The sequence below is a fragment of the Saccoglossus kowalevskii genome, chromosome 1 (genome assembly GCF_978046115.1).
Source record: "Saccoglossus kowalevskii chromosome 1, keSacKowa6.1, whole genome shotgun sequence".
Lineage (NCBI taxonomy): Eukaryota > Metazoa > Hemichordata > Enteropneusta > Harrimaniidae > Saccoglossus > Saccoglossus kowalevskii.
Genome location: NC_140641.1, coordinates 25,275,743 through 25,330,424, shown reverse-complemented (window position 1 = coordinate 25,330,424; position 54,682 = coordinate 25,275,743). Strand labels below are relative to the sequence as shown.

The window sequence follows — 54,682 nt, the reverse complement described above, 5'->3', positions numbered from 1 at the left end:
GTGAAAAAAAAAATGAAATATCTCACCCATTAAACTATCTATTTAGGTTATTAATGGTACTATTATACTGAATACCGTTCAAAGTATGCTTTTTGTGTAAATAACTGACATATCTTTTTCGCTTATTTAGTTAGCATCCGGGATTAAGTTACTAGTACCAGAACGAGAGGCGAAAATCCAAATAAATCGATCTGCTTACAAGTGACTGTGCAAGTTACTTATAAATGTGAAATGTGATAATTACGAACAAGCTAAGGAGTTCAATTCACCTCTCTGCCAAACAAGCAACATGGACGCGAACAGCTGACACTGTCTTATCAACACTGAATTTGTATATAGAATTTATTACTAGTATTCGAATTATGGCGGCCATTCTGAAGAAACAGATCATAAAACATTTATCCAAGTAAGTATATACGTACTGCTTTGCAGTCGTCGACCGTGTGTACGTTCTACAAGGCCGTACTCATTGCGTCGGTGATCGTTTCTTAGATATGACTGTTTCAGGTTCACACACTTTGGCGAACATTTTTACAAGTCTCTATGATCGTAATTTTAGTTTGATGTTCAGACTAATCTTGGAGTTAAATGAAATATATATTTTACCTCCATTGAGCAGCCATAATCATATCCGTAAAACAACAACAAGTTGTCTGATAATGAACAGAATCATGCTTATTAGTAGCGTTTCTTTCGGTGTAATGTATGTAAATCAGTTTCGTTATTAATAATTTTTTGTTATCCAAACCTCGATCTCTCTTTGATGTGTGGCTTACGATGGCTGAACCAAAAAAATGAAGTCGAAAATGATTCTACTTGGGCAAAAATGACTTTTCATAACCACACCATGACATTGGGGATTCCCTAGATAACTATAATTGGTAATGACATGTTAACGACAATCTTTTTTGGCACCAGTTATGGTACTGACCTCTAACCTTTGTAAGACACACACCCACATATTGTGATATGGTGAGACCAGTATTGTACCCCTTTGCTAATATCAATATTCTGTACTGTGGATCATCACTTATATTAAGTTTTGAAATAATCAGGGAGTTGAAAGAATGCACAATTTATAAACATTAAACTTGTCTTCAGAATTCTGTAGGTAGAGAATTGAAGTAACTTTTGTGAACTTGATGTTTCTTTTCAAATTCCTTCAAAATATCAAATCGTTAACGTTTGCAGCTGCGAAAATTGAAGGTTTCGCGTGGTGTAAAGCAGTACTTGCTACAAGCACTCCATGAGATGTTTATTATCACATCCATAGATACGCTGGTATGCTCCAACATGTGTAATCACTAGTGATCACGGGAAGCTTTGTCTGATAGTTTTATTTAAATCAATGATGTAAAGACCAGGAAGTAATTGATCATCTAATTGCAGTTGCCTGCATAGTACCTCATGTTGGTAAATATTTCGGGAAAGTTAATTTGATTGGCAAAAATAGATGGGCCTGTAATTATTGTTAAAACTTGGTCAATATATTGATTACTAAACATAAATAGTGTTCATGCTACAGATAATCTCATATGTTTGCATATCAGATAGACCAAATAGCGTTCACGTGTGGGTGGAAACTGGTTAGCGTGTGGAAGGAAACAGTGATTAGCACGGGCTAAGAAACACCCAAACATATACAAAATATCTAAAAATCTTCAGTCATTTTAATTATGATTACTCAATACAGTAACTAGGAAGGTACATGTATCCATGTTAGTTTTACTGTTACTAAGTATAAAAGCAAATTCAGAAAGTGCAGATGTAGAATAACCGGAAGAAGCACAAAGTCATCATCATCAGATCATTTTTGTCTCATGAACAATATCTCTAGATTTGCTCATGTTGATTGTCATGTTGGAAATGCCATATCAAAACGAATAGTTATGAATATAATAGTAAATCTTCCAAACAAACATTGATTACAATGGCGTTTTGAGTGCTTAGCCCAAGCTAAACCTTCACACACACTTCGTTAGCCAGTACTGAGGATCTGGACTTAAAAATGGGCCAGATTTAATGCATACTTAACGTTTCTTAGCCCGCGCTAAGCGTTCATGCAAATTTTCTTAGCATGGACTAAGGTATTTGACCTCTTAGCCCATACTAAGGAGCTGTGCGTGAACGTGACTATAAGATGAACAAAATATTATAGGTCAAAAACAAACATAATACATTTTATATTATGTTTTTTTGCACAGAAACCAAAAATTGCATTTATTGTATGTGCAGTCATTACAATTATTTCGACCATAGATACATTATGTACCTCTGTCATTTACGTAAACACATGTACTACTAATAAAGATGCCACTAACACATCTTAGTATAGTATGGCCCTAACACATCTCAGTATGCTAATAACATTCTTAGATATAGTACTGAGTGATTTAATGTAAGAAATATAATAGTTGGTAACTGCAACACAGCACTTAGTTGTCATTCTGATAGAATAATGGATCAATGTTTTTAATCACTTCTCTGATGAATATCCTCATACATATATATGGTATTCCACATACCAAATGGCTGCACAAATTATAAAATGGCATAATACCCATCATATAGGGGTATTAATGAAAAGCAAATAAAAGACATTGCATCAGACAATACTATGGCTTATCTCTTGTGATACCTTTGCGTTACATTACAGTTCAAGGTCATTGTTAACCTGTATCATTAGGACTTGATGTATGTACCTGATAAATAATCAGTTCATCTATTGCTCTTGGGATAGATAATTAGGTTGTTGAGACTTTACTCAACTCAAGGTTGTACCATCCCTGTTTCATTTTAGTTAAGATGCAATGCAATATTATATTTATAATACCTGGAAGCATTTAAATTTATATATATATATATATATATATATATATATATATATATCTATACAGTGCAATTAAATCGCTGGTAGTTTTTCGCTACACGCAATTGTCAGGGTAGTATTGTACATTTTTATCAAACCAAGCCCCACATCTAGTTTGATATGGATCTCTTGCAACATGTTTTTGTATATTTTGTGAAAATCACAAAATATTGTTGCAGTAAAAATTTCTCTGAAGTTTCAGTGACTTCTGTGACTTTTTATCCTCACAAATGCCATAATTTCCTCAAATCGCAAAAATGTAATGGTGTACAGTAAGCAATATGTGTAATTGAATGTGTGTTATGACTGATACTTGAATGAATAAATATGGTTTCTATTGTAAGATTAAATTAAAATTCTAAATTTTAAATCTAAAGATTTTCTGAGCTTTACTTGTCTTGGTTATTTGCCAAGAAATTACATCTCATCAGAATTCTAATTATCAATGTAGAAATTTGCATGGTTTATATACATATTATCTTGTATTGAAAAACAAAAAAATGATAAATGCAATAATATTATTATTTTTTGTGTGCATGCAAAGTTGTGTCTGGTTTACAGTAATAATTTTACTCTAGGTAATTTTATTTTTTTATTTTTTTGTATATCTGTTTAGAGTTTAATCCAAGGTTAAAAAGTGACAGAAACACGATGTGTATTATGAGAAGTAGTATTGACATTTCTTTTGTGAACGCAGACAAAATCAATATTACTTAAAGCAATTATTGTGTGTAATCTCTCTTTCATTCTTAGCCACAAACCACTTCAAGATTTTTTATGCAAGGATATCATCAACAAAAAGAATATAATATTTATAATTTTGTACGAGCAGTATCGTTAGATCAGTTTTCTGTCCCAAATCTTTTTATGTGGTGTGTTTTGCGTCACAGGTTGAGATGGGTTACTGTAGAATGAGTAATTTTCACTGGGTTTAAATTTCACTTATTTTGCATTTCAGGCATATTCAGTGGGTTATAATCATGGTTCTATCATTTAGATAATGTGTTCTATGCTCAATTTTACATATTCACTGGGTTTTAATTTAGCGCATTTTCCAGTCAGCGAAATAAGCAAAATCCAGTGAATAATTAACACTTTTACAGTATATACATACTTGATGTTGGAAATATTACTGGTATAATAAGATTTGTTGATGCAGCTTAAACTTGTAAGAGCTTACGCTTGTGAATAATTTCTATTCTATCATCTACATGATTGGGATTGACATGCTCAACACCATAGCCTGAATAACTCACTCTGTACAATGTACTTTGAAGACACAGTTTAGCTGAGATTCCTATAATGGTATTATGATGTAATTGTTTGCTCCCTAGAGCTCCATATCTGAGGATTTTAATTTTTTAAATTAATTATTGATTCATTGAATAGAAAATCAGGTTCTGCAAAAACTCTAAGAGGATTACGTTGTAATACTGGCTTAACTATAAAAGTAGAAGCACTTTGAACTGAACATTAAAAGTATGATTTTAAATTTTATGAAACATATTAAAACATAGCATGATTTTTGTTATTTTAGTAAGAAATACATATATACATACAATAAACTTAAGATGTGTCATTGACATGATAATCACCACGGTAACTATAAAGTATCTGTAAATCTTATCTGACTAATCTCAGATATGATTATAGTGAGAGTATTTCGTAGATGTATCATTATTTTGTTTAAATTTTTATTTACCAGTAAATATATTGCAAATATAATTTTGTCATGACAAGGTTGTCAGAGTTTCAAAAATGATTGTCAGACAACAATATTATGATTACGAATCATTCTCAATGAAAAATTATGTACGTATCATTGCTGTAATCAGTAACATGTTACAACTAATTATCCTAATTGTTCATTGTTTTCTGTGTATCTAATCATCTTTGTGTCATTTTTGTGTCAACCTATTCTTAATACTTACTGTAATATTTACTCTTAAAATTTTGGCCTTTGTTAAAGTAAAAAATGCAATGAAAATGGCTTTTTAGGTTTGGTTTTCAACTCCTGCTCCCGTCTTCACCTCAAATCCAGCTGAATAATCAAAAATTGGATACTGATAGGTAAATTTTTAAGTTGACCCCTACAGGTCATCACGGTTATAAATTTATACAACTTGTATGTACAGATAACAGCTATCAGGGATACATTGATTCTGCTGATTCTTCAGCTTAATAAAATCAAAACAACAAAGAAACAGATTTATTTTTACTGATCACATAATATATATCTAAATTTTAAAATTTAATAAAAATTAATTTAACCAAATTTGGATGCTCATCTTAGGTATTTCGTTCAAAATTACCAAAAAATTAGGATCATGAGAGATAAATTTCTGTTTGCTGGTGGACTGTTAATGTGTGGGGATAACAGTGTGAAAGGTCATATTCTCATTCTGTTACCTCATTTTATAATATGTATATATTTGTTATAATACATGTATATACAGCCTGAACATTGATATATATACTTTGAATCGATTTGATTTGGCGAGAGACTACATTTTCATAAATTCCACAAAATTTTTCAAATTTGCAAAAACTGAGTCGTTTGCAGTATCACATCTTTCCATATGTTATGAATTGGCACATTCATTTACCTGCCGTTATGCACAAATGAAATTAGAAAATTCATCTCACCAAAAGCTCGCATACTACAATACCTTTAATTATTTATTTTGAATTCATCTACAAAAATGTATTTTACCAATATTCACAAATTATTGATAAAGATATGAAAATATATATATTTTTGCTTCTTTATATTTTAAATCGACATAGATTTGTGCTTAGTTAGCTGTTTTAACAAGTCTATATGTTGTTCGTAATTGGTAAGTGTTTTGCAGTAATCAAAATGGAGTCGCTTTAATGAGAATAAGTATACTACCGGTAGTTTAAAATCTCTTTGAGCTGAGCTGATGGTGGTATCAATAAATGTGAAGGATAGAAAAGTGACAGTTTGCTGTGAATTCAGACCTGGAATTTGGTCCATTGTTTAAAAAAACCAGGTGCTTAAAATATGTGCACATGACAAAAGAAATTTGTTGAAAAAACAACAATGATATGCTTTTCCATGCACGTAGATAGGAAAAGGTTAATTATACATCTTCGACGTTTGATTTTCCAATTATGTCGTTATTATCAACATTTTGCGGCTTTAATTGGCAAATTTAATGTGCTGGCATGTTTAATACTGGAATACCATGTTTTATTTCCCTTGGTGACTCAAAATGACTCATCTATTCGATTGCCATGGATACAACATCCAACTACCATGACGACAACTCCACAATGTGGTAGCCTTCACTGGAATCACACAAATAGACTAATATAATAATAAAATAATATGTTGCAATATCTTATTTAATAATTAGTATGGTGCCCACAATATATTGATACTGTATTATGTAATAATAAACACATCACTAATCTCATCTGCTTAAAACGATTCTCTGTTCAGCTTCTGCATACAGAGAAAATGAATTTGTGTAAGTGATATTTATCATTACTGCTCTGTATAACGCCTAACATTATCTCAATTTTCTAGCCACATGTGGACTGTAATTATTGAACTTACCAGTTGAGAATTTAGCAATGGAAATTTATTTTACCAGTATTCACAAACTGGCAATAAATATACCAGTTGAGAATACAGCAACAAACCAACTAAACATGTATTGTAAATATACATTGCTAAAGCACTAAGACAAAAATAGTAACCCATTAACTCTTTAACCTGACCAGAAAATGTTTCCGTCTGAACTGTCAGCTCACTTGTCAAGTGTTTTTCACCTATTGAAGTTATTCCATTTGGTCATTGTGCTAAACAGCGTTTGATTGAATTCTATGTACGAGCTGTTTTCATAAAGGCATAAAATAATTGGACCATTCGGTCATTGACTTAAACTAGTGGACTGCTCAAGGGAATTGTGGGATATCTTAATGTGGATACAGAAACAAGGTGACAAACATGTCTTGAATAATTTATTTTAAAGTGGGATATTCTCTATTATTATAATATGCCTCTGTAACCTTTGACCTACAATAATTTTTGTTACCCCTGTATTGTTTTTGTGTGATTGTACTCTGACCCTTGACCTCTCCTCCTGGTCAATGAAAACTTTTATCAAATAAGCATAGAACATAAGTATGTTGAAGCGAACAATGTACAAGGACGTACATTTACCAGTATTTTGTTAATAACCTTATTATTATTATGCATATAGTATTGTTGGGAAGAAAAGATCAGCTAAGTTATTGTTTTTTTTTTTGCTTTCAGAGTTGTGATGTATTAAAATTTGCATAATCGAACATGCTACATGTGCACACTCAACTGACACAAATTCTGAGCGTTCATTTCATACTAAATTAAAAAAAATTTTGTCCAAAGTACTGCTGCCTTGATGGAGCTATGTGATAACCACTGTGGAAATGTCTTCATAAATAAATCAGCGAAATGTTTGTATAGACAGCAAATACAGTTCTCAGTGTCATTCATGTCTAATACTGGAGATAACATATGGTACTGTTTGAAGCAGTATTGATAATTATTCCTGTGCTACACATTGTGAAAAAAAAAAACATTCCTTCTTCCAGTATACAACACATTATCTCCAGTATTAACTGCAAATAACCCCTAATTATCAAACCACAACTGTGGGTACATGTCATGTTACACAGAACTTGGCAAAGGCATGTATGTTATTAATTATTCATAAACCTAAATGTTTTAAACTTAAACAGCAGTTACACTGTCTAAGCCTATGTTGTAAGCTGTTCTAATTTATTTCTGATTGATGAACTATTATTTAGCTGCCTAGTGAATCAAGTCACTTCATTCGAATTTGAACTAGACTGTTTTCAAGTGAAAACCATTGGGTATATACAACTGTACATGAGTATACTTGAGCATAATACATGATTATAATAATAAACTTGTATGCATTTGCTAGTAAATTTTATTAGTAGTATTATTTCTCTATTTCACGACTTACGAGTCATTGTTTTTTGAACTAGAGGATGTAACAAAAAATCGGGATGTAAATAGGGTTGATTTCAATGGAGGCGTTGCAAAGAACAATATCAACCCACGTCAAATATCGCTTTACGCTGATGAAATATTGATATGCAGCAATAATAGTAAACTGATATTATAATGCCCAAGGATATTTGTCTAGTGCCATTAACAAGAAAAATCTTACTATAGTTGAGGGATTTGCAATTTCGGGAAAAAAAAATTCACATTTTATAAATAAAATAAGTGAGAAGACAGCCACAACATTTTTGTTTGATGCTACAAAATAGCACTTTGATTTTTTTCTTGAAAAGCTCTCTCTCTCCCCACAATCTGACCAAACTTAATTTTTGGCATTCCATTTTAACTCAAGATCTCTGCAAAACCAGGTCTGTTTAGAGGACACACTGGTACCATACATGTATGTCAGAATATATACCCATGATATACATGTACCGGTATAACAGATTAACAGAACAAATTATAACTCTGTCTGTGGCACATACTGTACTGTGTTTCCACTATCCATGTTGTCACACATTGTCATGGTACTGTCACTGAGTTGTAGACTACTACTATTTAACTATAATTTGGCCCCCAAAGTTTTGATCCAAGTTGAATTTTGCATTACTGAGCATGTTACTGCACATAGATGCAATGCATTATGGGTGATAACCTCCCGTTGTACATAATGGGAAAACTATTCTCACCCTGGAAATGTATGTAAATTTTGTGAAATGTTTTCACAATATTAAGATCTATATATCTACATGTATATATAAATTTGTATTTCATGTCACTGAGCAAAATTTCAAGATATGAAGAAATAATGTCACTATAGAAACCAGTGTAAAAATGTCTTGACCATTTCTCATGATATTTCTAACTTGTTCGGTCACCTCGATTTGTTTTCATTTATGATATCCTAATAGCATGAACCTACATGTACATGTACATGTATAATAATAAAAGTATGATGAACATGACATATACAGATGTTCCTGGTAGTACACCTGAGGAAATAGTGTGAATGTATGTTGTTTATTCAAAAATGTCTTTGGTTTATCTAATACGTGTTTATTGTTGAATAATGACAATCAAAGAAATTACTAACAAGTTGTAACTACAGTGTAACACCGTCCTGCATTCTCTCTTCCAGCTTCAAAGATGGCGAGCTGTGTAGTCAGTTTCAGTCATTTTTTCTGAGAGCAAGATCAGATTTAAGATGGCAGACTGGCAGGCATTTTGTACCTGCTTCTCTGGCTCAATGTTACTGTCTCAAACTTTACGTTCATGCTTAATCTTCATATTAAGTGACTTCATATTATTTCAAAGGCACTTAAATGATTGACAGGGGCAATGTCATTTGTGACTTGTTTATTTGGGTCAATACATGTATCTGCATTACTCTATTTTTGATGATTACTGGTAGTTTGATTTATTTTTGCTCTAGTCTGCTATTTTTGACTTCTCCTGCTGTGATATTATAGTTATTAATAATATTTATATACATGTACATTTAAAAATATAAAATTGGCAAATTCATAAGCCTGATAAACTTTACAAATTGATAAAGAACACAGCAATCACCAATAAAAATAGACAATGGGAGACCATCCATAAAGTGTCAGTCTCTGTGCCACATCGTGTTCAATATAGATCCAGTGTTACATATATAATATGTGTATTAAAAATGTATTGTTTATTTTATGCTTTAAGCTTATGTATTGATTGTAATACTGATCTAATATCATACATGTACTTTGCAGGTTTGCTAAAAATGTGACATCTGATAAGATAAACATCAGCACACTGAAAGGAGAGGGGGAGCTGCACAATCTTGAGCTAAATGAGGACGTCTTAATGGATTTAATGGACTTACCAACATGGCTGGTAGTTACAAAAGCAAAATGCAACAAATTAGGAGTCAAGGTATGTTAAGACTCAGCATCTGATTTATCTTTATGGCAATTTCAACTCTATACACACTGTAATGTGCGTGGATTAATAATTTTATATAATCAGTTGTATGTAATCCTAAAATTTGAAAATTTTGAAAATAAACAGGTTGTTGCATGAAAAAAAACACATTATGTTCCTTTCTGTTTGCAAGGTAAAGGACCTAAATGTCGTCCTATGTACCACTATACTAGTTACTTTGGTTCACATGTCACTTTTAAATATACTGACTTATACGTAATGTACTAAAATGATGGTCTCCATGTATTACAAGTTACTCTACATTTTGTTCACACATCACTCTTAAATATACATGCATGTCTTGTAGTTAAATTCCTGTATTGATTTAACTTTATGCCTTTTTAAATCAAAATAATTATTGTACATGTAGTTGCCTTGTGAGGAGATTCTAAGCTGTTTATTGCTGTGTAGGGGCTAGTATATTATGTTTTACAAATGTGTGCAAAGTATGGTAACATATATCCATGTGTAGAGTTTTAATGGGTTTCACAGCATCCAAATGTTGCCACACATATGTGCAACAACTTAGGGAGTTCATAGCAATAAAAGCAGCTATGTGGTCTTCATTTCAAAATATTGGATTATTCAGATTCAAGGTTTAATGCTTTTTTTATACGAACAGACTTACGTTAAGATTTGGTAATTCTGAGTGATCAAAAAAAATACAGACATAATTTTCCAACATATTTCCACATGGGACACGTACACATACATGTATCATACAATTGAAGATGTTAGCATTTTTCATGGAAATTTATTATACTTCACAGTGATTTATTTATTTTCCTAGAAAGACCCTCATGATACAGTACATTCAATTCCAAAGAAGTTTTTATGCCCTTTTCAAATAACTACATGTATACGGTATATATGGTATGCACTGGAGGGGTAATAATATGTGTGAGGGACCCTAAGGAACTCGTACCCCTTTGATATTAAATATCTTTTCTCTTGGGTTTGTCTCCCAACAGGGACAATTTACATGGTACATAGATCCTACCAAATTTCAAAATGCTTCAAATTGTTCACGGAAATAATAATACCAGTAATAATAATATTACGTCTTAATTTTCTTTGAGTGATGAAATTATTGTGTTACATGTAGTAGATCAAAGGTGATATTCCATGAAGGTGGTCGCTTAGTGTTTGATTGTTATATCAAAATTATGAAAAGTTCATGTTGATTTTAAAAACCATTATATGCAAGAACTAGAAACATAGATAAATGTATTTGTGATGTTCTAGTGGAACGGTCAAAATATCATAATACCTGGGAAATGTCATCATGGATAATCTTGCCTGTTGTTCCTGAAATAAATAAAGAAGTAGCGATACTTAATAGGTTAACTGAAACACTGATTATACAGTAGCAATCCATTTAATCGTTACAAGGTACTTTGAAATGTCACCATTTCCTTGTCGTAACAAAGTATGATTAGTTTAGTTTCATTGAATTTCTATATTTAGCTATCACAGATATACTGCAGAGTTCCACTCAGCTCTTTAGAACAATTAGCATGTTTTAGTAGTCTAGGAGATCTTAACTGATGATATCTACTCTAAATTCTGTAATATTCATTTATTCATAGCAAGGTACATTTGTACTATTTGGCGATATTCGATCTGTAGATGATTCTGGGGTCTCTCTGGTTTCTAGTCAATGTCCATGATGGCATCAATTAAAATGCAAATAAGGATATGACCCGTTATCACAAATACACACAGTTCCACATTTTTACTTACGCCAGCTTCGGATTTGTTTCATACATGTTGATTTGATGTTGTAGTGCACATCTGTAAAACGTTTAATCATTCACACCTGATGAATCAGGCTATATGACTGAATTTACGTCATCTTGGTATCCATGTACATATGTTCTGAATAGCCATGAAAATAAATTAATCTTTTAAAAAATACCAAACAAAAGTCATTTTTTTCGAAAAAATATAATCAACTTTAAATATATAATCATTCAAACAGATGCATGCCCAGTAGCCTAGCAACAAGACTTTATCAATTGCATGAGAAAAATTTTCATCATCTATTCTTGGCAACCATTCTAAAAATACAGTTTATGTTCATTTGGGGGGGGGGGGCTTAATTTTTGTTTTATCAGACATTCAATAATTCAAAAATAATAACAAAATATGTGATTAATGTAATTTTAATAATTAATACAATATTTTTTTTCAATTTACTAACACAGAATGAATTATCAATGATTAATATTTTGAGGTAAATGTTTTTATCTGTAGTACTATTGTGTACCCAAATTAACAAATCACCCAACATGAAGCAAATATTTCATAATAACAATAATAATCAGCAACGTATTAGATTCAGAGTGGATTCTAGCTAGTTTACAACTGTAGCTTATATCAACTGCCACATATCTAAAGTATGCAGTGTGATCTGCCTAAATATGTCTCTAATTAGTTACACACATGTACATGTATTAGGTACATACATGTACTACAAAGAATACATGTAAGTAGAAATTATTGACAATGAAACTATAGCCAGCGGATAGCCAGCGGATAGCCAGCAGATAGCCAGTCGATAGCCAGCAGATAGCCAGCAGATAGCCAGTCGATAGCCAGTCGATAGCCAGCAGATAACCAGCAGATAGCCAGCGGATAGCCAGCAGATAGCCAGTCGATAGCCAGTCGATAGCCAGTCGATAGCCAGCAGATAACCAGCAGATAGCCAGCAGATAACCAGCAGATAACCAGCAGATAGCCAGCGGATAGCCAGCAGATAGCCAGCAGATAACCAGCAGATAACCAGCAGATAGCCAGCGGATGGCCAGCAGATAACCAGCAGATAACCAGCAGATAGCCAGCGAATAGCCAGCAGATAGCCAGCAGATAACCAGCAGATAGCCAGCAGATAGCCAGCGTATAGCCAGCGGATGGCCAGCAGACAGCCAGCTTGGAAGTTATGTTGCACCCAGACTGCACTGCATGGTTCAACACTAATTTAGGCTTGAATTCATGACGAATCATACACACTGTTAGGGACAGTATAGCCCTACGCATAATTTGTAGAGATTAATTGTCCCAATCTACTAATATTATCAAGTCAGAGAATGTATCACAAAACTGTTTCAGGTACACTCATGAATACAGATTGTGGGATCGTTTTGTTCTCACACTCTAGTTTAATAAAGTTTTGTTCAAGTTGAGGAATGTCAATATGTGGTCAGGGATTTCCAATGACACAATGTACCCAAACATGAAAATAGTTTCAGTTTTTGACCAAAAATACACATTTTAAGGTGAAAAATAGAATATATAACTGCAATTACACATAATACGGAAAACAATTTTTAAAAATGAATAAAATTATAACAATTTTTTCAAATTATGTCATTATACATGTAAATTTTTCCTGAAAATAGTAGATTGTGTTTGACAGTATTGGCGAAAGGTGTGGAGGAAGACGGGTTAATGATTGATTATTATTTGCCCAACATACCATTTTGTACACATAGGTGTGTCACAAAGTCAGATTAGCATTGTATGTTGTACTTATTTGGCCTCACAAAGTTCAAAAATTGGTATGTGTATGCACAGTCCCTCTATCGCCAGTCTGGAACTGAAATGCAATGTTGTACCAATGCTCATAGTGGGTAAATAAACTGTTGGCATATTCTGTTAAGTGTTCATTGCAGGAAGGTGTTCCATTCGTTATAATTAACTTACAGATTTTAGCATCAGTGTGCATGTGTATTTGTCAATGGCCATATTAAAATCAAGAATACTAAAAGAAGTTATTTGGGAATATTGTTCAATAATCTATTTAATATTAAAATGTAATTAAACTACCATAACAATTTCGAAACAGGTTGTTCTAATCATGCCATTCTCTTGTAATTGGGGACAAAACTTGACTTGTGCGACCGCTGTAATGGACCATGAATGAAATGAAAAGGACAACATTTTTTTTGCCAGGACATTCATTTTAATTCTTTGAATATAATACAAATATTAACCTAAGTATTGGAAAATTCTGTCTATTAAACAATATGCAAGACGAAGTCATTCTGCCAAACAATTATCCCATCAATAAAGACATCGCCATTTTGATTTCATGGACACTTTTACTTAAAATGCAGATGATTTTTGGAACAAACTACCTTTAAAATTATATATTCAACCAGCTGACCAATTTGAAGATGCTTTGAACTTCCGAAATGAAACACTTGCCGTTGTTTTAATAGTTTCACAAAGAATAACAGGGACATAGCTCATAAACGAAATAGCTCATAGTTCCACAGTAAGAAACATCACACAGAATAATTATATATACTGTCAAAATATGAAATAATTATATCTTATTCATAAAATGGGTTTTATTCTTGCCAAAAATATTAAAATCTTGACCAAACCACTGTGACCATATAACGCACTAAGTCACCATGCTTCATGGATTGCCACTAGTTGTCCCACTAGTCCAGTTGATTGACACTTTAAACAGTAAGCATTTCCAGACTGATGGTAGAGGGACTGTGGTGTATCTTATGTGAATGTCATTTGATATCATATGCTCATAGAGCTGCATGGTTAATACAAGTGTCTTGTATTTCTGGCAATCAAAAATCAAACACTTTTATAGACATAATCAACACTGATTGTCCTAAAATGTTTCAATTCCCGGGAACTGTATGCTTATGAATGGTATATTATAATATTTATTTAATTTATCTCGTCAGAGATTCTCACGTTGCTGTAAAGTTTCATGATTTGTTTTTCTGCATTTGATGTTCAATATTGCTTGAAATGTTGATATGACATTTATCATACTATTTTAGCAATGATATTTCACACTAAATATCATAATTAAATATTGAATCTGATGTAAATAAAACTTATATTTTATTTTATGTTTAGATTCCATGGACTAAAATCAAGACTACTCCTGCTGCTCTTGTAAGTATTTGCCTAATTACATGTATATTGGTGACAATGCCACTAATTTTATAAGCTTTATATTAATTCTTACTTTAATCTTTATGAACTGGATTTGTCAATTGCTACCTGATGTCATACAACAGAAGTGCTCTTAGCTTGTGATGGTGCATTAGCCATAAAAGTGAGGGATATGTGCAATGGTAGTATCCAGTCCATAAAAGTTTTATCATATATTGTATAGGTTCCATTAAAAATAAATGTAATCGTTTCAAGCTACTGGTATTTAAATTTGTTTATTTTTGGGATTAAGTTCATTTTTGCTTTTTTTGGAAACATGCACAGTGTAGATTGCTATTTTCTTAACTTAACAGACAATAAGGTGCATGAATCACGTAATTTCTTGAATTCGGTTAGATTTCCGTATCTGACAGATTTACATATATAAGTCCCACAACATGATGGTAGCATCGTGTACATGTATAAAATAAATTTGCTACAATTTTAACACAGTATACCTGTTACTATCTGGAATCAGTTATGAGTGCATGTTTTAAATCTATGAAAGGAATATGTTCATTTGATTATGATTAAACAGGGCTTAGCATACTTAGGAAATTATTACACAGCTGACTCATCAGGTTTCTTATAGTTTTTTAAGGCTGGGCAGTACGTGGTATATGATAATGCATAATATTAATGCATGATGCAGTTGAATGTCTTTTTGTTTTCTTCTCATAAGCATCTTGATAGAGTTGAGGTTGAGATGAAGGTAACAGATGAATTCCGCTCCTCTACTGAAGACACACCGTTACATAGGTATAAACTCACATGTTTTTTTTACATCACATACACTGTAATGGTACACTATTTGCTACATTTTAGTGCATTAGTATCTGTTTATTGAAATATCAGAGTGGTTTATATTTATTAGGCAGAAAATAATTATATGGTAAAAATCAATATGATTGCTATTGTTTAACCTTTTCACTGCCAGACTTTCTCTCCCAATTTTTTCTGCATTTTTTTTATATTCTTCAATAATTCTGGAAAAGAACCCTAATTTTGGAGCCAACAGTTTTAACTCAAAAATTTGGCTATTTTGGTCAAAATTTTTTGAAGAAAAGTGCATTCTATAAATGTGACTATTTTGTGAATTTGTGATGAAAAGAGGGAATTGGTGGTGAAAAGGTTATAAAGCACCTTACCCGGTATTCTTCTTAGAACATATCAAATGAAAAAAACAAACATTAATAGTACATGTACAATATACATGTATACATGTAGCACCTAATTACAAGTTATTTATAGTCATCTATGCTATTTCTGTCATAAACATTCAACATTTGGTTGAATCTCCATTGTTTTACTTAAAAGTGTATAACAAGTGAAAACACCTTACCAAATTGCTTCAATATTTTATATTTGGGTGGATATTTTTCAAATTTTATTACAATAACTTTAGTTCTCTAAATTTAGTGAATATTTTTGGTAAAAAAAATAATAACAATTTCTGACCTCTTTTTGAAAACCACTATCCCGATTGTTTTAATATTTTATTAGCTCCGCTGTCGACTTTGTCGAGCGGAGCTTATCATATGAGTGATTGTCCGTCGTCGTCCGTGTCAATGTTTTACTTTTTCGACTTCTTCTTGAAAACTACAAGTCTGAATGCTTTGATACTTGGTGTATATGTAACTTGGGTAGACCTCTCTTAGGTTTGTTCATTTCATGTTGATATCTTCAATTCTCTAATTTTGGTGAATATTTTTGTCATTTTTGGTAAAAAGTGATATTTTCGACTTCTTGTTAAAAACCGCAAGTGCAATTGCTTTGATATCACATATATAGGTACTACATGTGGGCCTCTCTCAGATTTGTTCATTTTGTAATGATATCTTTAATTCTCTAATTTTGGTGAATATTTTTGTCATTTTTGGTAAAAAGTGATATTTTCGACTTCTTGTTAAAAACCTCAAGTGCAATTGCTTTGATATTACTTATATAGGTACTACATGTGGACCTCTCTCAGAATTGTTCATTTTGTAATGATATCTTTAATTCTCTAATTTTGGTGAATATTTTTATAATTTTTGGTAAAAAGTGATATTTTCGACTTCTTGTTGAAAACCGCAAGTCCAATTGCTTTGATACTACATATATAGGTACTACATGTGGACCTCTCTCAGATTTGTTCATTTTGTGATGATATCTTCAATTCTCTAATTTTGGTGAATATTTTTGTAATTTTTGGTAAAAAGTGATATTTTCGACTTCTTGTTAAAAACCACAAGTCCGATTGCTTTGATATTACATTTATAGGTACTACATGTGGACCTCTCTCAGATTTGTTCATTTTGTGATGATGTCTTCAATTCTCTAATTTTCGTGAATATTTTTGTAATTTTTGGTAAAAAGTGATATTTTCGACTTCTTGTTAAAAACCAATTGTTCAATTGCTTTGATATTACATATTTAGATACTACATGTAGACCTTTCTCAGATTTGTTCATTTCGTGATGATATCTTGGATTCTATAATTTTGGTGAATATTTTTGTCATATTTGGTAAAAAGTGATATTTTCGACTTCTTGTTAAAAACCAAAAGTTCAATTGCTTTGATATTACATATATAGATACTACATGTAGACCTTTCTCAGATTTGTTCATTTCGTGATGATATCTTCAATTCTCTAATTTTGGTGAATATTTTAGTCATGTTTGGTAGAAAGTGATATTTTCGACTTCTTGTTAAAAACTGTAAGTCCGATTGCTTTGATACTATACATATTGTTCATTTTCTGATGATGTCTTCAGTTCTTTAATTGAAATGTGCATTTCTAACAGCGGAGCTATCTCAGCCGATAGGCTGCTTGTTTAAATGTAGGTATTTAGGATAGATCACTATCACATTTGATTTATTTCTGTATCAGAATAATTTATTTAGTGTTAATGACTTCAATTTTCTCATTTTAGTGAATAATCTTTTTAAAACGTGAAAATGACTAGACCGATTGATTTGATATTCCTTTCTCATTATGCATCTGAAACAGTGGATTTACATGTATACCAGCAGAGAGACAGCTTGTTATATTTTCATAAAATTTGAATGTTCATACAATGAACCTTGATGGCTCTCACTCTCTGACGATTAGAAGCAGTAAAACAGTATTTTCAATTCAGGAAATAATGACTATCTAACATCTCATAATGACTATCTGCTCATTCCTCCATTTCATAATCTTATTACAAATCTTCAACGTAAATGTCTGTCAAAAAACACATTAATTTGCAATCTATTTGGATTTACAGTTCTGGAGGGAAATACAGCCTATCAGACAGACTGATTGATGGCCTCTACGTAAGCGTTAATGAAATATTAATTGATTTTAAATCCGATGCCTTCCATGCTTCAGTACTGGTAAGTCGTTAAATTCCGGATCTCAGTGAGATATTTGATATCTGAAATGGTCCAGGAAGTGCAGGTGTATGCATATGATGACATCACAGGAAAGTCTGCACCATAATTGTTAATTGTTGGTGTACTCACATGTGATAAGATCTCATACCCCCAATTTGCATACCATACATTTGTTTTGCCTATATATTGGTGCAATGTCTCGCACATTTTTATGTAATTTGCTATAATTTGTTGGTCAATTTCTAACCAGATAGACATAATTTCCCATTAGTTACAGATCCTTATCAAAATATTTAAAAAAAATAAAAATAAAAAATCATCTTGTGTGAAAGGTCTCATATAATGAAGCTCTACATGCATTGAGATTGACATTATTTTTACTTTCATGGACAGATAAGAATAGCCCTCAAAATTTATCTTTTTCCTAGTGGTCATTGGCAATCATGCTCAAATTATTGGTGGCTAATTGAAAAATTTAGCAGCCAAGTACAAATTTGCTGGTCACCAGAATTTATTGTTTTACAAACACATAATAAACTATACAAAAAACCAACTACCGTTACATCTATGTGTTAATTCAGATATTTATTCAACCATATACATGTATGTTATAACTGGTGTGCAATAATCACATACAATTTTTGTCCACAAAAATCTCCTAGACCAAAGTAAGTAAATTTGCTCCTATTGTTATCTTGATTGGCAAGGCGCAAGACCATCTTGCCTTAAATTTAGCAGGCTACGTTTCATTTTCAACATCAGATGCAATGTCCCTTGTATCGCTTGGCACTGATTCACTAACGGTATGAGGTTCACTTTCAATTGCAACATTTTGCTACATACTGCATGGTTTATCACTTGGTTCATGTGTTGAATTGTGGATAGAAGTGCTGTTTTTTATGTTACAGGAAATTTTGTCACCAGCCAGATATTATGTTTAATGACCATTCACTAAATTTAATCGCCATGATGACCAAACTGGTTGAACTCTAGAGGGCTGTAATGTTTACTATGAATTTTATTTTCAGTTATTTCCTGAATAAGATTACATTTTGCAGTAGTGATAGTGACAGTGGTGTTTGCTTCTGACAATATCTGACAATATTTCTGGTGTTCAAAGTTTTATCGTCTGCAATGAATATTCTCGATGTAGAGCATGATAGAATCACATAATGACATCATGGATTCTGGTTATGACACAATGACTCTGATTGTGATTTCATGGATTTGATTATGACATGAATTCTGATTATGACATGGTATTGATTATGATACAGACACTGATAATGTCTTGGATAATGATTAGGACATGGATACTGATTATGACATGGATATTGATTATGACATCATGACTCTGATTGTGATTTCATGGATTTGATTATGACATCATAAATACAGATTATGACATGAATTCTGATTATGACATGGTATTGATTATGATACAGACACTGATAATGATGTCATGGATAATGATTAGGAGATTGATACTGATTATGACATCTTAGATTCTGATTATGACATGGCCACTGATAATGATCATGTGATAGATACACATACTGATCTAAACATTTACAGTGCTTACTTCTCCTTTATTTGACCTTCAGAAGTGTTTTTTACATATCCATTCTTACATCCTGTGCAAATGTCAAAGGTTCAAGCTCAAATGAACCTCACATCCAAATCACATTAAATGTCTCAGAGCTAATGGATTTCATTTGCATACTTAAATGTTTTGAATAATTAAGGCAGCAACCAGGTAAATTTTTTTTAATTGTAATTAAGGCCTTCTCTATAAACTGAACATGTAATGTTGCATTGTTTACATTTTTGGAATATAGAAGAAGTGAAGGCATGCATTTTATTTCTGTGATTACTCAAAAGATTACGGAAGATATAATAAACAATTGGCAAATAGAAGGTTTCATAGTTGTCACAAATACTGATGATCTAAGACATTTTTAGCTCTGCTAATTTCATTGGAGCTATTCATATTACTGATTGTCTGTCGCTGGTCGGTGTCAACTTTACGTTTTTGACACCAACTTAAAAATTGTCATCTGTAACTGTTTTATACTCGCTTGAAATGTACCTTACATGTACATGTAGGTGATTTAGTTTATTTAAGTTCAGTAAATGTTTTTGGTAAAAAAATGCTATTTTTTTTTTAAGATAGCTATCCCAATTGCTTCAAAAATTTATTATGTAGACACCTTAGGTGGACCTCAGTCAGATTGCTTCAATTTCAAATAACTTTTTAGTAAAAAAAACCTTCCTGACTCCTTTTTCAAAACCACCAGCTTGATTGTTTTGATATTTAACATGTAGGTACCACTGTAAGATTGATTCATCAATAAGATAGATTCATTTAGTTTCAATAACTTCAATTTTCACATTTTGGCGAATATTTTTATTACCTTGAAAATTCTTAGTATGCATCTAAAACAAAGGAGCTGTATCATATGACATGCTGCATTTTTTTACCCAACAGTTGTTTCAATAGCATAGTATGACATAATGCTTGGCAATGGCTATATGAACGAATTGAAATCCATTGTGATATGGCACTTACTTCACTCACATTTTCCCTAGCTAAATAAAGAAATATTAGAGACTAATAAATAATTGCATTTTTTTTAGCACAGCTCCATTTCGGTATACTTCCTTTGCGTATCGAAACAGGACGATATAGACATGAAACCGTAGACAGACGCATTTGTAAATTATGTTCTTAAAATGTAACAGTGGATGAAATACACTTCTTACTATATTGTCCATTATACACAGAATTACATCAGCAGCTATTTAATGTATTTAGTATTTCCAGAAACCAATTTAATTTGTTAACCGATATAGAAAAAATAAGTAACTTTATGGTGAACCATGTTAGAGCGATAGCAAAATATATTACAAGATCATTTCAGAAAAGACGAGATAACTTGTTTGTGTAGTACATTAGTTGATATTATATTTTATAAGGAATAATACATACATATCTTTATTTGACATACACTCTGTATATGTGAGTACATATACATGACTCCAGTGACTTGTAAGCCCATTGGGCTGTGTAACAGATTTTTATTTTCAAGCTATGTATTTACTGAATATTTTCTTATTGTCACACGTCACTTTAATAAACTATACTACCACTACACAAAATGTTATTATGTTTTGCATTAATAAAATTTGAAAAAAGTCTGACGATCTGTTTTAATGGTAACCAGTCACATTAAATAAAATAGTACATTTTGCACTGTGATCGAAATGAGTTTCATAAACGTTAATCTTTGATTCCAGATGTCTCAATTCAGCATAAGAAGCACCACTCCTGACTGGGAATTCACAAATGATCTACATGAAACCCGAATAAAAGACAAAAACAATGAAGAACTTCTCATCTTTAAGGAAGCAGAGTGCCAAACGTTACGAGTGAACATAGATGCTGTACAAAATGAAACGACCACGCCTATTCTAATAATAACGCATGAAGGTAAAATTCGATTCGCGATAAAGAAGAGGTTGCAAGACTGCATGGTGCTCACTTCAAAGATTCACCTTGTCCTCACAGATATTCTTTTAGTTTTTACCGACACGCAGCTAAAAGCCGCTATTGAGTTTGTTCAGATGATTGTCGAATTGAACGAGAAATCACAGGATTTGGTCAAAGCTGACATGAACATCTTGTCTCAGGTATGTATATATTTCTTTCTCTCATCTGTCATGATTTTTCTCTTTAAAAAATGTTTTTCAAATATCCCATATTTGCTCTATCAGAAGTGCATATACAAATGAACAATCCCATGTTGTATTTAAACAATAATGAACGACCCGCCAACCCATAATAGGCGAAAGCTCACTTTGTGCGACATATATGTTTGAGGCGTGAGCCGAGTACATATATGGAGCACAAAGTGTGCTTGAGTCCATTATGGGTTGTTGGGGAGTTCATTATTGTTATTATTTTGTAGCGTTGTCATTACCAGTGGATTTGCTGCCTCTAAAAAGCGGAAAATTGGGAGAAAAATCTACAGTGAACGGGATAGTTTCAAAGTCACTGACCCGTTAATCTGAATAATTTAAAATGTCTTTCTGGAAATTGTTTCCACAATCTCATATGGCAAACTAAAAAAGAAACTAGTTTTAATCCATCAAATATTATTGTATTGAACTCATTTACATTGCGATTGAATGAGTGACTGATGTGCGGTGTGGAGTAGCAATTGCAGTGATCGCCCGAGAGAACGGCACACCGTGACTGGTACGCCGTATCGGTGTCCATCCCGGCCTTGCACTACACTACGCTAGATTGCCGCCGTGATCCAACTGGATCGACTGTGTGTAGGGGTGTGTACCCCGGGGTACATGTACGTAGTTGCATAGTTACCCCATCCCACTAGTGTTTTCAAACAATCAAGGTAGATGTTATTGGCAACTATCCTGTCTGTGTAATAGTTATTTTAAATTCCACGGGAGGGTAGGGATTTGACAGATACTTTGAAACTTACAGGCGTAGCGGGCGAATGAACATGACCGGAAAGCTAGTGGGTATTAGCCACCCTAGATAGAGAACCAACAGTGATTTTAATCTCACCGTATAAATAGATAAACAGATGCCCACCTGAGAACAAGAATACTTTCATTTATTTATGCAAACTGTGCCCGGACTGTTACATTTACTGGGAATCAACACTGAGGAAATACAAGTCACGTCACGCAAATTTTGTAGTACTACTCACTACAAAAACAGAACAAATTCATCTCTCTGTACTCGTAGACACACATTGTACCCCCATTTTGTTTATCGCATTTGCTTTAATAAATCATCCTCAATTAACCTCACTTCATCAACACGATATGGCGAAGTAATCAGGAGGCTACCAGCATCAGTCACGGAATCTAGAAGCGCGCGTACTAGATGGAATGCTTCGACCGAACGCACGTTAGCGTACAGAGCGGACGACGATGCCCACACAATATTGTCTGATTTCAATATTGAAATCCGCTGTTATTGGTTATGGACTATTTTATTTTATTTTAGTATTAAATACTTGTTATCTAACAATTTCTCTTCTTTTTCAATAGTTTCTTCTTTATTCGTTTTCAAAACCAACATTGTATTCGTATCCATGGGACAGGGCCTTGATGCTCAATAATGTAATTTATTATCGCGAATAATCTGCTGCAATGACGTCATAAAATCCACTGGTATTGATAATGCTATAATATAATGTATATTGTATCATCGTAATATTTTAACCATCTATGCACTGTTACATAAGCACACACACTACAAATAGCAAAAACTGTTACTGTCTGTACATGTATACTATACTATTATACATCTGTCACCGTAACGCCAGAAGTTACAGCATGCCATAATTTTGCGGTATTTTATGGGATATTTTCCTCCTACCATATTAGGAAAAGCAAATTCCAAATATGGAATGATTACGCGCGTAAGCATCATCTAATAATAAAAACAAACATGGCTGCCCCAGGGTTCGACCAAACCCCACACAAAGTTCGCTATTAAAATCTGTTCTAAATGTTTTGGATTTCGGTATTCCCATGATGTATTCTTGGAAGGAAAAGATGCATAGTAATAAGGTTATTACTAGGATACTGCAAAAATTATATATTGTTAATGATGGGGTACTTATTGTCCTAAATTATTTCAAAAATCTGGGTTTTCTTTAGAATTGTTCTAAAAATAGTGATTTGTGACAAATATTAGGGCAAATTTCTCAAACTATGTCATTGTAGCACACAATGAAATAGTATTTTATGGTGCCATGGGACCATAGCTTCAGGATTTTACATAATAGACCAATGAATAATGTCATGTTTTTTATGACCAAGTAGGCTTTTAACTTAAAATGCACAAGCCAAATCTTGGATATACGTACAGTATAGTAAATAACTATACATACATATAAGCCATATATTCAATACCTACAAAGTAAAGATTGTCCTCAGAACAATTCTGTTCATCAGCAAAGACAAAACCATAACAATAATGTATATTCTATTTACAGTCCAAGCATATGGAGGAAAAGGCCAAATCAAAGACTCCAGGAAGTGAGCAGAGTGTTCAAAATGATCGGTTTGATATGTACGATATAACTGAAAGTTCTTACCACATTGCTGTAGAAATTATCAACATGCATTTGGTTGATGAACAAAATAAACCGAAAGTTGGTGAGTATTACTTTTGTTTTTTTACCGCTTACCGTATATCTTTTATCGGGACACAAACTTGAAAACAAATTTTTTATAATTTCTTCTATAAAGTTGTGTTCAATGTACAATCTGATGTGTGGCTAAATGGTTAGCAGTCCGATCATGATCACATCAAAGTCTGTGTTTTAACACAGCATGGACACCCATGATGTACAATGTATTGTGATTTTATTGCAAATGAAAACCTCACCATAAAGCAGATCACACTATTTTCTCTGACTGGTTCTGGATTGGCTAACATTTTTGACTACCACTAAATGAATATGTATTTTGCTTTACAGAGACTTTCAAAAGAAGAACAGAAAGTGGAGCCATGAAATTGAATATGAAAAATGTTGCTGTTGATATGTATCCCTATCACGTCTATAGTAAGTATATGTATGACATTTATTGTATAATTCAGTGTCATTCCTTATAATATTCTATAGCTTTTTTAACTATTACTAAATGTTGTAAATTATGACAAAGAGCACAAACGATCAAGACATTTTCTACCCTAATTTCATTGCTTTGCTGTACCATTTTTTAGGTAATTTATTGCCTGAACGTAGCCGTGAGTTTTCGTTTACTCATTCGTTAGTCCACATCAAACGTCCTTATGAATATTCATATGACATAATGCTTTGTGACATTATTTCTAACAAATGCTGATGGGACATGCCAAATAGAATTCCTGTCTACAAGCTGTTAAAGTTGTATTGTCAGTAACATTTTGTTTGAAGTCTCTGAGTAATATGTGTACATGTATTTATACTGAAATAAATGTAGCAGCTACCTGCCAGATATCTGCCAATATCCCAAAATCACTGAGCAGTTCCGTGGATTCATTCTGATTGAGTTTTCAGCATAAATTATCAATAAATATTCGAATGCACAGGGGATATTCTGTTCTTCGATCAAAGATGGAATGTCGATGTGATTACCCGTTAAGATAAGTTGGAGATCCACACCCTTCTCTTGAGCTGTTCCCTGTATATCCATTAGGTCTCTCCCTTTGGGATTTATAGATCAACTATCAACTTCAAACATTTGTGTACTTCCTAGGTTAGTTGTGCTTGGTGAGTAGCCAAAGCAGAAATTCAAGACAGGATTTATTGTAGTGAAGACAATTAACTTCATTTAATCGATAAACAGCACAGTATAACTCACGGATGGCGTAACTTTCAGATTTGATTTTTGACCAAGTCATTCAAAGATTTGCCAACAGTACAACTTTAATAGTGATGCTATGTTTAACTTTCAGATACAATCCGTTCTCACTGGCAGAATTATAACTTGTTATCTGATGCCATTGAAAAGCGAGATACATGGGTAAAACATCTCTTAGCCAACTTTAGACAGCAAGTGAAAGTTGCCAAGGATCAGGGGAGACCGTATTTACAAGAGATTATAAACAGCAGACAAGCTAAAGCCGATTGCTTGATGACAAGTGCAAACTTCCAAAGTAGAAGTCAACCACAGGTTAGAAGTCATCATGTGCAATACGCTGCAGGTAAAAGGATTGATCTGTCAAGTCAACATACTAGAAGTGACAACCGAATACAACAACTCAACCATCATCAGCAGTACAGACGTCAACAACATCCAAGGGCCCCCCAGCACGTTTCAGTTCCGCCAAGACCGAAAAGGCAGCCCAAGTTAATGGAATCATGTGTGGTTGTTAGACTGGATGACTTCTCAATTTCAGCTGTGACAACAGAAGACTCAGCTAATTCAAATAAGAAATTCCTGTCATCTGACAATGAAGCGTTTTCTCTACCTCCAGAAATGTCTTCTTTGCATGTGGAATACACATCGTATTATTTCCTAGATGGTTTGGAATATCCAGGTATGTATGTGATTCATGGACAAACAGAAAACAGTTGTTAAGACTATGTATTGTAGGATACTATTGAATTGGAGTTGCATATTATCTGGGTATAATTTGGGTACTATCTTGGTATATTCATGTGTAATCTGGGTATAATTTGGGTACTATGATAATCCTGGTATATTCATGTGTAATCTGGGTATAATTTGGGTACTATGATAGTCTTGGTATATTCATGTGTAATCTGGGTATAATTTGGGTACTATGATAGTCTTGGTATATTCATGTGTAATCTGGGTATAATTTGGGTACTATGATAATCTTGGTATATTCATGTGTAATCTGGGTATAATTACGATATTATTTGGTTATAATTCAAGTATAATCTGGGGAGAATGTGGGTAAAATTTGGAGAAATTGGGGGTATTTATATAATACTTGGTTATCTGGACAGACTTTGGGTATAATCTGTATATTTGGGTAAAATCTGGGTAAAGTCTGGACAAGGGTTAAATCATGATGATGATTTATTTTTGTGTTTTAGTTCCGCAGCCTAACATCTATGTAAAACTGAATCCAATTAAGCTGGAGATGGATTACATGACGGTGCTATGGATCAATCTGTTTGCAAACCACATGGCATCTGGGGTACAGATGGTGAGTACACAAGATATGAACACCAAGTAGTGATGAAATGCAACAAATTTAGGTTTTGTTCTACATGCATAATTAACCTTGATGATTAAAAAACATTATTTGATTGATGAGTTGAGAATTTTTCCTCCATCTAAATTAGTGCATATATATTTTCATGTGCCAAAGAGAGTTGAATGGATACTATTGGCTTATTTAAATAATGCATTATATAAACAACTTTTACCGAACATCAATGAATTTTCCTAATGGTCTGGATGCTGTTAATATCGATTTCCTGTCTAACAATATGATTAGCATTATTTATATTATTTTGTGTTATTTTTTTACCAGAAACCTGATGGTGGTGAAAGTGATATTTTATCTGAATTATATCATAATGATATTCGCATAGATGCCTTGATGCCTAGGGTTTGTTACATTTAATATTTTATTGTTTTTATGTAGTGTAGAAAATACAGTTGGATGAATAGACCATTTTCTGTTCTCTGCAAGATCCTGCGTTATTCTTGAAATTGAATATAAAAAAACAGGACAAACAAAGGTCATAGCATCGTAGTGGCAACAAACATCACGTTGGATTCAACAAACGTGAATGTATTTTGGGAAATGTATACATTTGTGCTGTACACATTTGATGATGGTCAATTTCGATGAAGTAAGGGTATTCAAACACCCAGGCTTTCGATGTGAGCTACGAAATAAAGAAATTCAAGTTCAAAATCAAATCATTTGATTTTTGCTGCTGACGTTTAGCACGTGTCTTTCACTCGCGAGATCTCACAGTTGAACAGAAAATCACCTATTAAATCTCATTAATGCCAGATTACCATATAGAAAATGTTGTGTTTTACATGAAATATACTAACAATGTTAAATTCATATTATCAGATAACAATACCAGCTGAGAAGATGGTACCAGATCAGCCAGACAGACCAAATGCTCTTCAAATCCAGTTCTCACAGGTTATTCTCTCTAACTGCCGCATAGCAACTGAAGCTTCCAGATCAGACTTAGCATCAGCCATCCAGAACCTCTACGGTGGAACATTATTCACAGATCAACAACAATATCCGAATGAAAAGTCTGATCTGACAGCGGTATCGCAGATGCTTTGGAACCATGCTTATAAGACAGGAGAGTCTGAAGGTACAAAGCATTGTACCAGTTCCCCTGTAGCCGTTCAAGGGAAAGGAAACATTGCTAGTGTGGGAACAAATGAGAAGATAAAGAATCAACCAATATCCAAGATGTCCTTCTTCACACAAGCCAGTGAAGATGTCTGGTGTGCCCATCTAGATCAAGTCTGGATGGATTTTCTCGGTGTGGAAAGTGCCAAAGGAAGGCCGGTACCACTTGTTGAAGCCGTGCCTATATCAATTTGGGCGTGCCTTCCCAAAGAGAGTCAATCTTATAAAGCAAAGTTGTTGCCAAAGAACAAAATACCAGAAGTTTCTTCAGTGAAAGATGACTCCATTGTGAAACTCAATGGGGAGATATCGCATCAAAATAAGAGACTCCTATATGGTCATCGCAAAGCTGAATCTGTAAGTTACCCAATTTTTGGAACAACTTCTCCAGCTAGCACGCCAACAAGTGATAACATAAGTATGTCTATGTCTGACCTGACCATGAAAGATACGTCCATCAAAGGCGCACTTAGCGACAGCTCTTTACAGAGTTCAAATACATCTGGTATTGGTACAATGGACAGTGGTGGTAGTACCATATCGTCATTGCGTACCATGCTAGGGAGCTCTGAGAGCATGTCATCAACCGCAACAACTGACAGTGCCTTCAGTTCTGTGTCGACAAGCAACTCTCGCATTCAGGCGAATCAACAATCGTTTACTAGTGGAGAGTCTGTAGATACATGTGACAATGATGTTGCTGATACTAACCTTCTGGTTGAAGTGAAGGGTAAAATACGAGTAATGATCAACCACCCTCAGATTATGTTTCTCTTGAGGTTAATAGACTCTTTCCAGGCCCTGACGGATAGTATAGAAGAAGATATTGTCATGTTTCATGGGAAATCTGAGACCGTTTCCAGTGTAGTTATGGCTGCTAGGTTACACTCAGCTGAGGTTCTTTTGAATCTTCCTCCCATCGTGGAATCAAAGGGAGATAAAAATAACGGCATGAACGCTGAAGTGAAATGTCCAGGCATAGATGCCTGTGGTGCTGATGTTACTACAGATGCTGATTGTGTGAACCGACAAAGTGACATACAAGATTCAGTCATGAACTCAGACATTAGTAGCAGGATTAATGTTAATGAGGAACAAGCAATGAATGCAAACACAAAAGCTGTTGATGTCACTGACCACACGGAGATAAAGCCAGCTGTCCTGATAGTGGACAGTTCAATAGATCCTTTAGAGAATGGAGATGTGGCATCAGATTATGAATTGTTGTCTTTAGATATTCAACATGGTGTACGGTTCGGGGTGAAGAAAGATGAAGTAGTGAACACAGAGGGTGAGAGGACTTTACAGCAGGAAGTACTTAGGAACACTCACAATTCCGATGTGCAGTCATATGGTGCAATGAATGCAGTTGCTGAGTTTGATGATACGGATGATTTTGGTGAGTTTCAGCAAGCAGATACAAATGGGAAAAATGACTTTAAAGAGCAAGAACTGCTGAAAACTGCACCAGAGTGTGCGTTACCAATGAATTCTTTGGCAAACCTTGTGAATAAGGATGAGATCGTTGTCTCAGGAGAGATGAATACTATGGAGGATAATTTGAAATGCACTTCATCAACAAAAGATTGCTGTGATAATACTGAATCCTCAGAGGTAACCAAAACTGAAAAAGAAGACTTAGCTAAATTGGTACGTTTCTAATTATCAATTTTTAATATTGCACAGAGGGGGTGGGGCTTTGTAGCTGTATGATCTGTTTGTGCATGTTCCCATTAAATTGCCATGTGATAAAGTTTTAACATGCGATGATTATATCACTTGACCTTAGTGGAAAACAGTGTCACAAAATAAATTTCTAATTCTCGGTATATAAAATTGGATAATTATCTTACTAGCTTGAGCAATTTGCATGAAACTGTAATTATTTGTATAGCGCCACCAGTGTCATTTTAAAAAAAGACCCATAGTCATTGAAATGCCACAATTGTTTATAATAGTACTTTGTGCTAAAAAAATACCACTTAAATTATTATCAAATATGAAAAAAATATTTGTGTGTTATTTTGAGCTTCAACCTCACAATAAATTTTTTATAAACATTAATTTTTTTGTGTTAATTTTCAATAATATAATATTCAGGTGTCAATAATCAAAGTAAAGTTGTCAGATCTTCAGCTTGGTGTTCAACTGTTTGGTGACAATTCAGGATTGAAAACTGTTCTGGGAGATGTGGAACTACAAGAAAATGGAAATAAAAACTATACTGAATTTGTAGATCAGTGGGTTGCAGGTAAATAATAGAACTTGACTTTGTTTTTTTGAATATTTGAATCTGTTTTGTTATGTGACATAAAATGAGGTTGTAATGTCCCATATCATTATTTATGCATGACCTATGACATCATTTGTTATGTTACTATAGTGATGACTATATAGCATTATGGGATACTTGAACGGCATGGCCGCCATCAGTTGTTGTCAATAAATATACGTCTATCCAAAGAGAGTAAATTTATCAAAACAGACGTTACAGAGGTGATAGTATGCAAGTTCCCATTATGTGGTACATTAAAGGTACTGTATAACACCATGAATACTACAATTGTAATTTACAGATAACAACCGAATGAAAGATGAACAGCTTCCTCCACTCGCTAAATCAGAGAACCCGGCGATATCCCTACGTCTGTCACTAGGCTCGTGTGCTGAGAAATACTGCCCTGGTACATCCATTAAAAAGCATGTTGGTTTGAAAGTTAACGGTTTAAACACTCAGCTGTTGATGTCAACACTAACAAGTTTAGTAGATCTTGTAGAAGATGAGAAGAAAGGTGATAATGATGATGAAATGCCAATTGATATTGAGATTACACAGGCTTGTATTAAACTTAAGGTAAGTATCAAACTGACCAGTACAAGAATTTATGTAAGTTCTACAAGTGCTGTAGAATACTTTATTTTTGCTATTTTTACTGAAGGGATGCTTCAGTGAAAAAATAGAATCCAGCAAATATACTTTTTTTCCTATATTTCACATTCAACTTGTCAAAAATCAGTGAAAATAATTTCCAAACAAAACACCCAAAAAGCCCCTTCAGCGAAAAATTAATTCCACTGTATGTATTCATTTCATGGTTAGCAGACACACCCAAAAATTAAAACATAAAATATTAATGAATTACATATATTAAAATAAAGCTATTTATCTTGAATGAGGACCAATGAGGGGTACAGTATTTCCTCTACTAGGAGCATGTCTCTTATGTAAAACAACAGTTGCAATTATTGTCTACTGGATCATTAAAATACTTATTTTGACCAAAGTTCACACCACATATCTATTTAAGCCCTACTAAGACAGCAAGTATAGAAATCATAAATGGATTTAGCTGACATGTGAATTGTAGTATATGAACGAATGGACATACAATAACAACCGAAGGATGTTATGTGTTAGCATTGAGCCTCAAAATTATGGTCCTGAACATTATTCCTAAAGTGAGGGGGGGCAAGGGTTATTATCGTTCAACATAATTGCATTATTTTTTTGTTCGTACAACGTAAATAGAAAAAATAAATTCCGTAATTCTGTAATCACAGGCTATACGTACAACATAATCAATCAAATATTGTTTTCGTACACTGTAAAAATGTGTCATTTTTCTCGTACGTACAAAAATTCACATCCAAATAAAAAAATCGTAAAGAATAATCCAGGGAAATTACATTTTAGAAATTGTAAAACGACTAGATGACACAATTCACTACAAAATTGAAGACGTAAAAGGCCCTCTAACCGAATGAAGAGCATTACGAGGGTAATATGCGCATGCGTCTCTTCACACGACGCAGCAATGGTGGAGAATTTGAGTCAGAGAGCTCTTCGGACCATTCAATGTTCCATTTGTTAACACTGTAAACTGTAAAAACGTCTTTTTTTTCTTCGTAAATTGTGAAAAGCCCTTTTTATTTCCCGTAAAACCGTACCAGCTTATCCCCCTTGCCTCCCCTCTAAAGTTTATTTGCTGCAATTGTGACTGCTTTGATTTTTCAGGCTTTATGATTATCTGTTGCATATTTATTAAAATCAGAAAAAAAAATGTTGAAATTGATTTCTGAATATGTTTGCTTGAAATATATAGAATGCTATCCTTACAACAACATCAATAATAATAATAATTGAATATTAAATTTCATGTTTTCTAAATTTTGTCTATTTTTCAGACTCCATCCTCAAATAATATTGCCAGCCAATCGCAAGTACTAGACAGGGAGGAAAGTAGTGATGCAGAAAGACAAGGTGAGAATGAAATATGAATGCTTTGACAGTTTTTATCAAGGTGTCACATGTCAAAGACTACTACACACATGGTTATCCTGCACAAGGAACATGTTGGTATTGTGTATGTTGAAAAATCCTGCACAAACATTAAAAAAAATTGTTACTCTGGTATCTTTATGCTTTATATGATTATGTTTGCAGTTAAAAAAAACATGCCATTCAACTCTTAGGTCCAAGAGTTAAATGTGGCCCTTTTGTATGCTACTTAAAATTTTATGTAAATAAACAAATTCATGCAACCTGTTATTGAGTGTGTGTACTGCAACCACCCTGCTCTCCTGCAAATAGTAAGGTTTATGTGCATTTACCAACTTTACAGGTTCAGTGCTGTCTGAAGCACCATCAGAAGGGGCACCATCCTCCATAGCATCGTCTCCCACAGATAACAGCAGTCAGGTGACCTCACCCACGTCTGAAATCAACCCACTACTAGAAGAAGTACACCAACTAAAAGAACAACTGGGAATGACTCGATCTGCACTCTCTACTGTTGAGCAAGAGAGGGCGTCCTTGCTTCACTCTCTGATGAAACTGCAAGATGAATTGATTGACACAGAGAGGGAGAGGGAAAACATGCGCCAGGAAGTAGTAAGACTGAGAACTATGAAGAGATCTGTGTCTAGTTTGTCTCTGAGATAATCTGTCTTTGTATCTGATAAATATTCAATACTAAAAATATCCACAATTTAGCAGGACGCACATTCGGCAGTACTTAAAAAAATCACAAATATTGTTCCTTGCAAGAATTTCCCATTTAAGACTTGTATCTTACTCTAAAATGAGAAACAGAGATGAAAAATGTCTTTGGTGAAACATGTATGTAAGTGTGTGGCTATGAGGTATTTCAGTCTGATTTTGAGAGGGATCAAAGATCTCTACTCTTTTATATTCTACTTGTCAATGAATAGTTTTTCTTTTATTCAAAATTTCCTCAGGAGGAATTTCACTACTTCAAAGATTTAGGGTATGCAACTTTGATATCCATGTATGATGATATGCAATGACGAACCCATTTCATGACAGTTCCACATTTTCAGATCAATGACAGTGCAGAAAGCAATAGACACTTGCAAATGCTTGGTTATGGGAACCGAATTGAACAAGGTTATTATTGGGTGTTATTATCCTATACAAGTATGGATATTACATGATCTGAGAATCCACAAGGACACATTCTGAGACGCACACTTTCTTTCACAGGTTCACTCATTTGCATTCAGTATTTCTAGAATTGTTCAGTTGTCTGGCATTTATGCAATCATCTCATAATATGTGTGACTTCAAATGGGATTTTCATCGCATACCGTATATATCCTTTAAATGTATAATTTCGTCACCACCCAAAGTGATTGTTATCTCTCCATTGAGTATTAAGCTGTATTTCAGGTCATAGAGGTTATTGTTCCAATGTTGATATGCGCAGGGTAATCAACACTAATTAATCTTTAATTTGCATCAACAAAGAGATGTGTGATTCTTTTTCCTGCCTATACATCTCTTAAATACGCAAGCAATTTGTCATAAAATCAACCTTACAATAATCTGTAATTTTGATTACCTGAAACCTGTAGGATACTTTTACTGTGTGTTCAGTGTTTTGATGGTGAAGAATAATAAGTTTCAGCAAGAAAAAAAAAAGAAAACTGTTTTAATCTTATCATTGATATTTGTCATTTTCCATGGATTTGAGATATCCACTCAATATCCAAACATAAAGTAATAAAAAATATTTAACCAACACCTAGCCTAACACTTATATTAACACAATTATATTAAACAACCACTCACTGCCAGTTTTGCACAGAGCATTATACGTCAAAATTATTTTGTTTATGAAATGCCTAAATGTTAGATGCCATACAGGTGCTTGGATATGTTTATAAATTCTTAGTGATTAAACCTTTACATTTTCACCACCGTTGTCAACTTTTGTCACCTTCCACGAAAAAGCAGTCCTTCATAAGAAACAAATGATCCAAATTTTCCACAATTGTGAGTATTCCCAACTTTCAAGGCATATTAAAAACCTTTTTAATCTTTTAAAATATAAGAAAATTGTAGAAACTGAGAAAATTTGAGCTGGAAATATTTCAGTGGTGGAAATTTAAACTTAATTTGAAAACGTGTTTAAAATCACTGTAAAACAAAATTCAATTTTCATTAATTATTCATTATGCAAATCAGATAGATTTTTCAACCAATTGTGTCCAGGTTCGTTACTCCCTTCCAGTAGATGTCACATTTCTTGAAAGTGAGAACTATATTCAGGAAAATGAAAGATTTTTGTATTTACAATTTGTGCTATTAAAAATATTTGTCCTATTGAGTCCTACGCATAATGATTCACTATTTAGTGCATTAATATCTAGACTATGCTGTCAATGCTTCTAATTTCTGTTAGATAGCAAGACATTTTTATCCATTTTTTTTCAAACTTTAATATCTTATCAGTCAGTCAAAATCTAAGTTCAGTTTTGATTTAATTTTATCATTTTGATATTATCATATCAAAATAAGGAATGTTTGTAAATTTTGTATGCTTTACTATTTTTAATGTGGTGTCATTGTTTTTTCTGCAGATGTTTTTACTTTTCAAATGTTTGTCTCTGATACAAATGTTATAGTTTTGCAATGTTTTGTTTTAAATACTAGTTTTTCATTTTAATAATTTACATTATTTGACTGATGGGAAAGTTTGATAGTAACAGTCAAGAAACAATATCAAAGTATAGATCACAAGAATTTATTGTCACTTAATTTGAAAGTGTTTTTAAAAAAAAAAATGTTTTTGATGTTTATATATTACATAGGATTTAAATAAGATGTGACTTTACTTTCAAACCCCATGCAGTGAAGACATCTTATTTTAATATTAGTTTATCAAACAATGGACGTGAATATCAAGTAAAATACAAAAATACAAAAAATACCTTGAAAAGTTGCTGTGCTGTGCAAAAGAAGTTCCATCCAATAAATTGCAAAGGAAATTAAGAGGAGGTACCTGAACTTATTTCCATGGAAACAATTACATTTTGATTTCTCCCATATCGTAAACACAGTATCGATCACACAGTACACACAATTTTCAAAAGTGGGTCGCCATGTCCATCTTTAAACAGAAATAATGACCTCCAGAATCTTATTTTTACCAATGAGATTTTAGTGCTAGCAATACCCGGTAGATAACTACAATTCAACCAATGCAATCCAATTACCGGTAGTATGTATTTAGAATTTATAGATTTTAGAGAAATGTATTTTCAACAGAATATATTTTAATGAATGTTTGTAAAATATATTACTAGAGAAATAAGAAAAAAGGGGCAAATAATTACCTTGAATAAATTTCAATATCATTTACATAATAATTTTTTTGTATTGTTATGTAAGAATATATAATAATTTTACGTTATTACGAGGTTACCTCAAAGTATGCATGAAGAGAGTACAGTGAAAGTATCAACTGACGCGCAGTGGAGGTCGATGCGACGACGTACTGTCTAAGTTCATACTTTGAGGTATGCTCGTAATAACCTTATTATTATTATACATCTTTTCCTTCCAAGGATACATCATGGGAATGCCGAAATTCAAAAAGTTTAGAACAGAATCAGCGAACTTCTTTGTGTGGAGTCCAGTCACTACCTGGTGGCAGCCATGTTTGTTTTTATTATTAGAGAATGCTTAGATATGTACGTGTATAATGATTCCATATTTGGAATTTGTATTTCCTTGTGTGGTAGGATGAAAATACCCTGTAAAATACAGCAAAATTACGACACACTGTAACTTACATGTATGGCGTTACGGTGACAAATGTATAATAATGCCTTGTTCAGGGGAATATTATTTGGGTTCTGTCCATCCATGTGGAGCCATTTCTCAGACATGCATGCACATTTTTAGTCCCCATTTCAGGCGCAGCCTGAAAGGCGGACTATTTAATTCTTATTTCAATTTTCTGTCTGTGACATCTCTAATATTTTCTCAGAAACTCTGCAGCAGATATCGATGAAACTTGGCAGGTTGATGAACAAGTCTAAAATCCTAAGTGGGTCTTTTTCATGATTTTCATCCAAAACTACCTCTCCCAACATCACTGAGAGAACAACTGAGCATGCTCAGAATAAATAATTAGCTTACCAGTAGATTGTAATGCTAGGATTTTTAGTGACGTCATGACCTGGATCTGAATCAGTGACAGATGGGTCATACCATTACCAATCTCAGTGGAAACAGTAGAGGGGTGACAGGGCTACATTTTGATGGGAACTATAGTGGTGATACTGAAACAAACCCAGGTCCTGGTAATATACAAAGACCTGAATTAACATAGAAGTGAATTTGTTATTAAAGGTACATCAAGGTTTACTCAGATTTATGAGTTTCTTGAGCATGTATGAGACATAGTTTGGTTGCACTTGAGATTTTGGACCCAGGTCAATGAAATTTTCAGTTATAAGATTAAACAAAATCACTTTATGATGAGTTGTACTCATATAGAGTACATATTAATTCAATTGTTTGCAGATGTTCACTGTATTATTTTAACGTATTTTATAATTAAATAACGGGGACAGTGACATTCATGTCTTGTCATTACTATTTCATTAAATGTGGTTGACTGACATCATTTTGGTCCTCCAATTTGCTAAATTCTGATTCTTAAATGTGTTTGAGGCCATTTTTCAGAGATGACCAGTGGTTTCATTCATTCAGGATCATTAAGAAATGGCCGACTGGTGGCCACTTTCCTTCCTGATATATAGATTCAGTAGAAAGTTTGCTTACAAATAGTATACTATGTGTCAGCACTAGCACATACAAAAAAAAGTCAGAAGAGACAACGGTGACATTCAATGTCCAGAACTGTCACCTGGCACAAAAATATTTAAAAAAAAAAAATAGTATACTGTGGGTTGCATTATTTTGTGATTTGATTTAACGGACGACCAATTTGTCTAAAATCAGTCTATATTTCCAGAATCATTTCTTGCAGGTGATCAGGCCTTTGTATCAGGATCATACATACAGGGTACATGTATCATTTTTTTAAGGTATCCATGCATGTTTCTCTCTCTGTATCGGTGACTATATTACCACATTTTGTCGGTCTATGCACTCCCAGTCATACTGCATTAAAATTGACATACAAATAATGCATGGAGCGAGCCCATTGGTAGACGTGTACATGTGACTTGTACTAGACATTGAGATCAACTACCAGTAAAAGCAACATGGGGGACTGTCTGATTTTGTCAGGGCAATGTTCAGGTTAAACTAAAGTAAAAACCATGAGCATAAATGGCACCATCAGATCTGCAATTTCCGAGAAGTCAGTGGAACAGGGCTTGTCTTGATTTTGCATCAGTGTACTCTCTGACCAATACTTGAGAAATACAGGTGGAATTTTTTGGTTTCAATTGCTATTATTTAGTTTTATCTTATATCGTAACTTGGCACCTATAATACCTACATCAGATTTTAATCAGATTGCAATCCACTTAAATCCTTTACTTGCAAACACACACACAACTATAAGACGAATTGTAACAACACCTAATTTGTCTAAAAAAATTATTTTTTCAGAGATTGTATAAAAAGGGAAAACATGCCCATAAGGCATGAAATTAAAACACATATACAGTATAGTTTATAAAAACAAAAATTTCTATCTCTACCACATACTCCATAGTACAGGATGTATTCCATAGTACATGTACCTGTTGCCGTAATTTCTATGTAATATATTCATAGTCCAGTCAGGAAGCACAAGTCCATACAAAGCAGTAGATGAAAGAATTGATTCAACTGAGGACTATCAAAATATTCCAATTATTACATGCCTTTTTTGTGTTTCAATTTAGTGAATATTTTCACACACCTTTCTCAAATGCAGAGAACTATGAAGGTAATCATGTAAAAACAAAGGAAAATGACCTATTTGAACACTGGGGGCGCCATCATGCTTGTACATAATTTTCAAGAATGTTATTTTCAGTGCTTACCGGTAGTATTTAAGGCGTAACACAAGGACATTATTACCATTATTAAATGGAAGATAAAACTACTGTATTGGTCAGACAAAATTGATTGCATATAAAAACTATACAATAGTTCTGATATGAGGTAAAAACAAGAAAAACAAAAGTATACAAGTGACGTAAAATAATTGTCACATCATGGAGTCATGACTCCAATTACATATTTGATGAGAATGATCTTTCAAAACAAAGCTACGTTAGTACATTTTATATATTGTACATGTATTTACATATCACATTCACAGTAAATGCGAATTCATATAAACATTTAATAATTTTCCTAAGTAATGAAAAATATGTTCATATTCATTCTAAAATTGATATTGCTATGAAGAAATTACAAAGTAGTATCTATATATTAAAATTTATTTTATAACTTTTTTATTTATTATAAATATGGTTCTCCTTTATAGTAGGAGCAACAAGACACATTTTGATTTGTAATGCTGTGTTTCAATGCATTGCACAAAAGTGAATATAATTTATTACTATGTATCAAGGAAAAGCCTGCTGTGCAACAGAGTTGGTTGCAATTTATACTAAAATAAAATAGGAAATTGGCCAATTGAAAAATACATTAAAAAAACTTATTTTACAGAAGTATTAATATATTACATATATATATATATATATATAGTTATCATTATCTTGATTACAAAATCAATTGCACCATTCCATTAGCAATTCCCCTTTAGGACGAATAAATAGTTGAATACAAAGTACCGGTAAGGCACGTGTTGATTTGGTAATGTAAACTGGAAATTTGAAAAGCACCCAATCACCAAGATTGTTTCATAAACTTGATATGTAAAGTTGCCTTATTTGTTGAACATATATGCTCGTGCTATATTATTATTAGTATATAGTCTTCTAATACTTATATTTGGAAGTTATTATTATTGCGTTTTATTTAGTTCTTATATTTCAGACCTGCTGAAACAGCAAAACCTGCATTGTATCGGGGGAGGGGGCAGATTCAGCCCAGACAAAAAAAATATACCAATTTCTGGTCACAACATGCATCAGTTAAAAAAGCGGTGTATGGAAGGAAACTACAGAAAAAGTCAATATTAAAAAGAAAATAAAAGTTACATTTTTAATGAGAATTTAGAAATAAAAAATATGTCACAGAGTAACTTTTAGCTAATATTACCGGTATCTTAGCATGAAATGCACCTTTGGACAGCAATAACACAATAAAAAAAATGGAAATTTTTGAAAAAAAAATCAAAAACCATTAATACTGCAAAGTACTGATTCATCATGTACCATTGTTTATAATACAGTTTAAAGCCATAGTGACCTTATCATACTGGCATAATATGCAGTTAATTTTTTTGATTAATATGGAAATTAATCAGCACAGTATGAGAGGTCTATGCTTTCATTGCATCTTTAATAGAAAACAGATTTATGGAAGAATTATCTATTTTCAGACTTCATAATTTTTCATGCCTTGAATGATTGCTTCTCTTTGTTCCCTTGTTAATGTGTCTGATGACGAGACACCTGGAATACTGGCGGAGGTCAGGTGCGGCTCTTTTCCCGATGACGAAGATCTGGATCTTCCTGTAGAATTTAAAAAAAAAAATTTGAACTGTCTGACTTTTAACAAGCCACCAAGTATTGTATGAGCATTTCCAACTGCTCTAAAGTTTGTATGTTTTATGGGGTTGTGAAATGCACAAAAAATCATTAGTGAAATTACGATAATGTTTAGATTTTTTTTCATGAAAACAGTTTATTAAAAACATTCAAAGACAAGGCATATTCATAAACTTGGGCTTACCTGAACCCTCCTGTCCATCAGTAATGACATCATCACCTTTACTGCTGACTGGTGACCTTTGTCTTTCAGCTGATTGGTGCCTTGTTGAACCACTGCCATGTGGTTGAGAACTTGAAATAATACTGTCTGTAAGCTGTACGGAAAGGGTAGTAGTATATGTACCGGTAAATATTATATTTATCTACTGTAATTTCAGAAAGTTTCCAAATACTAATTGGCACAGAATATAAATATCAAATGAACTTACTGAAGTACGTCCATCTGGGCCTCTGTGTCCTTTAGTCGTCGACCAACCTTCAGCAGGCCCCGCTAATTCCTCAGGTCTGTAGAGAGAGGCTGCTGGAGCCACTTTTCTCTGGAGCCTTGACAAATGTGATAATGGCGAGTCCCTAGATGAACTACCTTCACCCAAGTGTTGCAGTCTGCTTTGAGCCTGTCCCAGTTCAGATAAGGTGTTATCTAATTGAAGTCGCTGCAATCTCAACTGTTCACTCAAAGAGGCATTCTCTCTCTCAAGTTGCTCTGCCCCAGGGTTGAGTGACCTTCGACCTGCCAATCCCTGACTCACATTTTGGGGCGCTGCTGTTCCATACTGTGGTTGCGGTTGTATGAGCGGCTGATGCCTTTGTAGCATTGGTGATTGTTGCACAGGGAAAATATTCTGAGATTGTTGCTGATGCGGAAACATCGATTGTCTGGGCACACTTCCAAGAGGAGTGTATCCAACATCAGTCGTTGGCATTCCAAACTGATGTGAAAAATTATTATCAGAATAAGAACCTGATCTAGGAAGAGAACCTATCTGATTTGGGAAGAGGTTTCCAGTTGACACTGCACCAGGAATCATGGATGGATTTTTAGGCGTCCTTTCCAAAGATGCCGGATCTAATATAATTCCGGGTGCTATACCTGACGACCCTGATCTTGGCGAAATATCTATCCCGGAGGAAGGTGAAAATCCCTGCGATATTGGCAGTGGGGTATTAGTTAATGAGAATGCATCATCCAATAGTCGATTGATCTCAGCTTTTTCTTGTTCCCTCCGCCTCTGGTTCTCCATCTCATCTTGTAGTCTCTGCAGCTCTAGTTGTTCTTGATAAATCTGTGAATGAAAATAATAGCATCATCAATTTACCTGACCTAATAAATTTAAATGTTAAACATTAATTTATATATTTTGATTTCAACATTTCTTATTGAAATTTGTTACCATCCCACCTCACACTGTCATTCTGGACAGTATTCGTTTCCATCCAACCTTAAACTGTAATCCAGACAGCGTTTGCTTCCATCTCACTTTATGCTGTCATCCGAGACACCGTTTACTTCAATCACACTTCACATTATCTTCCTGGAGAGCGTTTACTTAAATCTCACCTCACACTGTCATCCAGGACAGCTTTTGCTCCCACTGACCTAAACCAAACAACACATGTCTATACTCACAGGGTGTGTATCCACTGGTTGGAACAGCTGCTGTTGCATCTGTTGTGGCATCTGTTGAAGTGGAATCTCTTGTTGCATATACTGTTGTGGCAACGGTTGCTGCATATATTGTTGTGGCAACTGCTGAGAACCACCAAGGTCAGTCACCTGTGGCATCCAAGCGTAGTCTGATTGCATTGGTACTGCAGCATACACCGGTACGTCAACAGTTTCACCCCAGTATGCTCCCTCACGTGGCTGTGAACATAATTTAGTTTTTAGAATAATTAACATTGAAGGTGTCCAGTGATTCATGTGGTAAAGCTGGTAAATCTAATAATACACTAACTGTAAATGTATCAAAGAATATACTAGAGTAGTCCAGGTTATCAATATATGGTGCTCATTTCAGTCAGGCAATCATTGAATAGGAGATTTTTCGATTTACTATGAGATCTAGTGCATGAAAAGTTTGGACCGTCTGCTACAAAAAATTAAATGATTTGATTTTTAACTTTTTCATAGTTAAAGTTGAAATGTCAATTTGCCTGTAAATATAATGTTAATTACCCTTACAATTGCCAATAATCAAATGTCTATACGACATTATAGAGTGTAGATATATAATTTCATGTTTTTTTTAATTCCACGTTTCCATGTGATGTTTTGATGCTACTACACCGCTATGACCTTTATTTGTTGTGTTTTTATGGTCAATTTCACAGTGAATGGAAATTGGTCTACTCAACACAAATTATTCCCATACTTACAATAGTACCAATTGGTCGGACATTCAGTAACTGTACGTTCTCTTGACCTGGTTGTGCCACGGTGTCTGCCGATACTTTGTTAGGTTTGGCGCGCATATTACGACCAAGTTTTTTCACATTCTGAAAAACAAAATGAAAACCATAATTCAAGTTTAGATGTGTAAATTATTTTCACTGAATTGTCATCAAGTATATAATTTTCACTCATCTACCCCAACCATCGGTGAAAAGCAGGACATTAAAGAGAAAGATGAAACTCTTAATTTGAAGTTGATTTATTTCCAGAACTTACAAACTGTGGTGCTTCAGCATTTGGTATGGTCGTTGATGGCATCGCTTTGTGTGGGTGTTTCTTCCAACGGTCACTGTGGGATTCTTGCATGCGCCTGTCAAAAAAGCATAGTAACTATCATTAAACAAAAAGACACAAGTCCACAATATGCAAATTTGAATTGGTGTTGCCATGGTAGCACACTTTCAATATCACTTATCCTGTTTTACCATATAATTTACATATATTATAGAAAGGGTAGTGTATCTACAAGTCATAGGATCCTCTTTCAGATACACTACTACATTTTGTCTTTGATTTAAACTTTCTGAATTTATGTAGTCAAAAGTTTTAATAACACAAAATGGTTAAAAACAATCAGCCTCCCACACTATGAGGCAATAATCAACTTTCTTGTTTTGTTTTTAATGTATTGTTGTGCCTGATAGCAGATTCCCAGTCCTGACATTTATAGTCAATTTTGTTTCACCTAACAACGAAGGCAAGGAACATTGTAGATATAATATGTATATATAATCAAAAAGCTGGGAAAACTGAAAGGAAGGAAAGGTTGAGGTATAACTAGTAAAACTATGCAGTATATCGATACAGATGAGAACAACACAGTACCTTAAATACTTTCTGCTCATTGAATGCATAGTATGAAAAAATACAGATATGGATGTAAGTATATTGCATTCTGGGATACATCTTTTATATCAAAAAATTAGGGTGGGGTTTGAAAACAACACATTGGCATCTGGTTTGAAATGGTATCAGTTATAATTGAGAAGCCTGGAACACTTTGGGATGCCTGTCTCACAGAATGAGAATCATCATAAACAAATTATTTAATCACAGAAACAGAATTAACAAATTTATTTAAACATGCACACCAACTAATGATTAAGGATTAAAATATGCTGTGATGACCATTATACCATACAGCATAATTCTAAATTAAAACATACTTACTTTGTAGCTGGGCTGGGGTCTTCACCCAAGATAGCTTCAAGCTAAATACACCAAAAAAAAATAAAAAAAATATTTACTTATTTTTCAAAACTTTATTGTTAAGTATATATAAAGTTAAATATATCAATTGAATGTGATGTTCACTAGACACTGTCTTCAATAAAGTCATAATCAGTACATATTTATGTTACAGTGCTATATGCTATGACTATCTCATTTTTCTGCATTGCATCTTGGGAAGTGTTTGACAGGGAAAACATTTGCATTGTTTCATAACAGCAAACAACCAACTTTGAAACTTTGAAAAAATTCAATTTTCCAATAAGTCATCAGCCATAAAACACTGTTGACATTATCGTTTCAGGCATTTTCAAGAAAACAAGAAACATATTTCATTTTGTATAACACAAAAAGTTTTGACCATGGAAAGTCCAAATTTGTGTGATCATCATGTAATCCAGATACTGAGATTATGTTACCTCAGACACATACAATTGAAGCCCCGGTGGACCCCCTAGGTCCAGCTATATTTTAAAAATTGCTTAATCTAGCACAATAATTATCCTATTAACTAATTAACTATAAGTACATGTATGTCCGGGTTGGGAGAACATTCTTTTCACTGTAATATTGGGGCTAATATATTATTTGAAATTTTTTTCAATTTTGAACCAGAATAATCCAACTCATAGACTGAAGATTTCAAATGTATTGGTATATGAACAAGGTCCATAATTTTTGTTCTAGCAAGAAAGTTGAATTCTTGTCTGCACATCTTAGTCAAAAAGATTAAAAATTATGCAAGTTTATTTTATTACAGTTGACTTATAGAGAATTATTTGGTTACAGAGGATAAAATTTACCAATGTCAGAAAATGGTTTATTAGAATACATGAATTATTTTTCGCAATAATATCGTGTTTGCTCTATGAAAAATGTATATCTCCAATAGTAGCACACATAAAACTAAAAATAGCATTTATTTTATGCAAGATTATTCAAATATGACTTATTTTGACCACAGATACACACCTCTGTCATTTCCTGAAAGACCCGTTACTATTAGAGCTAATATTGGATTGTAAATAGTTTATCTTTTCGTTGCAATGAATTATCGCAATGATTTATTTATGACTTTTGTGAGAAATTCGCTTCCCAAATGTCTTTAGGACCCCAGTGAAGTTTTCACTAATATAAAATTTTGCATTTTCACTTAATCACAAAATTTACAAAAACTGTTGTCTCATGAAGTTAGAGCAGTTCACAGTGACCATTCATACCTCAGGTTGTGCCGCCAACCAAGCCTCTCTTTCAATTTCCCGAGATGGGTTATCAACCCCCTGCAGTCCTTGTTCTCGTCGTTTCCTTCGCTCTGCTCTTTTTTTTTCTTTTTCTTTTCTTAACTTCTCCTTTTCCTTTCTTTTTAACTTCCATTTTTCTATTTCTTCCTTTAACTGTTCTGGATCTAAGTCTTTTTTAGTCTTGTACCAAATCTGTTATAATTTAAAAGAAAACATTCAGTAACCAGAGGATTTCAGCAGGTTGTTTTTTTAATCTTTTTAACTTCAGGTCTATTGTCTGGTACTGTACTGTCGACTATATATATTTACTCAGAGATTCAAAATGTTTTAGCACATAAAACAATTCACTTAATAATTATATTTAATTAGTGAAACAGAAAAAAGCTTGAGAGAAATGTTATAACTTGACGAGTTAGCTACATTCATTGGAGTTTTTCACCAAAATGTAAATACCATTGTTATATATTCTATTTACCTTTGGAACACCAGCTGCTTTCATCATTCGTATTTGCTTGGTAGCGTCATCCATACTCATGACTAGTGGCGTTTGTTGCAATGACGGTAGATTAGCGAGATTCAACATGCCATCTTCCTCAGGTTGTAAACTTGGTTTAAATCGTACAGGTGGCGTTTTCCCCTCTGCATCCTCATCAATCTTATTCATGAGTGCAACATGGGTAAACAGTCCTGCATCTCTGTCGGGACCTTCCTGCTGTTGGTGAAAATTTCAAAATACCATGAATATGTATGTGTCTTCTACAATGTATGATTGTTTGTGAAAGTTTTTTTGAAATTGGGTAGCCAATCAGGAGCAGTCATGTACGGTAGTGAACATAAAAGACCTTCCGTGATTGACTAGCTAGGTGTTCGTATAGGATACCCAATCAGAGATGATCTTATGAAACTCCTGTTTAATCCACTAAGGTTTTGCCACTGCTATCACCAATGAATATGTGCAATGAAACAAATGCAAACATGTTTATGGCAAAGTTTTTATTTCTTTATTATGACTTTATCAAGGGGACAAAACTATATCCACCCACACAATATTTTTCGAGTATCACATTTCCGAACGCTCTAATTAACCCACCTCCATGCTGACAAGTGAAGACAAGCTCTCATAAGAGCTGACTAATTTCACAGGTGTAGTGAGTCCACCATAGGATCTTGGTCTTCTGTCTGCTGGCATATCTTCTATTCTCCGTGCCTTGATACTTAGACTGTCACCATCAACAGATTCAGAAATTAAACTTAGAACAAACAAAAAAATGTGTAATCAAGTGTCAAAAATACATATACACTGTACAACTGAAATTACCTGTCTGTTAAAAGACATGTGTTGTGCATATTTGATGGCATTTGAAATGTCTTTGACAGGGAGTGTGATGAGGATATGTTAGAGAAGGTAATAAAAACAAAACTAACCCATTTTGCATTTAATACAAGATAACAAATATTATTTAACAACCAATATTAGACAATGTTCCAGTTTATAATGCTGCAGTACTGTTTTGATGTAGTAAGATAGGATGGTACTGTAAAATGACTAATTTTTAATTTAAATTTAGTTTAAATTTCACTGATTTACCATTTCAGGCATGTTCAGTGTGTTTTAAATTCACGGTTTTATCATTTAGATAATGTGTTCTATGCTCAATTTTACATATTCACTGGGTTTTAATTTAGCGCATTTTCCAGTCAGTGAAATAAGCAAAATTAAAACCCAGTGAATAATTAACCCTTTTACAGTATGTAATGAAGATTAGACATTTTATTTTTTTATGTCAAACCCAAGAATTTATATATTTTCAAAACAGCGCCCTCACGTGGCAGCATGTTATAGCATAAAGCTATGTTATAGTAGAAAATAGAAGTAGAAAATGACAAAATTTCAGTAAAAATAAAATCATACCTGATTTTATCAGTTCTATCCATCTTTGGAATAGCATTAGCATCTTCTAAGAACTCCTTGTCAATTGATGTCTCCTGCACATGACCGTTAGTTTTGGGTTTGTGTTTATTTAGATTGGTGCTTGTGGTGATAATCTCGCCTCTTTCGATGTCGATACGCAGACCAGCCATGTCTATACTAGTCATCTTGTCAGTCTGGGGAAGAAAACATATGTGTTATACATCATTCACCATGATTGGCACACTACTCTGTTATTCAACATACTCAACACATCTTTCAAAAGTGCTATACAATTTTTTTATTGATTGAACTTTTTCAACAACCTCGTAAAATATTTTTGTGGTACCACCCTATCTAGGAAAACAACAAATGTTTTGACAATTACAATATGTTTTGATTTTACCAAACTTTGTTTTTCAAGAAAAATACTTTGATTGACACTTCAAAATTCATTATTTCTGGTTGTGTCATTTGGGATCCCCTTGCATCAAAGAATGTTAGAGGAAACACACCAAATGCCTTCCCGGTGAGTCTGATTTGCTGATTGCTGATTGGTATATTGTGAATCGCACATCACTAAACTTTTATATTGTAAAACTTTTAAGTGTTTTTGGTCAACAATGCACTGGTACCATCCATTTTGTTTTTGTGATATGATAAATTTCAGACATTAAATATAATTAGTTTTAAGTCTTAGTATCAAGTTATAATAAAATATTTGATTTAAATTCTTTAATCACAAGTAAATTAGACATAAATGAACATGTACTACGAGTGTTTGCGTGTTAGTAAAAGCATTAATTCCCAATAAAACTAAGTTTAATTTCATTTATAATTTTGAAAAAACAAACAAAAAAATCAAAATCAGCAAAATTACTAAAGCAATTATATGTTTAAATTTTAATTAAACTTACTGAGTATTTGTTATCATATGGAAATCACAATAATTTTTGTTTGTAAACTGTAACATTTTAACATTTATCGTTGCGACTATTTTAGAACTGAATGACGACTGCCTTTCACTTTGGTACACCTAAATTGAATATATGTATATTACCAATAAATAAAATATTTGTATAAAAAGTATAATATAAAGTATAAAAATGAAAAAAATGCCAATTATCAAGTGACAGTCTACTAGAATTATGTAACAATATTATACACAGCATAAATATAGAATGTGGTAAATATCAAAAATTTATAAGCGAGACTAAAATATAAAAAAAAAACTATGATCCCACACAGCTGCCACTGAACAAGTAAAAGATTTCCACGGCAACTGATGTTACAACATGTCATGACACTATATTTTACCAAACAAACAATTATTAAACATTGTTAATAGACAGGTCACACAGGTATACACTAGTCTATCACTAAGGCTATACTGGAACATTAGGGAATGTTAATAAAACTGTTTTTTTGTTATTCCTGTTTTCAATCCTATAATTCCATATGGTAACAGAGTATCTAAATAATGATAGCACTATAATATTCATCTCATATTTTTATAATTAATATTACTTTTCATGCAAAAATATTGATGCCAATATACAAGAATTATTGAATCAATGTCTTTTCCAAGGTCAACAATATGCCTAGTATCAATGCATGGTGGTGACAATCAGGGTCAAATACTGATCATAAACCTGATATCACCCATACATTGGCATCTGTCAATCATGTACGGATCACATAATTAAAGGGGAATCCTCCATATGCTCCAATGAATGGGAGAATATTTTATTTCCCATAGTTCACTGTTGACTAGGCATTTATTGCAAAGATCTTGGAAACCTCAGAAAAAGCACAGATTCCAGGCTTGAGTTGTAACCAAATTTGTTCAAGGGAATAAACAAAATAATATATTTCAGAATAATTATTGGAATTTTTATTACATAAGTTTGCTTAAAAATAGTATTATATTTTCTACTTTTAATAGCACACATAGTTTAATACTATAATGATGCATGTCAGTTTCAGTTTTAGTATTTTGAATGATATTTATAACAGTACAACACACATTAGCAGCCCTTTGTAAATCAAAGCAGTTATATAAAACAATACAATAGAGGCTCAACTGCTGTTACCAATTATCATGATAATCTGAAAGCCTTTGTTGATACAAACAGATATTACCATGGTAACTGTGACTTGTTGCCTTATAGACCCAAACGTGCACCCAATTATGTGCGTTTCTCTGCAAATGAGATTGTGTTTTGTGCAAAAAATAAAAATGAATTAAATTAGACTATATACAGTTTTCATTGTTTTAAAATAAACAAGGTCAAGGTCAAAATTTCATATACTATGTACTAAAATTTTGCGATTTTCTGTGACTCGCGAAAATTAATGTCTTTTGCAATATTTATAAGCAATTTACAGTGAACACTCCTTGTATTGCACATTAATTCTACAATGCTACACACTTCATTAACCTTAAACTTTTCACCACCAGAATTTCTCACCAAAATTATTCTGCATTTTTTTCTTATATTCTTAAATATTTCTGGAAATGAACTCTAATTTTGAAGCCAACAGTCACAATTATAGTCAATTTTGACTATTTTTGTCCCAATCTTCTGAAGGTAAGTGCAGACTATAAACAAGATTAATTTGTAAATTTGTGATGATGAGAGAGAACTGGTGTTGAAAAGGTTAAACAATATATTATCTAAACTAAATTAGAATTCTAACATTAACTTTCTTTATTTATTAACTTTTTCTTTAAAAATGCGGGTTGGTTCTACTGACAGGGACATTTGAAATGTGCTGGTCACAATATGTGACAAGTACAGGGTCATAATACCAACATTGGTTATGATGGAAGGCTCGAAAATTACACAGCAAACAGGGTTAGGAATGTGCGTTTCAGTTAAATAATGATTATAGAATGGAAACTTACTACGTTCAGTTCTGAAAATGATTCAAACTCCTGACGAAGTAAAAAATAATAGGAATGCAATAATAGATAGAAATATTTGAAAATAAAAAACAAAAATAATATACTTATTATTTTTATGTTACTGAATAGTAATAACTTAGGATAGAATGATGAAGTTATTTTACAGTAAACTACGAGTCAGTTGTTATAGCAGCATATTTTTGTGAATGATGGAATAAACACAACAAAATATGCAAATAAGAAAACAAAGTCGTTCTTTACAATCATATCAGTGTCTTTTTTTATCTTTAAGGAATCGCATAAAAATGAAAAAATTTAAATTATAAAACAAAAAGATTGTTCCTACCATTCCCTTTTTCTGTGTCTTCGTTTTTGAATCTGATGCAATTTCATCTTTACCAGATTTGCAGCATTTTTTCTTCCAGCAACAATAGATAATGATGATAATGATGATGAGGAGAATGACTCCTGCGACAACGCCAATAATGATCCACAGAGTATTGTCTGTTTCTTCTTGTAGGTATGGCGTGGGGGAAGCCGTCACCTAAAATTTTAAAGTAGTGTTTTACATTATATAGATACATATTATTATATTCTATTAAAAACAATAGATGACAATATCAGACTCTAGGGGGCAGTATATGCATTTTAGAGGGCAGTTTAAGCATTCTAGAGGGCAATATAACCACTATGTGTGGCAGTATAAACATTCTAGAGGGCAATATAACCAATATGTGTGGCAGTATAAGCATTCTAGAGGGCAATATAACCAATATGTGTGGCAGTATAAACATTCTAGAGTGCAATATAACCACTATGGATGGCAGTATAAGCATTCTAGAGGGCAATATAACCAATATGGATGGCAGTATAAACATTCTAGAGGGCAATATAACTAATATGTGTGGCAGTATAAGCATTCTAGAGGGCAATATAACCAATATGGGTGGCAGTATAAGCATTATAAAGGGCAATATAACCAATATGGGTGGTAGTATAAGCATTCTAGAGGGCAATATAACTAATATGGGTGGCAATAAACATTTCAGAAGGCAATATAATTACTATAGATGGCAGTATAACCATTCTAGATGGCAATATAACAACTATGGATGGCAGTACAAGTATGTAGTTTTGATCACAAATATTATTATTTTGTTTATATATAATTGTCAGAAGATGGTTTTAAGTTTTCCCACTTACTTCCTGGCCAAGGGTCGCACTCATCTCCTCGGTTGTCATGGTAGCATAGGCTTCAGTTGCCTTGGTAGCAGGTACAGGTGTTCCGTCGTCTACCACATAAAATAACACCTCAAATTCATCATCTCCCAAGGGTGTCAAATCAGTAATCTAGGAAAAAACAAGTTTGTTTGTTTTGAAAAGCTAGAATTTTAAAATACATTTACAACTACAAACAAATACAACTAAGCCATATTTTGGCAATGCGTTGCTAGGCAACAACAGGAAATCCATTATTGATTAATTTGTCCACAATGAGTAGGTGCAAAAAAAAAAAACGGTTAAAAACATGAACAGCAATATGTGCCATTCAGACAATGCTACAACAATACCAGCCATACATCCTAGATACATTATTTGTGCACACACATTATAAAACTGAAAGCCAGAGCCAGAGATTCAATAATGTCATTTTCCATTGACTTTACAAGCAAATCTCTGTATATCTATACACAAACTGAAGGTCAAATTACAGTTAGATATCCTGATAGAGCCTTTCAAAATTAATTATTTATTATTTTATATTTTAGTTCACTAACATTCTTAGTAATTATTCAATTGACTTAAAATAAGATAAATTTCAATCTATTTCTAAATCATATAAAACAATACTTTACTGCACATTTTTAATTAATATATATATTAACATATCAATAAAGACTACTTAATTAATTATTTCTATACTTAATATAAAATACATACTAGATAGAATGCATAGAATGCAACCATGGACCGGTTCTCACAACAAACGCTAAATGCATTCATGACATACCGATACACACCAAGTAGGTACATGCACACCTACTACATCCCATAATACTCACCTCCAAAATAGAGTCAGAACAAGAAACCAGAATACCAGAGAGAAAAAAATCAAAAAATAATTCGAAGACGTAAAAAAAAAAGGAAAAGGGACTGAGAAAAAATAACAGCTCGGCCAAACATGAACGTTACATTTTAATATTATTTTCCTGCACATATGGTGAGATGAAATCAGATAATCCCATTTGAGTTCCTTTTCTGCATATTTCACTGATTCATACATAGATATTATAGTAAAATTTTAATATTCTCTGAGTTAATGAGATTCGAGAAGGGATTAATAAAAGCAGCACCTGTTGCTATTCCTATTGGTCACACATGCCTAATTCCTAAACTACTATTGATGCACAAATAAACATTAAGGGAAATAGACAGATACAATATGGTTTTACCAATTTTCTTTATCATGATAATTTTAATAATTTAGCGTAATCACAATACATGAAATAGAATGGCTATTAATAATAAATTATTACAAAAAACTCTATTAGCAATAGATATATTTGTTTATTTTATGGTTTTATTGAACTATGCCCTCTGCAGGTAAAAACAGAATTTTGCCTGTCTAAAATATATTGAAAATGCTGACAGTGTTAAAGCTGCCAGTAGATGGCGCTAGAGATATTTTGCAACTTGTTGGTGTCTGCAATTTGTAGCACCAAAAACTACTGTTAACCATTGTCACTGCTTTGAATTTTTACAATTTACCCAACAATTTTAATCAAACCCCTCAACATCCTAAAGTATTACCTATGAGTACATGCTATAGTACAACTTTCAACTAATTTAAACAGCACTCAGATGAGATGCTGATCTGCACTATAAAATTTCTTCAATATGTAACACTCACAGTGTTTAGGCTTTATATACACAAAAGAAAGAAGGAAGAAGACCCCCAAGAAAATTGGTCCAGACGATATGACGGGTTGCACACAGAGATGGATGTGGCCTAAATGATATTAATTAATTAAAAAATAATCATTCAATGTAATAAACAGTTTTGTGAATATACCAGGTACAATCTGAAAATTGGCTAATTATTATGAAAATTGAGTAATTAATATTGATGGATTTCACAAAAATATTTTTCAAAGATCTGCAAATTGTGCTAATATCAAGTTCCTTAAAATTTGTTCAACAGTTTTTTTAAATAAAAAATTTAAAAAAATTTGCTTTTTCACAAATTAATATTCACAATGAAAGGGGGAATAATCTCAATTATTATTTAATTATTCATCTAACCATAAAATTTCATATGTTTGAAAGCGTACAAATATCTTCCTTGTTTAGAAAATGCACACGTTTACATCACATTCGGACACTGTCCTTTGTTTACATCGAACACAGAAGCGTTAATGTGCATCACAGAAATAAGATACAGTCACTGAATTCAAACATTAACACAGTGAAATGTTTTCATTACCATGACTACGGTGCCTTTGTGCATTCATGCCAGTATAACCTCATAGTACTGGTAAATAAGAATGCAATATAACTTGTATTTGCTGAGTCTGAAAATTATCAGAACTAAGGGAAAGATGAACTTTTGTCTTAATTTTCACTTGTAAAACACAAACTACTGCAAAATAAACAAATTAAATTAATTCATCATTTAATTCCATGAAAGAAATGAATATACATACCGTGACTTCTGTATCTACAGGTGCAGGTGTTGTGTTATCTCCTGCTTCTCGTCTGTGACGAATTTCCTCAGAATATTGTAAATTGTTCCATGTTCCATCATACAGTGTCTTGAGAGCAAATGCTTCAGTTTCAGAAAATTTTGTACCAATCAGATGTGATGCATTGTAGTCATTTAAATATTCCACTTTGAATATGTCTCGCATTACACTTGAGTTGTTTTCAACATCCCGTTTACGTCTGGAACTTTCGATCATCAAGTTTTGCTTACCACGATCATACAATATGGCTAAGTCATTCTCAACTTTTTCCCAAGTGGTTGTATCATTAGGTTCGCCATTGATAATCCTTATTTGCATTGTAAGTATGTACTCATCTGGTGGTACAGGTGATGGAGTTATTGAGGTCGGTTGAACTGTGGGACTAAAGCTGGGAGAAGGTGTTATTAAACTGCTTGTAGATGGAAAACTAGAAGTTGGTAGCCATGATGTTGAAATGGCAACAGAAGTTGTCATCACAACAGATGTGGATTTTAAACTTATTGGTGATAATGATTCTGTCTCAACTACAGAGGGAGAGACAGTCAAGGTTGATATCATTGATGATTGTAGCACGGATGTTGATTCTAGACTAACTGAGGGTGTTAGTGATGCAGCAACAGATGTTGGCAATATAGTTGGTAATATAGTTGTCATTGTGAAAGTTGCCAAGCTTCCTGAGCTCACAGACGATGATGTTACAGGGGATTGCCCAATACCTGAACTGAAACTTTCAGTAGGACTGATTACAGCAGAAGTATCTATGGTCTCAATGGAGGATGGTACAATTGATGAGGGATGTATGGTGAACAGTTCACTCTCAGAAATATCTAGTGACTTGGACGGTCTGATGCTGCTTAACAGTTCAGTGATAGAAGAGAACATTACTCGAGTAGGCAGAACAGAATCACTTGGTACTATAAGTGTACTGATACTTTCAGAAGAAATGGTTAGAGAAGAAGCATCTATGGTCTCACTGGAGGATGGTACAGTTGATGTAGGAATTATGGTGAGGAATTCACTCGCTGAAACCTCTGGTGACATAGATGGAGTGTACAGCACAGATTCTGTTGTCAAGGATTCACTTGGTATTGAAACTGAACTAAAACTCGCAGTAGCAATGATGGTCTCACTGGAGGATGGTACAATTG

The 54,682-nt window shown here is 33.2% G+C and overlaps 2 protein-coding genes across 4 annotated transcripts; one reads left to right on the top strand and one right to left on the bottom strand.

Moving 5' to 3' along the window:
• The first annotated feature begins 275 nt into the window (after positions 1-275).
• LOC102809406 (bridge-like lipid transfer protein family member 3B) lies at positions 276-35,767 on the top strand. Its single transcript, XM_085500037.1, has 16 exons — positions 276-406; positions 9,659-9,821; positions 14,763-14,801; positions 15,523-15,599; positions 18,093-18,201; positions 21,499-21,891; positions 24,237-24,399; positions 24,723-24,809; positions 25,685-26,269; positions 26,796-26,934; positions 27,259-27,316; positions 27,797-29,746; positions 30,197-30,347; positions 30,673-30,950; positions 32,282-32,357; positions 32,719-35,767. Exons 1-16 carry the CDS (start codon positions 363-365, stop codon positions 33,036-33,038), a joined length of 4,632 nt encoding a protein of 1,543 aa, XP_085356163.1. The 5' UTR covers positions 276-362; the 3' UTR covers positions 33,039-35,767.
• Positions 35,768-37,962: 2,195 nt separating this feature from the next.
• LOC100371670 (uncharacterized) lies at positions 37,963-54,417 on the bottom strand. Of its 3 annotated transcripts, none has more exons than XM_085500015.1 (15): positions 53,496-54,417; positions 50,995-51,141; positions 50,138-50,335; positions 49,792-49,821; positions 46,887-47,080; positions 46,065-46,224; positions 45,450-45,686; positions 44,954-45,166; positions 43,674-43,714; positions 42,720-42,813; positions 42,428-42,547; positions 41,679-41,915; positions 40,480-41,334; positions 40,233-40,365; positions 37,963-40,012 (listed from the first exon to the last, which is right to left on the bottom strand). In XM_085500015.1, exons 1-15 carry the CDS (start codon positions 54,414-54,416, stop codon positions 39,876-39,878), a joined length of 3,717 nt encoding a protein of 1,238 aa, XP_085356141.1. In that variant the 5' UTR covers position 54,417; the 3' UTR covers positions 37,963-39,875. The 3 variants fall into 3 exon arrangements, with proteins under 3 accessions (XP_085356141.1, XP_085356146.1, XP_085356154.1); XM_085500020.1 differs by having other exon boundaries at positions 45,450-45,683; XM_085500028.1 differs by lacking the exon at positions 49,792-49,821.
• Positions 54,418-54,682: the final 265 nt, after the last annotated feature.

Coding starts and splice junctions, on each gene's coding strand:
- LOC102809406 (XM_085500037.1), top strand. CDS start 363: ATGGCGGCCATTCTGAAGAAACAGATCATAAAACATTTATCCAA. Junction 24,400..24,722: donor ACAAAATAAACCGAAAGTTG/GTGAGTATTACT, acceptor TTTGCTTTACAG/AGACTTTCAAAAGAAGAACA. Junction 29,747..30,196: donor AAGAAGACTTAGCTAAATTG/GTACGTTTCTAA, acceptor TATAATATTCAG/GTGTCAATAATCAAAGTAAA.
- LOC100371670 (XM_085500015.1), bottom strand. CDS start 54,416: ATGTTCTCTTCTATCACTGAACTGTTAAGCAGCATCAGACCGTCCAAG. Junction 46,225..46,886: donor GATAGAACTGATAAAATCAG/GTATGATTTTAT, acceptor GTTTGTTCTAAG/TTTAATTTCTGAATCTGTTG. Junction 42,548..42,719: donor ATGCTGAAGCACCACAGTTT/GTAAGTTCTGGA, acceptor TTTGTTTTTCAG/AATGTGAAAAAACTTGGTCG.